Raw genomic sequence first — 72,089 nt, forward strand, 5'->3', positions numbered from 1 at the left:
TCTTCTTTACCTCCACACCATTCTTGCGATATTTACGTCAATATCAAGGCGAAATAACATGCAAATTTTTTCGCTGTCATTCGTTATCTCCGAATCGTCCTCTTTCTTCTACTACACACACGGCGGAGCTCTTCATTCCTGTTTGATCTTTAATGTCTCTGAGAGAGCATAATGTCATTAACGAAGGATTAACATAATCTTTTTTTAATTGGCACTGCTGGAAGCGTGGCGCAGGAGGACGCTACCGTAATATACGGCCAACAAGAATTTTGTTCCATTTCCTTCAGTATTACTTTGACAAACTACACTTGCAGACGGCCGACAAGAATTTGAATTTTATATACAATGCATTGATGTATGCGTGTGTGTATATTACACATTTTCCTAAACCTCTGTACCGATTTCAACCAAATTTGGGCTACGTAACAGTTATTGTCAGGAAATGAGGTCTGTGGGGTGGAAACCACCGAGCTTCCATGTGGATGACATAGGTGATGAGAGAGAGAGATAGAGGGAGGAAGAAGGACCGAGAGAGAGGGGGAGGAAGAAATGTACAGAGAGATGGGAAGAGGAGATATACAGAGAGGGGAGACTCAGACGGACAGAGAGAGGGATGAGATGGACAGGGAGTGAGGTGGAGGAGTTGGAAGAAGAGGAGAAGGACAGATGAACGGTTATAGGGCGGAGGACGAGATGAAAAGAGGTATGGGAGATGAGAGGAAAATGTAGGAGGCAGGTAGATGATAGAGAGAGATTGTGGGCATTTGATGTACGTAACTGTCGTAGTGGAGTCCCACCACATTCGCCAACACTTGCAAATTGAGCGGCAGCTTCAGTCAGTACTCCTCACCCAGGTTTTTGTTCATGCCCATTCAACCATTGCAGTGATGGAACACGATATGAAAGTCTACTGGAGACGGTACGAATGTAAGGACAAACCAACACCCAGTACCCGAGCGGAGGGAATCTCCTGCCCTGCCCAGAATCGAACGCGGGCCTCTGCGGTTAACAATCAGTCGCTTTGATCCCACAGCTACAGAAGTCGACGGCTTGAACAGTTATTGTTCAGTTCAACTGTGGACGAAGACTCCACCGCCGCTCCACGTGTCTTTCCGACTCCGGCAGTGCAGCGTGTGCTTTCTATATAGCCAAGCGGTGTCAGTTCAGACTACCGCCGGAAATTTCAACTCTCACACCGGTGTCATTGGAATGTTTCTGTGTCAATCATGCCTCAGTAAGATACTTGTAATGCGATTCAGCCATTGCTCCTGGTAACGAAACGCGGAATGGAAAACAAAGTCGTAGGATTTCCGAAGTAGGGAAAGCCTTCGACAGTGTAACATCGAATAAAATGTTCCCCGTCCTTCGACGATTGCAGTCAAAGTACAGAGACAATCTACAACATCTAGAAACTCAAGTTTAAGAGAAGCGGAACGCCGAGAAACATTCGTACGAGTTGAGAAGGCTCTAAGGTAGGAGAACTCACGTTAAAACTGTTGATCGTCTGGTATCTCGAATAAGTAATGAAGAAAATTTCTAAAAAGAGGTTAAAATGGAAGGGGAATGGATATAAATGCTTAGATTTAGAGGCAACATATCTTTTCGGGATAGGTGGAAAGAGTACACTGTAGGCCTCTATGAGGGAGAAGACTTGTCCGAAGTGATAGAAAAATAAACAGGAGTCGATTTAGAAGAGATAGGGGGACTAGTATTAGAATCAGAATTTAAAAGAGTGTCGGAGGACTTAAGATCAAATAAGGTAGAAGGGAACATTCCATCAGAAGTTCTAAAATCATTGGGGAAAGTGGTAACAAAACGATTATTCACATTGGTTTGTAGAATGTGTGCGTCTGTCGACATAGCACCTGTCTTTCGGAAATACACCATCCACACAATTCTGAAGACTGTAAGAGCTGGAAAGTGCGAGAATTATTGCACAAACATTTTAACAGCTCGTGCATCCACATCCCTGGCTAGAATAATATAGGGAAGAATGGAAAAGAAAACTGAGGCTGTACTACGTGACAAGTTTGGCCTTAGGATTGGTAAAGTCACGAGAGAGGCAGTTGTGACGTTGCGGTTCATAATGGACGCAAGATTAAGAAATACAAGACACGTTCGTAGGATTCGTTGACCTGGAAAAATCGATCGACAGTTTGAACTGGTGCACGGTGTTCCAAATTCTGAGAAAAATAGTGATAAGCTATAGGAAGCGATAGATAATATACAATATGTACAAGAGCCAAGAGGGGACACGATGAGTGGACGATGAAGAACAAAGTGCTCGGATTAAAATTGAGTGTAAGACAGCACTGTACTCTTTTGCCCCTACTGTTCGATCTGAAGAAGCAATTATGAAAATAAAAGAGAGGTTCAAGAGTAGGATTCAAGTTCAAGGTGAAAGGATATCAATGATACGATTCGTTGATGTCATCGCCTTACTGAGTGAAAGTGAAAAAGAATAACATGATCTGCTGAATGGAATGAACAATGAGTACAGATTCTGGATTCAGAGTAAATCGAAGAAAGAAAAAGTAATGAGAAGTAGCAGAAATGAGAACAGCAAGAAACTTTATATCAGGGTTGATGGTCACGAAGTAGATGAAGTTATGGAATTCAACCACCAAGGCAGCAAAACAATCAGTGACGGATGGATTAAAGAGTCCATCTAAAGGAGACTAGCACTCGCAAAAGGGGCATTCCTGGCCAAGAGAAGCCTACTAGTATCAAAGATAGTCTCTGAGGAAGAAATTTCTGAGAATATATGTTTAGAGCACAGCGTTGTATGGCAGTCAAACATGGATGATGGGGAAACCGGAACAGAGGAGAATAAGCATCTGAGAAGTCGTGCTGCAGACAAATATTGAAAATAAGGTGGACTGACAAGGTAAGAAATAAGGTGGTTCTGCGCAGAATTGGAGAGGAAAGGAGAATGTAGAAAACACTGAGAAGGAGAAGGGACAGGATGATAGGACATCTGCTAAGATATCAGGGAACAACTTCCATGGTACTAGAGGGAGCTGTAGAGGGCAAAAGCAGTAGAGGAAGACAGAGATTGGAATATATGCAACAATTGATTGAAGACGAAGGTTGCAACTGCTACTCTGAGACGAAGAGGACTGCACTGGAGAGTAATTCGTGGCGGTCCGCATCAAACCACTCAGAAGACTGTCGACTCAGAAAAAAAGCCTTACAGGCCACAGATTCCACTAAAAATGAGTGAAACTCAAAGGCGGTGAAATGTAGCAGAACGAAGAAAACGAATTCCTTAACAACGGTGCTGGGATGGATACAGTAGTTGAAAAAGTGAAATAGTAGCACGTCATCCGTTAAAATTTACAGGACGTGCCATTCCTGGTAAGTGCAGTTCTTTTGTACACTTGCCTGTGCTCCCCGAGTGATTATTCTCGATGTCTGATGATGCTCTTGTGAGAATGAAACGCATCACAAATTAAATAAGTAAAAAGTCATTTTTCAACCAAGACTGCCTATTCTTTCTTGAAAAACTCATCATGTAACTTAATTTTTAGGTACAGTTAAAGCAGGAGTCAGGCAGTAGATGGTCTGCTACCCTTGCTTTTCAACTGCACTCAGCAGAAGCTGATTAGGGAGTGGAGAAAATCAGACGTGGAAGGCATCAAATTGGAAAGCTAGTTCTTTTTGCTGATGATACAAGTATAGTAATCACACCCAAGAAGAAAGAATCAATTTAGGAAATTGCAAATAATGTCCTTCAGAAAGTTATTAAGTGGTTCTCTGACAAATGGACTCCCACTAAATTTCGCGAAAACGCAGTTAATACAATTCTGTACAGTAAATGGCATAATATCGTTGATAAATATAGGCTATGAACAGAAGTCTGTTGCTAACGCAGAATACTCAAAATTTCTTGGTGTGTGCATTGATGAGAAATTGAACTGGAAGAAACACACCGCTGATCTGCTGAAACGATTAAGCTAGGCTACTTATGCTATTAGGGTTATTTTAATTTATGGTGATAAACATATCAGTAAATTAGCCTACTATGCCTGTTTTGATTCACTGCTTTCATATGGCATCATATTTTGGTGTAATTCGTCATTAAGAGAGAAAATATTCATTGCACAAAAAGGTGTAATCAGAATAATAGGTGGAGCCCACCCAAGATCACCTTGCAGACATTTATTTAAGGAACTCTGGATATTCACAGTACCTTAGCAGTACAAATATTCACTTATGAAATTTGTCATTTATAACCAATCCCGATTCAAAAATAACATCGAAATGCATAGCTACAACACTAGATGAAAGATGACCTTCACTATTCTGGATTAAATCTCACTTTGGCACAGAAAGGGGTGAATTATGCTGCCACAAAAGTCTTTGGTCATTTGCCAAATAGTATTAAACGTCTGACAGATAACCACCCCAGACACTGAGATTCCAGGTCTGGAGACGGCCCTTAGTGAACGTGATACACACAGTACGCGCAAGAAGAACATTGTTATTTGGACTTTTTGCCAGAATGACGACAAAAAAAATGGTTCAAATGGCTCTGAGCACTATGGGACTTAACATCTTAGGTCATCAGTCCCCTTGAACTTATAATTACTTAAACCTAACTAACCTAAGGACATCACACACATCCATTCCCGAGGCAGGATTCGAACCTGCGACCGTAGCAGTCCCGCGGTTCCGGACTGCAGCGCCTAGAACCGCACGGCCACCACGGCCGGCAATGACGACAAAGCAAAACTTTAGTAAAATTATTAAGCTTAAAGAACAGAAGCCAGCGTGGGTTATATAGACATTTACTACCCCAAAGAATCAAACATCAGCGCAATGGGCATATACAGCATGAATTCATTTAGGAACAAAATTCATAAAATGGTCTTCAGGATCGAACAAGAAAGAAGAGCAAAACAGACTCACAACGTTGAAGAGCTCCGGAAGCAGAGATCTGAACATACGTAACGAATGTGGGTGAAGAAGAGAAAGAATGCATCCAGCAATAATTCTTACACAGTACTCTAATGAACATTTTGACGGACATAGGCTACATGTGCTTAACATACATGTAATTTATAAATATAATAGTGGGACCTTGTTAGTAAACAGGAGAGCTGTATTTATGGCTTATTGGCAATCTGAGTATTCTATAACAATAAACAAGACACATGATCACAGAGAGGGGAAAGTGAACTGAGAGGTGGAGGTAGAAAGCAGAATGGCGGACATGGTCAGAGTGGGGAGGAGGAGGTGAACCTAGAAAGGGAAAAGGAGGTGATGGAGAAGGGGAGGGAGGAGGATGAAATGGACGAAGATAAACGGAGAACATGGAGAGAGGTAGGAGGCAGTATAGGACGTAGAGCTGTATTCAGTTCCCGTACATATTAGAAACGTTTACTTTCTGTTCTCTTTCTGTTTCATTTAACCAGAATGAGCCTCATCAGCGAGTGGCCTAGAGCAGCTAGAAAATAAATAAAACTGTATGACTACCTCGCGGTAATTTTATTTTATACAACCGGCAGTTTACTTCTCCACGTCATGCATTCACTCGCAGATGACTTCAGGCCTTCACACAGCGGCATATCAGTTCCCGAAATCGCCTACCGCACACCCACACTGCGGCTGGAACAAACGGTGGGAAGACAATTTCGCCCCTGCGGAGCGACTGAGCAAATGTTTGTAACGGGCCTAATGGTTTGCGTCCGCCGCCATCCACACATCCACTCTCTCTCTCTCTCTCTCTCTAGCACCAGACTAGTACAAATATTTTCGAGGCTGTACGCCCGATAGCGCTGCGTTATCGTATTAGCGTCTGCGCCATATTCTCCCGCAACTATTGCCTCCTTTGTCGTTCAGGGCCGGCGGCTTCGAATGGAGCGAGGACTTCCCCCCCCCCCCCCCCCCCCCAGTCGTAGGCGTAATTGCAAACAGTGTCGGAAAGCGCGAATGAGATCAGCGCAGAGGAAGCGCGCATACACGCTGCGCAAGCGGCCGATGTAATTGCATCTTACGTTATACGCGCCACGTCTGCAACCCATCGCGCGCTACCGTTCCACCATCAAGTGTGCGTTATTTACTTTGAAGCGCATTCCGCGCAGCGAACGGCCTCTCCGGCGCGTTACGCTCTCGGGGATGGACTAGTACATTATCTGCCGGAGCTCGGACGGCTCGTAATTAATATCAAAACAGTTCCATTCGTCATTACTGGGCGTGCGTACGCACTCCGATGTCCATTACTCTGGCGGCACAGCAGAGTACACCCGCTTCGTCGGCCGAGACACAATTTAATTTCCATTTAACTCTGCTGCGGTCTGAAATGATCAGAATGCGAAACGCCCGCGGCCGGGGGAACGCGGGCGTCTGCAAATGAAACGCCGAACTGGCGTAGCGTGAAAAGCGCAAGTCTGGCCGTCAGCTCGCGGCTCGTATCGCAACGCGACGGTGCGACGGTTCCGGCGGAACTGCAGCGCGGTGGAAACGCTGCCGTTGGCTCACGCAGCTTTGTGATATTTGAACCGTGGAATGACCCTGATAATTTATACGGCCGCGGTGGCGCTGTTAAGCATCAGGTGAAAGTGAACTCAGCAGTAATACAGCCACTAATCTGTGTGCGAAACGAGATTCGTTCAGTATTTCTTTTATTTTTTCAAAGATCCGTGCCATATACAGAGGCAGAAAATCTTCTTAACCGTCATTACTGAAATGTAAATGAAAACGGTTGAGCAGCTAGGTTGTTACAAACTTAAATATTGACATGTAGATTACACTTGCCTAAACTGTACCTGTTTTGGTTCGTATTTAGTATAGCCTAAACACTCTCTTTCAAATTCTAAAGGTGGCAGGGGTAAAATACAGGGAGGGAAAGGCTATTTACAATTTGTACAGAAAGCAGATGGCAGTTATAAGAGTCGAGGGACATGAAAAGGAATCAGTGGTTGGGAAGGAAGTGAGACAGGGTTGAAGCCGCTCCCCGTTGCTATTCAATCAGTATATTGAGCAAGCAGTAAAGGAAACGAAAGAAAAGTTCGGAGTAGGTATTATAATCCATGGAGAAGAAGTAAAAACTTTGAGGTTCGCCGATGACATTGTAATTCTGTCAGAGACAGCAAAGGACTTGGAAGAGCAGTTGAACGGAATGGACAGTGACTTGAAAGGAGGGTATAAGATGCTACGGGAATTAGATTAGGAAATGAGACACTTAAAGTAGTAAAGGAGTTTTGCTATTTGGGGAGCAAAATAACTGATGATGCTCGAAGTAGAGAGGGTATAAGATGTAGACTGGCAATGGCAAGGAAAGCGTTCCAGAAGAAGAGAAATTTTTTAACATCCAGTATTGATTTAAGTGTCAGGAAGTCGTTTCTGGAAGTATTTGTATGAAGTGTAGCCACGTATGGAAGTGGAACATGGACGATAAATAGTTTAGACAAGAAGAGAATAGAAGCTTTCGAAATGTGGTGCTACAGAAGAACGCTGAAGATTAGATGGGTAGATCACATTACTAATGAGGAGGTATTGAGTAGAATTGGGGAGAAGAGGAGTTTGTGGCACAACTTGACTAGAAGGGATCGGTTGGTAGGACATGTTCTCAGGCATCAAGGGATCACCAGTTTAGTACTGGAGGGCAGCGTGGAGGGTAAAAATCGTAGAGGGAGACCAAGAGATGAATACACTAAGCAGATTCAGAAGGATGTAGGCTGTAGTAGGTACTGGGAGCTGAAGAGGCTTGCACAGGATAGAGTAGCATGGAGAGCTGCATGAAACCAGTCTCAGGCCTGAAGACCACAACAACAACAACATAGCGTAGACAGTAAGTTAAAAAATTAGACAACGCCCTTTTCATCCACAAGCTTTTGTTCTTCGCACCTGTTTTAAGAATGGAAATTCTGGGAAAAATAAACACGCTAAACTTTTTTGTTTTAGTGTTCAACCCTGAGGTTGGTTTGCAGCAGAGCGCCATTCCTCTCTTCTGTCTGCCTTCCTCTTCACTTCCACGTATGGTGTTGCATCCAACGTCACTCATGATCTGTTGCATGTATGATATTCTTTGTATCCCCCGCCGATTCCTTCCCTCAATAGCTCCTTCTGCTATTGTTCCAATGATGTTGTTGTGTCGTAATATGTGCCCTACAAGTTTGTCTCTTCTTCTTTGGATGCGCTTCCACAGAGATCTGGTATCCTGCACTCTTCTAAGCACCTCTTCATTTGTTACTTTGTCTTTCCAGTTGATCTTCATCATCCTTCTATAGCACCACATCCCCATGGCCTCTAGCCGTCTTCTCTCTTCTCTTCCAACTGTCCAAGTTTCACATCCGTATAGGGCCAAACTCCAAACGAAACCTTTCATGATACGTTTCCTTATTTTCAGACTGATGTTGTTGCTGGTGAGTAAGTTCCTTCTCCGATTAAATGCAATTTTGGCCTTTTGTATTCTGGTCGCAATTTCTTTCCGGCTTCTACCATCTCTTGTGATTTTGCTTCAAAATGGTTCAAATGGCTCTGAGCACTATGGGACTCAACTGCTGATGTCATAAGTCCCCTAGAACTTAGAACTACTTAAACCTAACTAACCTAAGGACAACACACACATCCATGCCCGAGGCAGGATTCGAACCTGCGACCGTAGCGGTCGCGCGGTTCCAGACTGTAGCGCCAGAACCGCTCGGCCACCAGCGGCCGGCTGATTTTGCTTCCCAGGTAAGTAAATTCCTCTATCACTTCCAGCTCCTCTCTTCCAATTCTCATTCTCATAGGTTCATATTCTGCTTCTGTACTGCATACCATTACTTTAGTCTTTTTTTTGTTTATTCTCATTCCATACAGACTGCATAGAATTTTTTCCATTGTTCTGAGGACTTCTTCTATATCTTGTTTCCGTGACTATAGCAATATCATCTGCGTAACGTAACTTGTCTATATTCTGCCCATTTATTTTGATCCCCACCTCAGTAGTTTCTCGAACTTGGTCTAGCTTCCTGGCTGTAAGCATTGAATATAAGAGGAGATAGAGCACATCCTTGCCTTAACCCTTCTCTAATATTTGCTTCTTGTTCATGGTGGCAGTTCCTAATCACTGCCACCTCATTCTTATAGAAACTGAGTATCACACGGATGTCTTTATACTTTATTTCAATTTTCCTCAGCACTATGAACATCTCTTGCCAGATAACGTTATCAAATGACTTTTCCATGTCTACAATGGCAATATAAGTTGGTTTATTTCTCTGTAATTGCTTTTCGATAACGAGTCTCAGTGCCAGAATCGCCTCTCTTGTTCCCAATCCCCGTCTGAAACCAAACTGATCTTCACTCAGCATATCCTTCTAAGCCGGCCGAAGTGGCCGTGCGGTTAAAGGCGCTGCAGTCTGGAACCGCAAGACCGCTACGGTCGCAGGTTCGAATCCTGCCTCGGGCATGGATGTTTGTGATGTCCTTAGGTTAGTTAGGTTTAACTAGTTCTAAGTTCTAGGGGACTAATGACCTCAGCAGTTGAGTCCCATAGTGCTCAGAGCCATATCCTTCTAAACTTTCTGAACTTTCTAAATTTCTGCAAGTGGCAGAAATTAGGAATTTCGTTTCGCATTTTGTGCCACTAGGTGCATAAATTGCACCACCTTTAAACACTATGTAACTTGGCTTAAAGATCTGTACTAGTCTAAGTTCCATTTTGGAGCTTTTATAATTTATCTCGGATTGTGGGATATTTCTTGGATGAACCTCTTCAGGACTCGTTCTGCCTAGCATGACTTCTTCTGCATTGAAATTATGGAGCAATCTGTTCGCTTCTGAGATGTTGAACGCAGGTTTTCTTACGTCCGACGTATTTTCCAAATGTAAAAATATGTTCTTCCAATTCAATTTCAACTCCGTTGGAACATATATTACTTCGACCAAAATGTTTGTATTCTAGTTTGCACTTTCATTTCTGTTTTAGCCTGTTTTTTAATAGTCTTCTTACGGACGTTTTATATGCATGAACATTCACTTACTCGTTCGTCTGCATTTACATACAGTGTTACACATAAACGTATAACGCCTTTCTGTTGCCATAGTGCAATACAAAATAACTACGTAATTAACAACTTGGGATAACCAACATTTTAGAAAACTCACTACAACACTTACAAACGACTGTTGCACTAACAACTCTAAGCGAGTATTTTGCAGCTGATTGTAAGAGCAAGTTTTTCAAGATTTACTGATAAAATATCGGAAACCGATTGCGGTACATTATAGGTACCGTCGCCATTTTCTCTTTGTCAGTTTCCTACAAACGAACCACAACGAACACAGTTTCATCTGTGATTGAAAACTAAGATTACTTCGCGTATTTTGCCCACAAATGAAACATTATCTTGTCAATATAAGTGCGAAGGCTTTCTCACCTTACTCAGCTGAAATAGAAACTTTCTGAATATACTACTGCATCTTAACGCAAAAACTGTACTGGAGAAACCAACGTTTCGGCCATGGTTATAGATGCTTTCTTCTGGTTCTACTGTAGATTCAGAAGAAAGCCTCTGTAACCAAGGGCCAATACTTGGTTTCCTCAGTACAGTATTTTATATTATTATACTCAGAAAAATTTTATGTCAGTTATTTTTCACTTTCCAGGTTACAGCAATATCTTCGCTACGTACACAAAATGTTAGATGAAAACTACATTAAATCAGTTTTGTCTGCAGATGATCTATCCCTCACCACATAGAGCTCATAGCTGACAATATGGCTACAAGAAGCATGTAGTTCATGGTGACCTCACTAAATGTCGTTTAGTACGAGAGGTACGAATTTTATCGCACGGTACAGATTACGAGAATATGCAATATAGGCGACACTCCCCTATTGAGCTGACACGTTACTGCGAGGTAAAGTTTCCCCACTGCCTTGAGTCTGCCGTGGCTCAGCAACAGCAAATCTAGGTGTACGAGTACATTCAAACTTCGGTAACGACTATACGATGTATTTCCAGTTGCTGAGCGACTTCTTGCAGTGGTTAGCGCAAATTCGGAGGAGCAGTGGTTCTATCTTCCTGTCATCGAAATGTAGGTTTCTCGTGTTTTCCTTCAATCGCTCAAGGAAACTAGTACAATGGTTCCTGTGTAATTAACATGGCCACTACCCTTGCTTGTCCTTTCTACAATCCGAGCTAGTGCTCAGCTGAAATCGTGTTTGATGGGACATTAAAACTCTTTCATTCTCATCAGGAGGAGAAGGAGGAGGATGAGTGTGTGTTTAAAGTCCCTTCAACATCGGGGTCATTAGAGACGGAGGACAAGCCTGGATTATGGAAGAATGAAGAAGGATGGCGGCTATGCCCTTCCGAAGGAACCAACCCGGTATTTTCCTCAAGCGATTTAGGAAAATCACGGGAAATCTGAATCAGGATGGCCGGACGCTAGTTTGAACTGTCGTCCTCCCGACTGTGTTCTCGTATTTCATTCCATTTGCGAATAGTGCGCCGGAAGAACGGTTTTAAGGTAGAATCCGTGTTAGCTCGTAGTTTCTTTGAATTTACCTAAATTAAAGAAGAAAATCTCTCGCTCAGCACAAAGTCCCAAGCGATTTGCAATTGATCAACATTTTAGTGCAGCCACACAGAGTAGGTATCAGTAGCATCATGTGCATTCTGCGTAAAAGGACGGATGACGCAACTCTTTTCTCTAGAAATCGCATTTGAATGTTAGTTTTTTGTGAGACGTAAGGAAGATGAAAACCTGCCAATACACTTCAGAAATCGACCAGTGTAACGGCTTCCATTGATGCAGCAACAGGGAGAGGTACATTGACAGCGGTGCAGCCAATGGCAACAGTGGACACAGTATCCATCTTTTGAGGTTCCGAGAAGAACGAACGATGCCAGGTTGCGTTCTTTATCACAACACGGGTACAAAAATGTAAAATAGTGACAATTTCAGCCACCGAAGATGGAGCTGGATATCGATCACTCACGTTTCTCTACAAAGTAGGCCCCAAACGCTCATCTGTCAATGAGTACACAACACGATCGCCTTTGGTTCGCGTAGCCAGTAACCCGAACAGCAGCAGTTACATTTTAAATATATTAAGGTCAGTGCAAGTCAACTAATATTGAAATCTCTGTGACGTTATCTTTATCAATGTAACGCAAGACCGGTTGTTGCCTATGTTCTCCTGACCTACCTCATTTTTGAACAAATCACTGCAGAGAGTATTCTACTGTTCCCCTGTCCAGCACTTCATCCAAGTTTCTCATCTGATCATGGGTTGCCACCACATGGGAGCCACTAGAGGGGAAGACAAATACATGTCGACAGCAAAAACACACCACATTACCTTGCGTAATACGATGCAACAAACGCATTGGCGTTCGACTCAGCTTCCACTCGTTTCGGAATGAATAAGTACGAGTTATATATGATTTTTGAGGGAGTCGTATACCATTCTTCCTAAAAGAACAGTGGCATCGACGGGTGGAGTGGATAGTTATCACGCGCTTCCTCTCAAAGTAGGCCACAAATGCTCAATAATATTGAGATCTTGTGACCGGTGGCCATGGAAGATACGAAAATTTGTCGTCAAGCTCACAAAACGTGAGCTGTGTGCACGGATTCCTCTCGTTTCAGAACACAGCGTCACCGTTGGCGAACAAGTAATGTACAATGGGATGAACCATGTCCGCCACAACGATCACATAATCCTTGGCAGTATTGCGAACTTCTATATTAACCATGGCACTCGTAGAATACAGCAATATGGCTGCCCAAATCATCAACGAACGCACGCCGTGAGATGTGTGCACGGATTCCTCTCGTTTCAGGACACAGCGTCACCGTTGGCGAACAAGTATTGTACAATGGGATGAACCATGTCCGCCACAACGATCACATAATCCTTGGCAGTATTGCGAACTTCTATATTAACCATGGCACTCGTAGAATACAGCAATATGGCTGCCCAAATCATCAACGAACGCACGCCGTGAGCTGTGTGCACGGATTCCTCTCGTTTCAGAACACAGCGTCACCGTTGGCGAACAAGTATTGTACAATGGGATGAACCATGTCCGCCACAACGATCACATAATCCATGGCAGTATTGCGAACTTCTATATTAACCATGGCACTCGTAGAATACAGCAATATGGCTGCCCAAATCATCAACGAACGCACGCCATGTTTCACTCTTGGCAGCAAGCGGTCTGCATCGTAGACTTGCGACGGCGTACACGAGACGTAAATTCGCCCAGAGATTCGAACGGAGTGAAACAAGACTCGTGATACCACATGACTTTTCTCTGTCGTTCCATAGTCCAGATTTTATGGCTTCTTGTTATGGACATTAACATCACTGATTGTTTTTTTTGCAATTTCAACTCGCCCCGTAATTCCCATCTTACAGATCGCTCTTCGTGTTGTTTTCGCTCTGAAAGGGTTCGCGGGTGCGACATTTAGGTCTGCACTGACTTTTGCATCTGTTGTCCTTTCATTTTTCGCCATAGTCCCCTTCAGTCACCGTCTGTCACGATCGCACGACACACACTTCCGTCCGTCTTACGACTTGACGGAGGATGTTTTCCCCGCTTTCCTTCTAAGCGGTATAAATCTTCGGCGCGGTGCCCCTTGAAACACTAAACACTTCGGCTACCTGGGTTACGAAAGCACCCACAAAGCAAACACCAACAATTTACTTGTGGTCGAATTCGCTTCGCACCGGTATAATGAACTCGTAACTACAAAGAAATCTGTTCTAATAACGACTGACGCTTGCGACATATCGAGGGCATTGCACGGTTCCATTTATGGTCGAATACAACAGCGCCACCCGTAAGCTTGGCTGTGATCTGCTTATTATGTTAAAACATACATTTCTCGCGAGTTTACACAGTTCTGTCCTACCCCTGTACGGTTAGCGAATTATGGCGCTGAAATGAAACCCTCATGCAAGCTCAGTTTTATTAGATGCAATGGCGACTATATCACATTGCTGCTGAAAAAGGTTGCGGTACACCCCATATCACCTTGTATGTTGCCAAGTCTTTGGGGGAATTTTATGGACTGTGAATTTGCTTGACATGTTGTTTGCATTTGTACTGAAGCTTTATTACTGGACAAACTTACTCGGGAGGACTCGTATCACTGCAGTAACTTCCACAGCCCTGTGACTAAGCGGTATGTGTCCTCTCAACCAACTACATCCACTCTTCATTAGAAGTAATTCAACAAGCATACTATGTTGAAGTAGGGTTCAAAACGGTTCAAATGGTTCTGAGCACTACGGGACTCAACATCTGAGGTCATCAGTCCCCTAGAACTTAGAACTACTTAAACCTAACTAACTTAAGGACATCTCACACATCCATGCCCGAGGCAGGATTCTAACCTGCGACCGTATCGGTCGTGCGGTTCCAGACTGAAGCGCCTAGAACCACTCGGCCACAGGGGCCGGCGTTGCAATAGGGATACTATAATCTAACAGTCTGAGAACAACACTGGCTTCATTACATCGCTATCGCTTGCGCCTTGGTCCCGCATTTTGCGCGGGGATGGAGTGGTGAAATCGGATTTGGCTTGTTAATGTGAAGGGGTGGCCGGATGCTCTTCCTGCTGCCACCCTGTACCCCATGGGACGGAATCAGAGTACCCCATCTGACCGCGTCCAGTGGAAATCATGGAAAAGTGCGGATGTGTTTCCACATGTCTGTGAGTCGTGTAACTGAGGCGGGACGTGGGGACCAACCCGGTATGCACCTAGAGAGATGTGGAAAACCGCCTAAAAACCACATCCAGGCTGGCCGGCACACCGGCCCTCGTCGTTAATCCGGCGGGTAGATTCGATCCGGGGTCGGGGCACCTACCCCAGTTCAGGGAGCAGCGCATTAGCGCTCTCGGCTAACCTGGCGGGTACTGGCTTCATTACATCTTTTCATAAAAAAAAGTCCTTACGTAGATCTAAAGGCGACACAGCTTAGATGTTCCCACAGTTCGCATTTTCACTGGGTTTAGCTACTGCCTGTGAATATTCTGTTCGGTGGCCGCAAATATAAATATGTTCATTTATATTTTGCAGTATCAAGCATGAAATAAATACTGCATGTCGCTACTCGCGCGCTACAGAGGCCGTGCTTCGACTCGTATGCCTTCGTCACCTGAGTCCCGGCGACTGCCTACTTAGGCATCTTTTCTGCTAGTGCGAAAGGCTCACACCATTCCGTAGTTGGCGGGACGTCCACGTGCCTCATGTGGTCTACAGTCTAGCAGAGATGGTTAATAGTAGTACTCGAAACTTCGTAGCTGTACCGATATTTCTACCCTTGGAACATACGAAATTAATGATGCATTCTTTCTCTTACCGTACTGTACGGAAGGTAGTTATCGCTGAAAGAACTGGTTTTCTGTGACACCGGTTATTTTCATCTCCATTTTAACCTGTTTCAGGAAATAACAGAATTTTCGGTTTCAAGGCTAAAAATTTCTATAAATCTGTCAGACTTCACCGTTATACGATTTAAGATGCTTGCAATCAAAATATCAAATAAAATAGGAAAATAAGAAAATCTAAGTTCTTGGAACATTCGCTGATTTTCTTGAAACATAACGAGGGATGGAATACCACAAGAAATTCAGCAGTATTCACCAAATGATACTAATTTTTTAAAATTCTATTAAGCAATCGTGTTGTAAGCAACGATTACAGTACTATTTCAGCATTACGAATAATCACCGGCCAGGGTGGCCGAGTGGTTCTAGGCGCTACAGTTTGGTACCGCGCCACCGCTACGGTCGCAGGTTCGAATCCTGCCTCGGGCATGGACGTGTGTGATGTCCTTAGGTTAGTTATGTTTATATAGTTCTAAGTTCTAGGGGACTGATGACCTCAGAAGATAAGTCCCATAGTGCTCAGAGCCTTTGAACCATTTGAATAATCATTACTACAGTGTGAAAACTATGGTTAGAGACCTCTATTTTTCGTTTTAACCTGTCTGTTTCTAAAGGCTGGAATCTGGTGAAGGCATATTACGTACACACGCGCAACAGATCACCTGATGTAGAAATAATTAAAAGGCCAAAATCGCTTAAATACTGTGTATTGGATAACCTGTTTCAGCACGCTGAAGGTACCATTACCGAATCTGTGAAGATATAATACGACAGGCTTGAAGGAGGGCTTACTTGAGTTACTCTGTATACATTACTATTAGAACAGTACCACGTACTGGAGCGAAGATTAACATTCATTAACCATTTGGTTACAACGATAATGCGGCAGACCAGCTGATATAAAATCATTGTCACAAAAAATAAAAAATTAAAACTGCTTTCATCGTCATTCTTTTCCATGAAATATGTAAAACCGAAGTCTCAAGATAAAACCAATTGGTACATGACCGCTGCTCGACGGTCGCCATCACATTGCCCTATTCGGTGCAGGTACACCTGCTGCGATACTAGCGGTTCACAACCGGCCACTAGATAGCGCTGCCCAAGCAGTGCACAGACAGTCCCACGTTATAACCACCCATTACTACTACAATGCAACTTTACTATTACTGCTAATCAAATGCTCCTGCAAAGAACACTTTCGCATACACTTCACCGATGACATTGTAATTCTGTCAGAGACAGCAAAGGACTTGGAAGAGCAGTTGAACGGAATGGACAGTGTCTTGAAAGGAGGATATAAGATGAACATCAAAAAAAGCAAAACGAGGATGATGGAATGTAGTCAAACTAAATCGGGTGATGCTGAGGGGATTAGATTAGGAAATGAGACACTTAAAGTAGTAAAGGAGTTTTGCTATTTAGGGAGTAAAATAACTGATGATGGTCGAAGTAGAGAGGATATAAAATGTAGACTGGCAATGGCAAGGAAATCGTTTCTGAAGAAGAGAAATTTGTTAACATCGAGTATAGATTTAAGTGTCAGGAAGTCGTTTCTGAAAGTATTTGTATGGAGTGTAGCCATGTATGGAAGTGAAACATGGACGATAACCAGTTTGGACAAGAAGAGAATAGAAGCTTTCGAAATGTGGTGCTACAGAAGAATGCTGAAGATAAGGTGGGTAGATCACGTAACTAATGAGGAGGTATTGAATAGGATTGGGGAGAAGAGAAGTTTGTGGCACAACTTGACTAGAAGAAGGGATCGGTTGGTAAGACATGTTTTGAGGCATCAAGGGATCACAAATTTGGCATTGGAGGGCAGCGTGGAGGGTAAAAATCGTAGAGGGAGACCAAGAGATGAATACACTAAGCAGATTCAGAAGGATGTAGGTTGCAGTAGGTACTGGGAGATGAAGAGGCTTGCACAGGATAGAGTAGCATGGAGAGCTGCATCAAACCAGTCTCAGGACTGAAGACCACAACAACAACAACAACTTATGCAATAACATCCTTTATCTCTTATGTGATGTGTGGTGTCAACGCCAGACACCACACTTGCTTGGTGGTAGCCTTTAAGTCGGCCGCGGTCCGTTAGTATACGTCTGACCCGCGTGTCGCCACTATCAGTGATTGCAGACCGAGCGCCGCCACACGGCAGGTCTAGTCTAGAGAGACTCCCTAGCACTCGCCCCAGTTGTACAACCTACTTTGCTAGCCATGGTTCACTGTCTACATACGCTCTCAGTTGCAGAGACGACAGTTTAGCATAGCCTTCAGCTACGTCATTTGCTACGATCTAGCAAGGCGCCATATTCAGTTACTATAAGTAATATCTTCAAGAACGTATTCTGACCAGATACTATTGTGACTCATGTACCGTCAAGAGCAACGTTTATCGTTAATGGATTAAAGTTATCAAACTAATTACGTCCGCTTTCTGAATTCTCATTCCTTGTCATGTTCCAGACCTCACGTCAGTATAGTTCTTCCCCCCTCACGCCAGCCTGCGTGAGCTAAAACGCGTGCATTTCGGCTTCCACTCGTAACACGGTGTAGGCTCTTCTGCTAACACAAAGTGATGCATCGTAGACAAATTGTAACTTACTTATAAAATATTAAGGTTTTCTTTCTTTAAATATTTCGAATGAAAAAGCAGTTTTTTTAATAAAATATTTAAATATTTTTACTTTTTGATCGGAATTTGAATACAATTGATTGTTTGCTTACAAAAGCAAAAATATACAGTTTAGGTAGTGAGCAAAATATAACATCTACCACGAACAATTACAATAGTCAAAACTTCAGTAATGAATTCATTCAATGGCGAATATTTACTGTCCAAAAATTCATAATTACGCATCTATAATATGTTGACATGTAAGCTGACTTTTCCCTTCACGAACAGTATCTTTCAAATACAATATCTATATTTTAGAAGCCATACAAGGCCACTAAAAAAATTTGAAAAATTTACCGAAAAAAATGTAGCACCACTGCTATGGAAAATTGGAACCATTTGTTTTATACCTGCTATAAACGAGAGCAAACAAATACCGAAAAATATAGGTTAACAAGAACTCAAATATCGGAACGTGTTTTAACTGGTCAGTTTTTTCTATCCCTGTTCTAATGTGCACAAGTGTGTCTGGAGGATGACTTGGAAGTAACCATCTCCACGCCAGAGAAAATTTCAGGCCACAAAGGTAGGGCTCGAACAGTTGTGTCTGCACTTTGATTTAGCAGTAGAGTTAGCATTTCCAGTGATACTCTTATTAGCCATCCGAGTTGAAACCCGCCATAAGCAACCGGCGCAGTAGCGGCCACGCCGGAGCGCCGGGTCGGTATGATTGGCCTCGCCGTCCACTGTGCGTTCCGCAACAATTGGGGAGTCGGCGACAGCACAGCGGACGTCTGCGCGCCACACGGAAAAGGCCCGGCCGCCCGGCAGAGCAATCAAAGCGGCGGGAGGTGGGCGGCTGGGCAGCGCAGCGGTGACTGGCGCAGGCCGCAGAACACAATCCCGGCGGGGAAAAGCGCCCACCGCCGACCGCCGACCACCGACCGCAGGGCCCGAATTAACTGGCCTGCCTGCGCCCCGGCGTCGCTGTCACATGCACACGCCGCGCAAGATGGGCCCATTTATTTCCCCCTTATGGATATCGACGGCGGCTCCGCTAAGTGAGTCCCCATACTGCAGCCTTCTCGTGTGTGCACCGGACTGGTTGAAGTTTGAGGAGATTTTAGTAAATCGAAAGTATTCTGTACGTTCAGTTATAGAGATGAGTAGATAAATGGACACAAAAACATATTAAACGTCTGGAGAAACTATGCCTACAACAAACAGAGGTGACAAGAAATTGTTTTCCTGGTTTTCTGCAATAAGTCTATTTTCATGCACCTCTATATTCTAGTATCTGTGCTGTGCGACAATAGTATTCAGACTGACAACACTACGGCCGATCTGATAATGGCCAGCTGGGGTGGCCGAGCGGTTCTAGGCACTACAGTCTGGAACCGCGCGACCGCTACGGTCGCAGGTCCGAATCCTGCCTCTGATATAAGGCGTTGCTGTTGTTCCAGAGCCCCATTGTTCACCTGATCTGAGTCCTTGTGACTTTTTTCTCTCCTCCAAATTGAAAAAATTCAAAAGAATGTGAGCGGCATGTTAAAAGCCTTACCAGCTGAAGTCTTTCAGCGGTACTAAGAAGTGTAGTGTCGCGGAATAGTAAAGAGTTGGAAACGTGGAATATTGTCAAAGTTTCGTTGCCTATGCCGAGAGTCAGAGCAATAGGTTGGCCAAGAAGTAAGAGGATTGCACATGTGTCGGAATGTGTCGTCACGCAGGGGCAGTAGCCTGGTTACACACAACAGGCGAGAGAGAATTGCTTAGCACGCGCGTTTGTGTTAGACGGAGACTTTTGTAGATCACAAGACAGAGGTATAGCGTCAGCTGTACTGCATTTCACAACTTCGCGTAAGTCTGCCGTAACAACACGTAACTCTGTCGCAAGAACACCTAAGAGCCGAGTACTACGGATGAATCAGCAGTATAAGTGGAACGAATGCGTTCATTACAAACGAGCATGACGTCAGGACGTCGCTCGTGCTTCCTTTAAATACGCCAGCTTTGATAGCAACAAGGCACTCGCAGTTAGAGTTGCAGTTAGATGTGTACTGGGTCGCTACGTAGCGTTCAGATCGGTGATCGACATGTTAACCTTTATTAAGGAGATGTTGCAGTAAGGGCGGCCCATCCAGCAGCAGACCTGAGGGGACAGTACCAGCTCTGGTCCTCTCTGCTGCCGCTGTCAATCATCAACCCAGGATTAGCAGACATCGCAGCAGACTCGCTCGCCGCCAATGCTGACCACATTGTAAGTAGGCTGTTTCTCTTTTCTTATTGGTAACGCCACGTAGCGCTCTGTATGAAAATCACTGGCTGTGCTGTGTGCAGTCTGTGGCTAGTTTGCATTATTGTCTGCCATTGTAGTGTTGGGCAGCTGGATGTTAACAGCACGTAGCGTTGGGCAGTTGGAGGTGAGCCGCCAGCAGTGGTGGATGTGGGGAGACAAATGGCGGAGTTTTGAAATTTGTAAGACTGGATGCCATGAACCGCTATGTATATTATGATTTTTCAACACTATTAAGGTAAATACATTGTTTGTTCTCTATTAAAATCTTTCATTTGCTAACTATGCCTATCAGTAGTTAGTGCCTTCCGTAGTTTGAATCTTTTATTTAGCTGGCAGTAGTGGAGTTCGCTGTATTGCAGTAGTTCGAGTAATGAAGATTTTTGTGAGGTAAGTGATTTGTGAAAGGTATAGGTTAATGTTGGTCAGGGCCATTCTTTTGTAGGGATTTTTGAAAGTCAGATTGCGTTGCGCTAAAAATATTGTGTGTCAGATTAAGCACAGTCATGTATAATTTTTCTAAGGGGACGTTTCAACATCAGTGAGCCGTCGTCGAGATCGTGCGGGCCTAGACCCCGTGCATCCGCCGTCACAACCGGGTGAGCCGATGACACTGGGAGACTGCAGCCTGTTCCGCCCATCCACTGCGGACGAGCCACCAGGAGGAGCAGGGAAGAAGACGGGGTGGGATAGAGTACACTCCACCTCTCATGCCGACAGTGCTGGGACTCCAACCCGGAGCCTCTTGCTGTCTGCAGCCGAGCCGGTCGGCCAGCTGGGCGCCACCAGCCACGCACAGCCGAAGTACGAAGTAAGGACATTCCTTCGCTACGTCACAGCACGCGGCGCTGCGCTAGCAAGACTGTGAGGCCCGAAGCTTGTGTCATCGCTACGAGTCAGCGAGGACTCGAGAAGGTCGTTGATATCACCAAGCCAAATTGTACTCGGCAGGAATAAAGATGTTATGAATTAATAATGTTTCTTTGGCGTTTCTGACGCGTCCACAGTCATTTCCTAGCATCCTGACAACTGGAGAGGTCACCACGCGGCCTCTAGTCCACCGTAGGCGACCGGGACCTTCGGGGCGCCTGGGAACGACGACTTTGCCGGTGTGTTGCTACTCCGAAGGGGACAGTATTGTTAGTTTAAAAAAATGACAGTTTGGTAAACTCAGTTTCATAGCTTTTTTCACGCACCAAGTATCCTGCGTAGCTATTGCAGTCTACATCCATTTAATATGCTTACTGTGTTCTTCCTCTACAATTTTTACTTCCACATTTTTCTTCCATCTGACGAATCCTTGACACTTCAGGATGTGTCATATCCACTGATCCCTTGTTCTAGTCAATCTGTACCACAAATTCATTTTTCTCCAGTTCGATTCAGTACTTCCTCGTTATGTATTCCCTCTACTTATCTACATTTCAAATTTTACATTAGCACCTCATTTCATAGGCTCTATTCTCCACTCCTCTGAAATGCCGATTTTTCACATTTCACTTCCAGTCAAGGCTTCACCCCATAAAAATAGCTTAGAAAATAGTTCACTGAATTCAAATTTATAACTTCGTTCTAACAGGCCTCAGAAAGCCCAATGATACCTGTTGAACGCCGTGTCATCCTCATCGCATTGGCATCACTGGAGGGGCATGTGGCTCCTCAATTGACCTCACAAGGGTTGAATGTAGGGTTGAGTGTACTCTGTTAGCCAACAGCTCTCGGCATGCACTGACAGTCACCCATCCAAATGTTAGCCAGGCCCGACAACACTTAATTTCGAGGATCCGAAGGGAAACGGTGTTACCACTGCTGCAAGGCCGATAGCCATTAAATTTATACCTATATATACACTCCTGGAAATGGAAAAAAGAACACATTGACACCGGTGTGTCAGACCCACCATACTTGCTCCGGACACTGCGAGAGGGCTGTACAAGCAATGATCACACGCACGGCACAGCGGACACACCAGGAACCGCGGTGTTGGCCGTAGAATGGCGCTAGCTGCGCAGCATTTGTGCACCGCCGCCGTCACTGTCAGCCAGTTTGCCGTGGCATACGGAGCTCCATCGCAGTCTTTAACACTGGTAGCATGCCGCGACAGCGTGGACGTGAACCGTATGTGCAGTTGACGGACTTTGAGCGAGGGCGTATAGTGGGCATGCGGGAGGCCGGGTGGACGTACCGCCGAATTGCTCAACACGTGGGGCGTGAGGTCTCCACAGTACATCGATGTTGTCGCCAGTGGTCGGCGGAAGGTGCACGTGCCCGTCGACCTGGGACCGGACCACAGCGACGCACGGATGCACGCCAAGACCGTAGGATCCTACGCAGTGCCGTAGGGGACCGCACCGCCACTTCCCAGCAAATTAGGGACACTGTTGCTCCTGGGGTATCGGCGAGGACCATTCGCAACCGTCTCCATGAAGCTGGGCTACGGTCCCGCACACCGTTAGGCCGTCTTCCGCTCACGCCCCAACATCGTGCAGCCCGCCTCCAGTGGTGTCGCGGCAGGCGTGAATGGAGGGACGAATGGAGACGTGTCGTCTTCAGCGATGAGAGTCGCTTCTGCCTTGGTGCCAATGATGGTCGTATGCGTGTTTGGCGCCGTGCAGGTGAGCGCCACAATCAGGACTGCATACGACCGAGGCACACAGGGCCAACACCCGGCATCATGGTGTGGGGAGCGATCTCCTACACTGGCCGTACACCACTGGTGATCGTCGAGGGGACACTGAATAGTGCACGGTACATCCAAACCGTCATCGAACCCATTGTTCTACCATTCCTAGACCGGCAAGGGAACTTGCTGTTCCAACAGGACAATGCACGTCCGCATATATCCCGTGCCACCCAACGTGCTCTAGAAGGTGTAAGTCAACTACCCTGGCCAGCAAGATCCCCGGATCTGTCCCCCATTGAGCATGTTTGGGACTGGATGAAGCGTCGTCTCACGCGGTCTGCACGTCCAGCACGAACGCTGGTCCAACTGAGGCGCCAGGTGGAAATGGCATGGCAAGCCGTTCCACAGGACTACATCCAGCATCTCTACGATCGTCTCCATGGGAGAATAGCAGCCTGCATTGCTGCGAAAGGTGGATATACACTGTACTAGTGCCGACATTGTGCATGCTCTGTTGCCTGTGTCTATGTGCCTGTGGTTCTGTCAGTGTGATCATGTGATGTATCTGACCCCAGGATTGTGTCAATAAAGTTTCCCCTTCCTGGGACAATGAATTCACGGTGTTCTTATTTCAATTTCCAGGAGTGTATTTGAAAGCCGAATTTTATGTGCTTATTCGATAGAACAGCAGTGCTTAGACACTACTGGAGCACTCATTAATCTTCATATTTTACTATCCCTACTAATTGTACATATCTACATCTACATTTATACTCCGCTAGCCACTAAGCGGTGTGTGGCGGAGGGTACAATTCGCATCAAAGTCATGTTTCCCCCTTCTGTTCCATTCGCGGATCGCGCATATGTTGAACTAGACTAATGTGGGACGGCTCTGCAGAATGGGCACGTAAAATTCCGCTGTAAGAATCGTTTTGTTTGTAACGAACCGATGCTTCGTCGACAATGGGAGTCCCATGAAAAAAGTGAGTTGACTGGGTCCAGCTACACTCTGTAAATCCTGCACTGGAAATATCTGCCAAGGCACCAGAGAGAATGTGTCTACGTACTATTAGCAGGGACATCGTGTATATCCTCTCTACTCCAGCCATCCTCGGTAATTACGCTGCCTAAACAGCAAAAGAAAGCGACTACTTTTATTGTCTTATTTTCTAACCCGATTCTGTCAGAATCACCTGATTTAATATGTCTGCGTCCCATCCTGTAACCTCCTTTCAAGATATTATCCATTGTATTCAATTACTCTTTGAAGTCCTTTACCGGCTCTGATAGAATGACGTCATCGAATAACCTCAAAATTTTTATTTATTCCTGAATTTTAATGCACTTTACAGATTTCTTTTCGGTTCGCTTTATTGATATCTCAGCGCTGAGGTTGACTGACACTCGGGAGACCTTGTCTCACTTTCCTCACAAGTACTGTTTCCCTTCTAGGTCATTCGGCCCTTGTAACGGCAGGCTGGTTTTTGTATAAGCTGTAGATAACTATCTGCTTCCTACATTTAACCCCTGCTACAATAAGAATTATAAAGACTGTTTTCCAGTCCACAGTGTCAAACATTTTCTGGAAGTCTAATTTTTTAGTCAGCAGCACGTGCTCTGGTGGATACTATTGTTAGATTATGATTAAAGGGCCTGGTATTCTCTTCCCGGCCCAGTTGATGGTGTTTTTCGCTCGGGACTGAGTGTGTGTGTTTTCCTCATCATCACTTCATCCTCATCTATGCACCAGTCTCCCAAGTGGGGCAAAGGAAAAACTTGCAGCTTGCGGATGAAATTCCTAGATCCGGTCTCCCAGACAAAAATACCACAACCACATGTCATTTCTAAATTTACAAATTAAATAAATTTAGGTTTGTCTGGCTTCAGTATATTTGCTTAAAAAAGTAATAGGGGAAGTATGGTCTCACCCAATCCTACACTCTCCAAGAACCAATGATGATCTTCCACGAGGTCGGTCTAACAATATTTGGACTCTTCTGTAAATAATTCGTGTCAGTATTAACCATTTCTTGAGAAATTAAATATTTGTTGACAAATAAAAGGCATTCGGCTATGTTATGAGTCAGTTTCTTCAGAAAAGTAGGTGCGTTCTATAGGGAACAGACTGGAATAATAAATAAGGTTCAGCCGATACAACGAAGAGTGTCGCAGTTCGGAACGGAATTGTTTAGCCCGGCGCGAGAGTATTCCGGAGACTCTCAACAAACTCCAATGGCAGGCGCTACGATAGTGGCGTTGAGCTTCATGGGGAAGTTTACAATTGAAATTCGAAGACAGTTCTGGGAAGAATTGGGGGACATATTATTTCCTATAAAATACTTCTAACGAAATGGCTACACCGAAAAAAAGAGATGAATTAGAGCTAATAAGGAGGTTTACTGAGAATCGTTCACCCCACGCGCCATTCGCGAATGGAACAGGGAAGGTGGAGGTATAAAAAGTACCCACCGTCATTCACCGTAAGGTGACATGCGGAGTGTAGTTGTAGATGTACAGGAACTTTGAGTACGGAAGGTCACAAAAAAGGTCTGTATGAGCAGAAATAGCCTATCTCCTCTACCGTTCAGACCAATTGAGGTAAAATAAACTGAAAATATAAATAAAACTTCCGAATGGTTCAAATGGTTCTGAGCACTATGGGACTTAACACCTGTGGTCATCAGTCACCTAGAACTTAGAACTACTTAAACCTAACTAACCTAAGGACATCACACACATCCATGTCCGAGGCAGAATTCGAACCTGCGACCGTAGCAGTCGGGCGGTTCCAGACTGAAGCGCCTAGAACCGCTCGGCCACAGCGGCCGGCCTGAAATTTTTGAGAAGGTACATCGACAAATAACTGAAGAAGTCGGCTATTATGGCATGCGGATATGAAATGATTGTTACTGAATCAGTAATAAGACTTAAAGGAAGAAATAAACAGAGCGTTAGCAGCTGGTCTCTGTCACAAGCAAATCAGGTAAGTACGGGAAAGAACACGAAACTGTTAGTGTTAGGTACAGCGTCAGTTACCGAGTGGAAGGCACCAGCAGAGTTTTCAGTTGCCACAAACACAACTCTGATTAGGATATGAAGTGAATAGGATATGAAGGGAACAATAAACTGGTGAGGCAACAACTAAAATAATCGATCAATGAGATCCTCATAGGTACGTAAGATACTGGGTTGTTGCAACACACAAATGACTTATATATCAAACTGAATAGAGCCAAAGTAAACTAAATGAATTGCAAAATGATTCACATGAGATATCTGTGTGGTACGAAAAGTGGCAATTGATCCTGAATAAAGAAAAATTTGAAGTTATTCACATGAGCACTAAAAGAAATCCACTAAATTTCTATTACGCGATAAGTCACAGAAATCTGAAGGCTGTAAATTCAACGAAATACTTAGGGATTACAATTACAAATAACCTAAGTTGGAACGATCACATAGAAAATGTTGTGGGTAGAACAAACCAAAGACTGCCATTCACTGGCAGAACACTTGGAAAGTGCAACAGATCTACGAAAGAGACTGCTTACGCTACACTTGTCCGCCCTTTTCTGGAGTATTGCTGTGCGGTGTGGGATCCGTATCACGTGGGACTGACGGATGGTACTGAAAAAGTTCAAAGCAGGCCGGATCGTTTTGTATTATCACGAAATAGGGAAGATAGTGCCACAGATATGATTTGTGAATTGGAATGGCAATCGTTAAAATCAAAGTCGTTTTTCTTTGCGACGGGATCATCTCTTGAAATTTCAATCTCCAGTTTTCTTTTCCGATTGCAAAAACATTCTGTTGGCACCCATCTAAATAGGGAGAAAAATAAGAGAAATCAGGTCTGAAACAGAAAAATTTAAGTGCTCGTTTTTCCTGCGCGGCGTTCGAGAGTGGAACGGTAGAGACAGCTTGAAGGTATTTCATTGAACCGTCTGCCAGGCACTTAACTGGGAATAGCAGGGTAATCATGCAGACGTGGACTAGAATTGTAATACTACTTTTGGCACATACACATGACCCAAAGGCACAACTCATTTTATCAAATTACGGAGGTAAAAATTGTGTGTGAAGGGACGAATCACATCGTACCAATGAAACAGAGTAATAAATTTGCTATAGTTCATAGATGCAGAAATGTATCCTGTCCACTCCCAGATGTTCCTCTTCAGTATGTGAATTATGCGCGTAATTATATATGTAATTTTGAATGAGTCCATTTTATTGACCACAGGTCTTCTCGAGCAACGGTCTGTATATACTATGCTAAATGACAAACCACAGTGCTCTGACCGCACTTTTGTGGGCTAAGAATATTGTCTATGAATGCACTGCATTACACCATAACAATATACCGAAGTCCACTAGATAGGCAAGAAAGAAAAGGAAAGAGTACAAAGACAGGTGGCAGTTTCCAGAATGTGCAACATCTTTAATTCTGTCAGAAAGGAATTACCGACGATGGCTGCAAGTAGGCATTGATTTAAATCGATGTTCACTTGTAGCCAACATTAGTAATTCCTTTGAGTCTTAAAGAACAGACACCACATTTTTGTTAACTTTGTAGTTACATAAACGATCTGAACCTCTTCTAAGAATATACTTCACATTTTGTTCGTCGCTTTTAACGGACTGATTATGGACCAATATAGAGATATCAGGGCTCCGTATTTCGGCACGCGACTTCCAACAACTTGATGAGACCATACCACGTCGAACTGCTGCACAAAGCAGTACAATGAGGTCCGACGCAATATTAGGAGGTATCCCATGACTCTTGTCACCTCAGTGTATGTCGAATTATAGATGGAGCTGTAGCTGTAGATGTAGATCTAGATGTAGCAAGAGTCGTCACTAAACAAAAGATGATTTATTAATTCTCATAGTTAGCACACAGAAAAGAAACTGAAGCGGCCTGTTAGTAGTTAAAAGTTCCCTTTTAGGGAATACCTTAGCAAACAGGCAACGTGGGTACCAGTTGGAGCAAAATGAGAATCAGTAGTGCTGCGTTATACAAGCTCGGAGCGGAAATAGAAGACTGACAGGTGCTGGTAAGTACAGACTCCTGCTGGCGATCGCTGCAAATGCCAGCTCCGCAGCTGGCGAAGGGAGCAACGACCTCTACTGGCCAGCCGGCTTAATTAAACGCCTACCCGCACCCCAGGTGGTTGGCTGAAGGCGAACCGCTGCTGCGTCAGCCAGAGGGGTGTGCAGAACGCACCCCGTCCCCTGGCTGCCTGCTTACTTCGACTTATTAACGCAGCCTGCAAAACTTCTCTTCCCCCAACCGAGAGATATTTTTTCCTCCATCTCGCTCTAGCGGGCTTCTCAACCCGCCCAGCGACTGTCCCGTGGCGCTGCCGCCGCTGGAAGAGAAAGAGTGGAATAATCCACCCCCGCACCACTTGCAACGGCGACTTTTCGTTAGATGTAAGTAAGCGCTCGCAGGAAATTTCCAAGGGGGTTTCCAGGCGTCGTCAGTTCCTTGTTTGCGAAAAGTTACTTCTTTCGCGAACTGCGTTAGCGTTTACTCTCGCCCTCTCTGCGATCTGCATTTTAACACGGAATCGTGTCGGCGGTTGGGGCACAGTATTCAGCACCCTCACAATTCCTTCTGCTTGAGTGTAAAACCAGGGTTCAAATCTGCATTTTGGCTTTGCGAGCCACTTTGCGAAATTGTGGGGTATTTCGGGAGAAAAGTTATCTCCTTTCCGAGTAAACGTAGGTTGTTAACATAGGTTGTTACTCGTTGATTTCCATGTGACGTACAGGACCTTTAAACGTGCTGCGTTACACTATAAGCGTAAGACGAAAATAAATTTATGTCCTTTCTCAGCAACTGAATGTGAGATTTAATTCGTAAAGAGTAGATGGTAAAAGAACCAATGACAAATTCTTAAAATAAGTTTAAGTACAGTAAAAAGAAATCAAAACTTTTAGTGTTTGCAAATTAACTTGAATTCCTGTCAGACAAGGTAGAGCGTTGGTGGAAAAATGAAACGGAGTGGAGTGTGTTATGAGAAGTGTCTGTACAGGGCGGGGAGAAGCAGTCTGAAAAGCTTGTAGCAATGTTGCTGAGAAATAATTTATAAGAAAGAAATCGATAAGTTGTGCTACTTTCAAATTATTTAAGATTGATGTTATTCGGTCAGGTAGTAGCAAATTCAACCACTTGCACTCGCTAAAATGCGGTAATTCACAGACACCTTTGGGTAGGTGAGTTACCACTTGTTGAAATGCATATTGGCAGCTAATATTCGCCTTGCTGAAATGGATATTGGCAGCTAATACTTTATCGGAAGAGATGAATTTAAGCTAGGTGGTCAAAAGCTACGTTTGTTAGTTTTGAGGAAACATAACAAAGAACAAATTTGGTGACACGGTCTCTGGCAGTCTCTTTGAACTTTTACCTAATTGGCTAACTTCAGTGCTAAACACCTCGTAAACAGCTCACTGTATCCCATTTTTTCTGAATAATTATTTATCAGCAAACCACCCAGGCGACAATCTGTTCCTAACAACTCTGTATAATATCCTTCAATAACAATGAATCAAAGGTAATTGAATGTAACAGAATTACGCCTAGACGTTTCAAATATTAAAACTTGAGATGCTAAAAGCAGCATTTGTGTATCAGGGCAGAAAAATAACAGTCGAGGATAGACATTAAAACAGTATCACTTGCAGACTGTTTGGAGGAAACAAAAATACAATGAATAGAAGAATATTATAACGACACTGAATAGGGACTTAAATGTTAGATAAACTTTTCTGAAAGCATATGTTCGGTGTGTAGCTTAATATGGAAGTAAAATATGGAAAATAGGCAGAAGGCACCGATATTTGGTCTTATAGAAGAATTGTGAAGATTTGTTGAGTAGATAATGTCATGAGATAGTAAGTTTTGAAATCATTTTAGCGATCTCAATGGAATATTTTAAAATTAAAATTAAAAAAGTCATGATCGCAATAGAACACAACACTAAATGAAGAAAAATATAGCGGAAGAGTTAATATAATAATGAGGGAATACTGGGGCAGTGGTGTAAAAGTTATGTGGTAAGACTAAAATCCCAATAAAGTTAGAAAGTTCAGTTGAAATACAGACTACATCGTTATGAAAAGATGAAAAGAATAGCACGAATAAACTGCAATGGTGAGCTGCATTAAACCAGTTTTCAGACTGAATGCAGGATTAATAAAAGTGATAATGTGTAGTACAATACCTGATTGGAGGACTGAGCTAATGAAGACAGTTCTTTACGAACACTCCCTGCAGTACTCGCAGTAACGATTCTGCAGTGCTGAAGATGATTTTTTTTTTTTGTGAAACCGATAGTGAGCCAGGTTCTTAAGTGGGGCAACATGTGAATTCTTTCATAGGCAAGTAAAGACCACATTTTGACGCTGCGAGATTTGTCTATATTTTCACAGAAATGGGTGGGGACTACAACATGGAAGTTGTTTCGTCCCAGTCGAATGCATCAGGGGTAACGTGATATAAAACGTCTTCTGTAATACCTGCCATTACATTTCAGAAATTCGATAAGTCTTTCTGGACAAACGACGAAGTAATCAATTTTATTTCTGTAGGGGCCCAGAGAGTTCCAGTGCACTCGAACACTTGAGTAATGAATGAGTCAGGTTGTTTTCGGTTGTTTGTAGTTCCTATTATGATTTTTGAAATTTCAAATTGCTTACAAAAGTTTGGATACGTATTTTTTAACTAAAGATTCGTTCTGCTAACATGAATGTCAAGATATTTGTGGTGATCCTTCAACTAATTAGAATATAGGATTCTCGTGGAAACTAAGAGTCTGCATCACACAGCGGCTGAGGTAACTCAGTCGTCACAAAATCCGGTTTACAGACAGCAGTAAATGTCAAATTGTGTAGGATTTCTCATATCTAATGTATGGTTGTGTTGTGCATTTTAAAAAGAAGAAACATCTGTCTTTCGATGATTATAGAATTGTAGATATGTGGTCAAGAAAGAAAAATTAAGTTTGAAAACTATATTCATTTAGAAACTACAGGCAAATAGGTTTTTAATAAAAGAAAGAGTAAGTTAGAAACAATAGCATGTTCGGGGTAAATAGTGTATGTTATGCTACATGAAAGCATTTCTTCTTTTAAGTGTTTGTTTCGATCAAAAAATCAAAATGCCTTTAACCGGAAATAATCCTTCAGCTGTTCAGGGTGTGTGTTTGATATCTGCGTATGTGAATCTGTAGATTGCCGAGGATTATGTCATTGTTGAGATCTGGATACTAACTTCACTCGTTAGTAATGAACAGATGTATGTGTGTTCAGATGTTTTTCTATACATTCAAACGGCTTTCGACTTGAAGAGTACTGATCCGAACATAGTCACTGCGACGAACTCAAGTATTTTCCCAAAGAATTCAATCAGCAAAAGAAACGTACGCGACGACATCAGTTAAAATCAAATATTTGACCATGATGATTTCATACTCTTTGATGCTGCTTTATCCATTGTATTGGTAAATTAATCTTGGTGGCTCTTGCAACCACTGCTCGTAGTAACTAGTCTGTACTGATACTGAATTACTCGTTCTTCCATTCTTAACTCAATCATAACTTCAAAAATGAAAACTCTGCACTATGATCTATTTGGGCCAATACAGGCCGATAGACCACTGTATTATACGCTGCCAATGGCTCATGTGAATGCAATGTGGAGGGCATGGAGTCTAATCCTAACCACAGAAGACCCAAAATTACCATGTACAAATCATTGCACTGATACTACAAGGCTATAAAACTACAACTCGAAAAGACTGAAATGGCATTTGGCCGAAAGCATTTAATCAGCGTGTGGATCACTAGTACAGTCAGTATCGTAGTGCCTTACTTTACACTGTGTTTCATACCAACACATTAGTCAGAAATTTTGTTTTCGGTTCGTCTTCACATTAACACAGAGTGGTAGTTATCAGCCACACAGTCATAATGTGTTCAGCATTGGATCCTAATATAGTCCCTGTCAAATTATCCAGTGTGCTTAGGTGCGTGCTGGAACACTGTGACTGGTAAAATGTGGTTCCTGAATACGTCCCAAACTTCAAGAACTGGTCCATAAATTGTTACAATCCTTGCGAGTCAATCGTCGTGTTTCATTCTCTACCCTTCCTCAGCTGTGTCCTTCACAACATTAAGTTTCACGCATTCAAATTACGGTTCTGGACATCGCTGTTTCTAAGCAACTGTATATTAGTTTCAACCTAGGACTCATCCAGCCAACCAGTTGCAATGAACTGTTTGGAGCACTAACCTCTAAGAATGTCTTCATCAGAACGAAATTTTGAGAAAATGTAAAATTACATTGCGAGAAAGCCATGACCAGAATTAAGGGCTAATATGCCAAAGACAAAAGAAATAAAATGAAACACGTTCCAACCTTTGGCATGTGTGCCTAACTAGGAAGTTCATCAGACTCAATTCAAATTAAATTGGTATACGCTATGCTTGATTCTAGCATGTCATTGCTATGTAATAATCACAGCAATTAAGATTATTGGAGACCTGCAAACGTTATCTTGATCTCCATGTATTTGTTACGTTGGATAAATTGTATCAGTTCTAATGTCACACTCCGGGTACTATTCATTGTTCAAAATTCTGCAAAATAGCCTTCTACTTCTTGCACACATAAAGCCTCATTTGATATTCCAGATACTGATCACTCCATTATTTCGACAGGTGTAAGCGAATTCCCCTCCTGGTAGACTCATAAAATAGCGTTTGCACGAGCTATCTAAAATAAACCAATCTGTCAATACAGTGCTTGTAGTTATTCTTCTTCTTCACTTCCCACCGAATATTTTTGAATCTGATATGATCCAGTCTTGATTTCCCTAAAGTACTTCACAGCTATCCCATCTCGGATTACTAGTTGCGCTGACTGATTTTATGCAGAGCGAATCCAATTGTCGATTTAGTATCTCAGAGCAGGGTTCACCATTAACTTCCAAAATTTTTAAATTTTGCTTCTTTTTTTGCATCAGAAATATTTTAAATGATCCGATAGTCTATGCTAAATATATGCTGGATCATATTACGTTTTACCTTAATCCTTCTTCACAACGAAATCCAAGCTGCAATTCGAAATATTAAATGGTGACAGTGACAAGTGTTACATTATGAACACATGGACTGAACAGAACCACATTGATGCTCTATTAATTTCATGTCTTTGGAAAATGTTTACTAAAGTATTGTCCATACTCCATATCATTTTCCGTACAGACACACTTGACATCTATCAGGTATGTCTAGTCCAACAGTTCATACGCAACCGACATGCATGTGCAGCTTTTTGCTACATCCCAGACTTTGTCAAGCGTCAAGCATTTGACAAGAAGGTATGGGACCCTTCCGGCGAAAGGTCACAAGAAGCAACTATTCTTTAGATCAACACCTCTCCAACTCATCAAACAATGATATGGGAATTTTATAACAGTATAAATGATTTTTGCTAATCGTTTACAGGCGGCTGAATGCTCGTCAGTATATGGCAAGAATGGAAAACCTTGTTGATATACCTTGCATTAGGAAGGTATTAAACGACTTATTCCAGCAGCTTAACGCAACGCCTCACATAGCAGCGTATACCACATATGTCTTGAGGTATGTATGGATCCTTGATTGGTCTACCTGTTCCCCAACTGACTGGTATAACTTGGCAGTCACACATCGAATTAGTACTGATGAGTCATTTCACACCTGTCTTTTGATAAACATCACTGCAAGATCTGATAAATATCAGCACGTTATCCCATGGTGGAACACTTACCATTTAGGGTACAGTACATATATTGTTTAAAGCTGGATGGACACATCATCCCATCATCCCTCTCATATGATTTTCTGCTCAGCAACCTAAGTCTAGTTCCTGACACCCAATAATGGCCTCAAGTAAGGATATTTGCCACAGAGAGCAGATGTTTCCAGACCACTCGCCAGTGCCGTGCGGCCCAAACAACTGCCGACATCAGGAATGCGGCGCGTGTGGAGGGAGGCTTGAGATCCCCACAGCTCGCAAGCCGCACATACGCGGGCCAGCAGGCACGTGTGTGTCCGCATATGACGCGCGCCGCGGCAACCGCACTGCTTTGCATACAAAGCGAGGATGGCAGCTAGGCGCGCCGCAGGCAACCCCGCGCTACGCGCCCCTGGTGAGCCGCCCCTCCCGCGGTACAGCGGACACACTCCGCAGCAGTGGCCGTAGGCAGGGCCTGGCAACGCCGGACTCCTCACGCTCTGGGTCAAGAGAGGCTAATAAAGGTTGCTCTGTTAGTAACATATCAATCGTTTTGGCCATACGTAAATAACACAGAAGCCCTGTTGAAAACAACGGACAGCATACGTAGCAGAGAATATCACTTTGCGATTCGTTAGTGTGCCTACTTTTCTCAGAAAGAATATAAATGTTGTATAAACCTGCAGGATTTTGTGGCCACTGTCATAGATTGTAGAATGTTCTCAGACATTAGACGGCATCACAGTACCTTTCAATCTACGTCAGTATTCGTCGTTCGATCGCCCTGCGAAGAACTTCCAGATTCCACTGGATTCTTAATGTCCAACATTGATGCAAATTATTTAATTTACAGAGGCGCTTCGCGATTTTCAACGTTTTTTAGTGGATTCCTTCCTGGAATAACACAGCATGCTTTTATATTTGATAGTAATTTGGATTCGAAACTTGTTCAATATTATTTTTAGACAGATAAGCGCCATTTAAAGAAGGTGTTTTTTTTTTTTTTTTTTTTTTTGTCCTACCCAATCGGCGTTTCCTCTCTCCTGATGGTAGATCAGGAGACGTATTTCCAATTTACTAGCGAAAATTCGGTACACATTCAAGTCGAAACATCTTTTTCTCTTGATTTTCAACATTACTTTCCCATCAACTAAACGTTAAAAACATTGCATTCCCAATGTAACAAAACAGTTCGTACAGCAAGATCATTAAGGCGCTCGTCAAATAAAGTTCAGGTTATTTCAACATCAGGAGTGAGATGCTCACATCATTTCGTTAGAAAAATGGTCAAAGTACGAAAAACCAAAAAAGAACCGAAAGATTGTGACACGAATACGCCCCGCATTTTCGTTAATGAATCGGAAGTGCGTTCCCTGTCCCTTAACAAGAGGAGAGGAAACCCAGATTTGGAAGGACGGATAAATAACCGAAACATTTTATTTGTATTAGACTAGGGTGTAAACTGTTTCGAATCTAAATGCCATACTATGAGAAAGAAATACGTTTCTTATTCCAGAAAAGAACTCTAGAAGATGACAACGTTGGTTTACGCGGTGACATTTTTTAATAACTTCGGTGATTTCTTGCCGCATCAATTTCTTTCCAGTGTCAAGCTATCAACCAACCGCAAGCCCTGTGGTACTTTATTTCGTTGGCCGAATTATATCATGGGGACATCCCGATGTCTGAAAGCACATGTAAGTTCACGTCAAAGAGTATTTCGGACGTGAATCGGATAACTAAATAACGCAACGAACTGCATACAGAAAATTTTTGACGGTGACGCTGTAGGAAGACGTCGAAAGCTTGACAGCATACAAATCTGATGCACCAAGAAGTGCGTGATGCACTTATTTACACACAGAATTTGTGTTAATAACAAAAATCTATCTAGAAATTGAAGATATTTTAGCAACAAAAAGCTGCTTGAAACTGTAAAACGAGTGGTAATTAGGCGACCAACGACTTGTCTGACATCAGAGCTGCAGCTGCACAGTAGTTAAGATGTGAAATAATTCTATCCATGAAGAAATTTAACACATTAAATTTATTCTAATCCATTTTGAAACGGAGATAGAGCAACATCCTATTGCGATTAACAGTAAAAAACAATCCTAGGTTGCAGACAGGTCTTTATTGGCTCAAAAGTGACGCTTTTCACCTGGGTACGGCACCATCAGATTGTCTCATGTGGTGACCCACACCGCACGAGATAACGTCATAAACCCCTACCCGGGTGAAACACGTCGTTTTTGAGCCAATAGAGAGATTTCTGCAACCTATGAATGTCTTTTGATAAACAGTTAGCACAAGTGGCTAAAGCAAGTATGAGAGTATCAACCTAAGGGAAAAAAAAGGTTTTCCAATACATTAACTCTACTGGCGACAAATATTGATATCTTAATTAGGAGGGCTGCCTGGAGCACAGTACTGTATGGAGGAAAACCTGGACCACATGAAACGTGAAAAAAAAAACACTATAAGCAACTAATGCATGTTGCTAAAACCATATTGGACAAGTAAGGCATGGAACGAAGAGGCACTAAAAATAACACGTATCGTAGAACATGTGTGAGAGAAAATTGTCAGAAGAACAGACATCAGTAAAATAAAGGAAAGTTATCTTGGTGTTGAACTGAGCAGGAAAGCAGTAAAAAACAGGATAACGGCAGAGATGTTGAGGTACGACGTGAAAAGCTTCAGAAAGAGAGATTACCCTTTTATATAGAGTCATCAGTCGTGTGATTGACTTGATGTGGCCTAACACCAATACCTCTCCTGCAAAATCTTTTCATCTCAGATGAGCACTTGCAACCTACATCTTCAGTTATATGCTGCATATCAGTTGAAACCTACGTCCTCAAGTATATACTGGATGTATTCCAATCTCTGTCTTCCTTCAAGATTTTTACCCTCTATAGCTCTACAGCTCCATCTAGTATCATGGAAGATACTTCCTAATGGCTTAATGTGGAAATAATATCCTCATCGCTTGCTAGATCTCCTATCATCCTGTCACTTCTTCCTGTAAGTGCTCCCCACATATTCCTTTGCTCACCCATTCTGCAGAGAATCCCCTCATTTGTTACCTGATCAGTTTCTTTCAACGTTCTTTTGTTGTACTACATCTCAAATGCTTCGATTCTCTTTTGTTGCAGTTTCCCCACAGTCCATGTTTCACTATGATCTACAACTGTTCTCCAAGCGCACATTTCCAGAAACTTCTTCTTCAAATTAGGGCTTGTATTCTCTTGGTCACGAATGTCCTTTTTCAAGTGCTAGTCTGTTTTTTATTCTCTCCTCGCTCCGTCCGTCACGAGTTACTTTTATACCTTAACATCTTCTACTCCATGGTTCACAGTTTTAATGATTGGTTTCCAGCTGTTCTCATTCTGCCATTTCACATTACTTTCGTCTTTCTTAGATTTACTCTCAGTCCATACACTGTGCTCATCACACTCTTCATTCCATTCAACACATCTTGCAATTCTTCGTTACTTCCGCTGAGGACATCAGTGTCATCAGCGAATCTTATCATTATGTCCTTTCACCCTGGATTTTAATCCCACCCATGAATCTTGTTGTTCCCTCGTATTTCTGATCACCCATCTTTCCCTATAGCTTACCCCTATTTTTCTCATAATTTCAAACACCTTGCACCATTTGACATTGTTGAACGCTTTTTCTGTGTCGACAAATCCTCTGAACGTGTCTTGAATTTCTTTCTGTCTTGCTTCCGTTATCCACTACAATATCAGAACCACTTCTCTGGTGCCCTGACCTTTCCTAAAGCCAAACTTATCGTAATGTAACAGATACTGAATTTCTTTGCAGTTCATCTGTGTGTTATTCTTGTTTCTCCGAGATTCTGATAATATGTTACTATACAAAGGTTTGAATTTGCTAAACAGTGTGGGTATTAAGAGTGGTAAACACGTACAGATGAGAAGCTATGAACAGAAGACAGTAAAAGATGGTGGAAAGTATCAAACTAGTCCAATAAGAGAAGATTAAAAAATGCATCACAAAACTGCCTTTAGAACAACGTTACACTGAGAAATGGAGACAAAAAGCCTCCATTTTAAACGTCTGTCAGTACAAAATACCGGTATATGTTGCAACATTTTTTGCCTTCAAGCGGTTTGTTACGGTACTATAGCGTGGGCATGTCAATCCGTACTAGGTTTAGATATATGAACCTTTGAGCAAAAAGTAAACGAATCACATAGCATAAATTTTTCAGAGTCTTAGTTAAAAATGTATGGCTCCGTCTTCCTAATACAGGGTTTCGTAAATTCCTTTTACGAATATCTAGGTCTTGCAGAGCGGAGTGAGTGCATAACTGTCCGGCAACGTACCGTTTCCGTTCTACGACGGTTGCACTTAAGATGTGTAATGTCTCCAGGTTACTGAGGGAAACAGAAAAATCTCAGATATGCTTGTCCTGGTATGCAGTATAGTAGACTGTACTACGTCAGAGCGGTTACATGATGTCACTTAACATCTGCCTTGCTGCGAGACAGAATACTGGATTATTTTTGTTTTGGAATAACATAAACACGTAATGTTTAGCAGTTAATACAAACAAATTTGCTCAAGTGAGCAGTGGATGTTTCGTTATGTTTCCTTTCGGATTGTTACTTAATAATTGTATTGTATCGCTCCTAATTCAATTCCTCAAGCACAAATGGAGGATTTAAATCTCTGAATTGACAGTGTACGTTCCCAGGCATCGGTTATATTCAAAATATTGTGTACTAATTCCCCTCTACAATTCTAGAAGTCTGTAAAGGGAATTCACAGAACACAAAATCTGTATTCATAGTTAGGCCCAGGCTGGTGTGGCCGAGCGGTTCTAGGCATTTAAGTGTGGAACCGCGCGACCGCCACGGTCGCAGGTTCGAATCCTGCCTCGGGAATGGATGTGTGTGGTGTCCTTAGGTTAGTTAGGTTTAAGTAGTTCTAAGTCCTAGGGGACTGATGACCTCAGATGTGAAGTTCCATAGTGCTCAGAGCCTTTTGAACCATTTGAACCATAGTTAGGCTATATGTCGTCTGCAGGACTACTTAGCTAACGTAAATCATTCGCTTTCCACTACTTTTAACACTCAGAGAGATACAGGGTGTCCAGAAAAGGGCTCCCTGATTTCAAAATTAAATATCTCGAAAATAAAGATCGATAGAGGAATGCAGTAAACGGTATGTTTATTGTGAAAGCTGTAAGAAGTTTATACAGCAGATTGAAACAATAGTTACAAAAGCTGCTAACAGATGGCACTGTACGCTCATATCAGCAAACGTAAGTGAAATAATCGTATGAAAACAATATTTTGCAAACAATCACATCACAATGTTTTCAAAATGATCACCATTGGCACTATAGAGGTGGCGCAAACGAAGAATGAAATTCGCCATAACATTTCGTAGTGTCTCAACCGAAATGGATTCACATGCCACAGAGCTAGCCGATTCAAGCTCGTCCAGCGTGGCGGGATGCTTCGGGTAGACTGTGTCTTTCACTGTGCCCCACAAAGGAAAGTCACAGGGAGTCAAATCCGGCGAATATAGAGGCCAATCCATCCCTGCGCCAGTAAATTTGGGATATTCCAAAGCAATGACTCGATTCCCGAAGTATTCCTCAAGAAAGCGAAACACTTGTTCGGTCCGATGTGGTCGGGCTCCATCTTGCATAAACCATTCAGTACCTGGTCGATCCTCTAACGCTTGCTGTGTGGCGACAAATTGTTCCAAAATTGGAACGTAACGTGCACCAGTGGCCGTTTCTCGAATGAAAAAAAGGGCCAATAATGCCTCTGCTGCGTACTGCAGCCCACACAGTAACTTTAGGAGAATACAGGGGTATCGCTTCACACAAATATGGATTTCGGAACCCCAAAATCGCCAGTTCTGCTTATTCACGTATGCATTCAGGTGGAAGTGTGCTTCATCTGTAAACCAGATGCAGCCAACATCAAATCCTTCACTATCAATCATTGTGAGCATCTGACTAGCAAAGGCAACCCTTTGTTGAACAGCTCGTACGGGTATGGCCTGGTGCGTTTGAATTTTGAATGGAAACATGTGTAGGCTCTTTCTCAGTATTTTCTGCATGCTGGAACGCTTCAAACTAGTCTCAGATGCAATTCTACGGACGGATAACATTGGATTTCGCTGAATAATTCCAGAAACTGTGGCGATATTTTCAGGCGTAAGTGCGGTTTGCTTGCGGCCAACATGCCCCACTAGATCATCAGTTACGCTGCCTGTTCGTTGAAATTTTGCGAAGAGCGTACGAATGGTTTTCGCATCGGGTCCATTTGGAACATTAAATAGTAATTGAAAACTTCGCCTTGTTGCCGTAGGACTAACCTGTGGTAGTATAGCTCTAGAAAAATGCGTTGTTCAATGGAGTACATGGTTTTGATCTCTGCCTTCGGTACGCTAACCTCCTTTAACGTCTCAATAGTGGAACTGATCGCTCTGGGCTTCGGATCACTATTTATACTAGGCATTACGTATGGCGATTACAGCGCCATCTGTTAGCAGCTTTTGTAACTATTATTTCAAACTGCTGTATAAACTTCTTACAGCTTTCACAATAAACATACCGGTTACTGCATTCCTCTATCGATCTTTGTTTTCGAGATATTTAATTTTGAAATCAGGGAGTCCTTTTCTGGACACCCTGTATTATACACATGGGCTTGTTCTGCCAGTACTGTCAAGGTTTTAAAATGGATAACTGTTGCGTTTGACTGTAAAAAAGGTTTATTCCAACAACCCACTGTGTCAGTTTCACCCATGTGACAATATCGTCGAGTACTGTGAGAGTTGTGCTTCAGGAAATTCTTAACTTTAAGTTTTTCCCGAAAGAGTCACAGTGTAGTTTTTGAATAAAATGTTTTCACATCCTAAGGTGCTTGATGCATTTTAAAAAGATTTACAGCACTGTGAACCTCAGCCACGGAATGTTAACTTCTCGGAATGACAATCGTCCTAGGAGGTCGCGCTAAAGAACGTGGTAAGCTGGAAGCGATCACAGACAGTTGCTGAGCGCACTAGAGCCAACGCAGCACGTATAGCGCAGGGCGCCCTCCAGGTATTTCACCGTGCGACCGTTTTTTTCCGGCCGCGCTCCCGAGGGACGGGCGATTCGCGCCGAATGGGGTCAATACGCGGGTGATGCGGGAGCACCGCCACCTGCCAAGTGGCCGGCTGCGCGCGCGCCCCGCCTGAATGCGATTTCCAGCGCGGAGCGGTCGCATTATATGTCTGGCCCCGCTTGTCCGACACCCCTGCCCTACCTGTGGAAACACGCAGAGCTCTGGCCGGGCGGCGCATGAATTTTACATGAGAGCAAAATCGTACCGCCGCGCGCGTAGGGGTGGGTCAGCGGGTGAGAACGAGAGGGGGCGGGCCACCGGATCCGGCCCCGATATTTGCTTACTCTTTTGCTCTCGGAAACTCTAAAAATTTAACGTAATAAAATAGCAGCCCGCCCGCCATCGGCTGCAGCTGGTAGTGTAGCAGGCTTCCAGCACCGGCGCGCTGCCGGCAGCGCCGGTCGCTCCGCTCATGAAATATGTGTTTCAATTAGGCGTCGTGCGCTGCCGTGCGAATGTGTGGCGTTGTGCGGAGAGCACAGCCTGGGTGGTGACCGGCTGTGGCGGATGCATGTTGCATGCGGGCCTCTTAGAGGTAGCCACCTGGAGTGGCCGCCGCCTAATGGACGCAGGGTCCACCGTCTTCGGGGACCAGCCACGCTGGCCGATCGCCCTCCAGCGGGGAAAGACGGCCCTAAGGGGGCGTTACCCGTGGCACACGCAGCCGCAGCGACAGAAGTGGCGCCGTGTTGCAACCGTATCGGGTATGGGAAGAGACAGAGCACGTCAAACAATGCCTCTGCTGTGAGAAAAATGTTCTGCATTTGTGTCCATTTGAGAGCAGAATGTACGTGGAAAATTTGTGAATACGAAACTTTTGGTGTATTTGAGCTCTGAGGTGTCTGTAAACGCAGTTACTGTACACTAACTATAACAGGGCAGTCGTGAGAGCGCTTGTAGGGGGGGTTGGGTTGTTTCGGGGAAGAGACCAAACAGCGAGGTCATCGCTCTCATCGGATTAGGGAAAGATGGGGAAGGAAGTCGGCTGCGCCCCTTCAAAAGAACCATCCCAGCATTTGCCTGGAGCGATTTAGGGAAACCACGGAAAACCTAAATCAGGATGGCCGGGCCACGCGACCGCTACGGTCGCAGATTCGAATCCTGCCTCGGGCATGGATGTGTGTGATGTCCTTAGGTTAGTTAGGTTTAAGTAGTTCTAAGTTCTAGGGGACTGATGACCTCAGAAGTTAAGTCCCATAGTGCTCAGAGCGATTTGAGAGCCAGGATGGCCGGACGCGGTATTGAGCGCTTGTAGGGGATTGAAAAATGGCTCTAAGCAACATGGGACTTAACATTTGAGGTCATCAGTCCCCTAGACTTAGAACTACTTAAACCTAACTAACCTAAGGACATTGCACTCATACATGCCCGAGGCAGGATTCGAGCCTGCGACCGTGCAGCAGCGCAGTTCCGGACCAAGTGGTAGTGGATTTAGTCTACTTCTTACTCGGTACGCCACGTTGGGCATGCTGGGAGGAAATATGATTGATGTGAACTATTCCTACCTGACATGTTTCTTCTATTGGTGTATCTTGGAGATAAATGTAAATTCCTACACCTTTCGTGAGGTATTTTTCGAGTAAATGTAAGTGGTTCTACCCAATCCTACGTGACTTGGTTCATTTCATACGATATGCTGGGGTCAGTCTTAAGTATTCCACCTATTTCCGCCTGACTTGACTTTTCCTGTGGTGCAAGCTGGGAGCAACCACATGAGTCTGTATGTATTCTTATGTGAATGCTGGGAGCAAATGTGAGTGTTCCTAGTGCTACATTACGTGGAACTCTTGGTAGAGCCAGCTGGAAGGAAATTTAATTGATTTTATGTAGCCGGCCGGATTGGCCGAGTGGTTTCTAGGAGCTACAGCCTGGAACCGCGCGACCGCTACGGTCGCAGGTTCGAATCCTGCCTCGGGCATGGATGTGTGTGATGTCCTTAGGTTAGTTAGGTTTATGTAGTTCTACGTTCTAGGGGACTGATGACCTCAGAAGTTAAATCCCATAGTTCTCAGAGTCATTTGAACCATTTTTCGATTTTATCTATTTCTACAGGATTCGGATCTTCTCGTGGTCCATTTGGGATGCTAACATATGGAATGCTACCTATTCCTATGCGACTTGGTTTTTCTCGTCGTGCAAGTTAGAATCAAACGTATCAGGTATAGTTTCTTTCGATAAATCTAACAACCGTGTCGTTCTGTCACTGTTAGATGGAATATTAGAGCAGACGAAATGGCCAGTGTATCCGTACAATACTAAAAATGGAGTAGTAGCTCCGAAACGCCTCGGACATCAATTTGAAAATAAAATTTGTGAATGATGACTGAATATTATTAATTAATAACCCACAATCTAAACATATACGACTATATATGCGACCACCTGATGTGCACTTCTCGCATGACGTGCATGAATTCGGCTCAGTCGTCCGTTGCGAGAACGTGCGATCAGAAGGGACTAGATATAGTGACGTCTTGAAATTTTTGGATGATGTAGTGCTAATATATTCCAGAAAAACGAAAACAAGATATGAAGAAGAACATTTATTGTATCAGATATCGTTCGCTGTGTTCATTTGCTCATTCTTTCCATGGAATAATGTACTCTCGAATACATATGATGTAAGTTAAAAGTAGCTGTGTGCTGTGAAGCAACTACCATATTTTACAAGGAAAAGTTTGATTTCAAGTTGTTCTTAGAGATCGTAAGCAATTGCTATAGTAACAAAATTTACTACTCCAAGAGCCAGATTCCTATTACGAATTCGATAACTGAAATATCCCTACAGACATGTTTAACTTTGGATCATTACGTAAGCTTATTATTTCAGTTACATTTTTGATATAAAATAGGATTAGTTTTGACAATACCTTAATTTTGCTCGTATTTCTGATTTGATTCAAAGCACTCACCTGTATTTTATAGAGCTAATTCAATTTACGCTTCCAGATACGTGTTTTGAGTGCTGGTCAAGCAATGCTGGACGTTCCGTCATACGTTGAGAGGTGGGAACACGTCACGCACTCCGAAGATTGTTTACGCCTTGTGGTGTAACGACGCATAATGTTGTACGGGTATACTGATTTCTAAGTCTTTCAGCACCGAACACTTACCACTCAACGTTGTTGTGACGATGTGCGCTTCCGCAGATGAGTGTTTTCAGGGGTACATTTGGCCCTAACATCATTTTTATGGATGCTAAGACACGACACATGTAACTGCGCAGATGGAGAAGCTCTCGAAACGGGGGGATATTCGGCGAATGTATTTTCCTGCCTCTTCCGCGGTTGTTAATGGCGCTGCTGAAAGAATGGAACGTCCTACCACAGGAACTACTTACCAACCTTATGGCAAACATGGTAACACATTGTAGAGCATGCAATTCCGTTCGTAACGATAATCTCAGTTACGAATACCAGTCCCGGCTTTTTTCTGTCCAGGGGTCTATCGCAAATCGCGGTGACTTCAGTATAATTATTTTATTTGATTAAAAATATTATTTCCAATTATTCTGCAAGACTATCTGTTTAAATTGCAATACTACATCTCATATTCAATGATTCACATAAATTGTTAACACAATTTTGGTTACAACATACACCAGCGCGGACTTTGTCAGACTTGCTGGAACATAGAATCGAATGCAAGTAGTAGGCTGTGTAAAACTAAACTGAACTACGTCCGAACAGGCGTTGGAAAGCCCAACGGTACCGCATAATTCATGCGAACGTCGTATATCAGTAAATTACTTTGACCATTATAAGTGTTTCAGGGAGAGCAGTTGTTTTTATGCTGTACATATACAGTTTTTCTTCTTGCAAACGATGTTAATTCAAATAACAATAAATAGTTGTTCCATGCCTATATTGTAATATATCATCAACAATTACGTTATTTACTTAAAATGTCTTTTGATCCATAAGTGCTGACTTAATTATTTTGTCTTGTCTGTGATTCACACATAAAAGTTTATAAAAGACATCATCGTCCCCTTTCACTACTACAGTTACTTATTTACTAAATCTAATGCACCACGTTTGGCCGTTTAGTTAATTTTAAGGAAAATTTCATAATTTATGAAATTCTGAAAGCACTTCACATATATTTATGTCACCAAAACATCTGTAAGTTATTTAATTTTTGTTTCATCTTCAGCATATGTGAAAACGAAAACTACGATTTTAAGTTCTCAGGCTATGTAGGTGCTATTGGTAAAAATATGTGTCATATTTCTTAAATGGAATGAAAGAGATTAGTCAGTTATCGGTTTACAGCGGAGAGTTGCTTTGCAAAGCTAGGTTGGGAAGAAGTGAGCTGGCTGAAGTCAGTGGAAAAGACTCAGGTCACAAAAAAGCTGTCGTATCCTGTGCCGGCTTGTTAGCAAGTCATCATTAGCTGAACAGACTTATTCACTCTTAACATGTCACAGTATTACTGAACAGGCAAGTACAAGCGCTAATAGTGTAGACGTATTAGTTGTTAATCTTCATTTGCAACCATAAATGACAATACTGATCCATTCAGAAGACATTTCAACATTCAACCAGTGACACTATAGGAAAAAGAAAAGAGAGAAATTGCACCTGGATTTCACTTCTATAAACTCTGCTCAGAGATAAATGCATTGTTCAGTCAGTTTCATTTTTAATCAACTTCCAGCAGAACTGGTAAAACTGAATGATAAACAAAAAATTTTGAAACCAATGATGAAAGGATTCCTTGTGGCATACAGTAGTTGAGTACACTTCTCTATAAATTTTATTTATTTGTAAACACTCTCATAATATTCTACTTGTTTTATCAATTCTTTGAAAATTTTCTACCCAGTGTTCTGTAAAATATGCAGTCCAAAATTCATATGAGTAGATGATATACCAATTTCAACTGTGTAATGATTACTTAGCTTTCGAAATGTGGTGCTACAGAAGAATGCTGAAGATTAGATGGGTAGATCACATAACTAAGGGGGAGGGATTGAATAAAATTGGATAGAAGAGAAATTTGTGGCGCACCTTGACTAGAAGAAAGAATCGGTTGGTAGGGCATATTCTGAGGCATCAAGGGATTACCAATGTAGTATTGGAGGGCAGCGTGGAGGGTAAAAATCGTAGAGGGAGACCAAGAGATGAATACACTAAACAGATTCAGAAGGATGTAGGTTGCAGTAAGTACTGGGAGATGAAGAAGCTTGCACAGGATAGAGTAGCATGGAGAGCTGCATGAAACCAGTCACTGGAATGAAGACCACAGCAACAATGATTACTTTTAGTTCATAGATATTGCTTGGTCGATGACTACTTATGTCTATTTGATAAAAAGTGTACAGTTGAATACAGTTTGCCGCTAAACAATTTTGTAAACATTGACTGAAATAAATTTTATAGTAAAAAGCTATGTGGTCACTGTAAGCCTCAGCCAATAACTTGACAAATATGAACAAACCTACAATCTATGTACTGAATCATTCCCTAACATACAAGCATTGGCGAGCATGGTCCCACGGAACACAACAAATAAATGAAATTATTTCTCGAAACCGGTTCTAAAGCTAACTGTGAGCTCTGACTGTGATAAAAACTTATGTAAAAAATCTGAAAAGCATTCGGTTTATTTAGGATTGCTTCGTTGCAAATTAATAACCCTCCCAAAAGAAATTTTGGACACCGCTCTGTTGTACAACAATTTCTAGGGTGCGTGTAAGAAGGTCAACATGTAGGGTTATCTATTAGTACCTCTGGGAAATCAGAAGACTTCTGTGGGAATAATACAAGACTTGCAACAAACAGACTCTTATCAGTGTTTAGAGCACCCTCTATCTCACGTTAAACATTCTCATTATGGGCACCATTTGTGATGTAGCGAACGTCAAATCGTGCATCACTGAAGCCACCGACACAACTTGCCCGGGATGGCGTGGCAGCGACCAGCTCTGATATATGTTCACAGGGTTGCCTATATGCAGGTGCGAACTAATTCAGTGTTGCAGTACGGAGCGAATGCTCTGTCTACATGGTCTGACACGCCTGCGCCCTACTCAAGCACATCACGGTGCTTATAACTAACTGAAGTTTCTATAGATGCTCTACGTGTCATTTTCCTGTATGTTTTGCAGTGTTCGGTAGTCGTCTCCTGAAACCCCACAGTAATCAATAACACTGTATTTTCATATACAGGGCTATTACAAATGATTGAAGCGATTTCATAAATTCACTGTAGCTCCATTCATTGACATATGGTCACGACACACTACAGATACGTAGAAAAACTCATAAAGTTTTGTTCGGCTGAAGCCGCACTTCTGGTTTCTGCCGCCAGAGCGCTCGAGAGCGCAGTGAGACAAAATGGCGACAGGAGCCGAGAAAGCGTGTGTCGTGCTTGAAATGCACTCACATTAGTCAGTCATAACAGTGCAACGACACTTCAGGACCAAGTTCAACAAAGATCCACCAACTGCTAACTCCATTCGGCGATGGTATGCGCAGTTTAAAGCTTCTGGATGCCTCTGTAAGGGGAAATCAACGGGTCGGCCTGCACTGAGCGAAGAAACGGTTGAACGCGTGCGGACATGTTTCACGCGTAGCCCGCGTAAGTCGACGAATAAAGCAAGCAGGGAGCTAAATGTACCAGAGCCGACGGTTTGGAAAATCTTACGGAAAAGGCTAAAGCAGAAGCCTTACCGTTTACAATTCCTACAAGCCCTGACACCCGATGACAAAGTCAAACGCTTGGAATTTTCGGCGCGGTTGCAACAGCTCATGGAAGAGGATGCGTTCAGTGCGAAACTTGTTTTCAGTGATGAAGCAACATTTTTTCTTAATGGTGAAGTGAACAGACACAATGTGCGAATCTGGGCGGTAGAGAATCCTCACGCATTCGTGCAGCAAATTCGCAATTCACCAAAAGTTAACATGTTTTGTGCAATTTCACGGTTTAAAGTTTACGGCCCCTTTTCCTTCTGCGAAAAAAACGTTACAGGACACTTGTATCTGGACATGCTGGACAATTGGCTCGTGCCACAACTGGAGACCGACAGCGCCGACTTCATCTTTCAACAGGATGGTGCTCCACCGCACTTTCATCATGATGTTCGGCATTTCTTAAACAGGAGATTGGAAAACCAATGGATCGGTCGTGGTGGAGATCATGATCAGCAATTCATGTCATGGCCTCCACGATCTCCCGACTTAACCCCATGCGATTTCTTTCTGTGGGGTTATGTGAAAGATTCAGTGTTTAAACCTCCTCTTCCATGAAACGTGCCAGAACTGCGAGCTCGCATCAACGATGTTTTCGAACTCATTGATGGGGACATGCTGCGCCGAGTGTGGGAGGAACTTGATTATCGGCTTGATGTCTGCCGAATCACTAAAGGGGCACATATCGAACATTTGTGAATGCCTAAAAAAACTTTTTGAGTTTTTGTATGTGAGTGCAAAGCATTGTGAAAATATCTCAAATGATAAAGTTATTGTAGAGCTGTGAAATCGCTTCAATCATTTGTAATAACCCTGTACATACAACTTATTAAAGTAAGACGTTTGTAGCTATGGTTACGTTTAAGGTGAGCAAATTTGGTCATGCAGGTGACCAATATCTGACCATGATTTTAAGGGAAATGTGAGGGATATGCCCAGCTGCATAATGGATCCACTTTCTTCAGTGCTAGTGCACAGATTCGTCCGACCTCCTGCAGGAATCTTAGAGTAGTGAACAGTGAGTAAAATCGAAGGCAGTTGCGGTTACGTGGCACTGGGTGGGAACGTGGATCGGCCGTGACGCATTCCGATATTGTCCGCGCAATAGCGATAACGCCATGTGCCGGAAAGCACAGTGTTTAACGCATCTCCACTGGAAGAAGGAGCTCCACAGTTCGAACACGGGTTCGGTACACATTTGCGCTCGATGCCGCTGATCCCGCGTTATGTCCTGCTGCAGCTGACAGCACCCTTCAGTTTACATATAATATTTCACAGCTGTGTGCTCTGCGCAGTGTCTGTTCTTTCGGACATGTCCGTTCATATATAAAAGTGAGGGAGATTTAATCGCAAAATTTCGATTGTAAAACTGCATCGAATTTTCTTGAAATGGGTGATGCAGAGAAATGTCCATATATTTTCATGACAAGCTTTGTAATAATCACATCTAATGTATCGCATGCATGTTTTGTTGATCGGCGCATTTGGTTTCACCAAATGCTTGTCATTTTCTCGAAACAGTTTAAACGGAGTTACGCTTCCCGTAATTTACATTTGCATAGTCTACACAGTCTGCGGTTATTTTATTTACATCTAAATTACGAAACTTGAGTAAATACTTGATCAGAATTGAACGCAATTAGCTGCCTCATCAGCCTGTTTAATCGAGAGCACAACCCTATGTCTTATTCACAATGCGACGGACAATCAAAGAATTTAAAATCAAAGATGGTAAAATAGTCTATATTGAACTGAATGAAAGTCCAAATCCGCACGAGGTGTTTATTATTTTTTTCCCTGTATAACGACCGGTTTCTTAATCTGGAGGTATATTTTGAGGTCATATAAAACTAATATTTTTTGTGCCACGTCCTCCAAGGTTCAAGTGTGTATAAAAAAGTGTAACTTGTTGATAAAACCACGGATGAATCGGCAGATGGCTATCTGACCGAACCGTGCATGATTAGTAAAACAACTCGAAAATTCTGTCAAAAGACGACAGGAGCTTATAATCCACGTCTGTTAGAAAAAGAAAGTCAAAATCCACGGCGGAGACAAAGAATTAAACGACAGGCAATCCTTGGTAGCCGTCAACATACTAAAATATATTGGCAGGCGTCAAACACAACTGCACGTTACAGTGCCGGTCAGATATTTATTATCTATTCAGGGTTAAAATACCGCACAAAGAGAGGGAGCGTCTTTCTGCTTTGGAGTCATCGGCTGCAGTAGAGAAAAGGTCGCGTGATTTAGCTGGAATTCTCAAATCGCCTGTGATATTCTGAACACGTTATGGAGTCAAAACCTTTCTCATAATTACTTCTGCATTAGTTTGACCACGTGTCATCGTCTTAGCCAAATTAGAGTCATGTAAAGCTTCTTTCGATAACTTATTACCATAATCCCTACTTCTTTGAATGATACACATATTGAAAAAGTTTTGCATCATCTCGGTTCCCAGAGTTCCGGAATCTGTACACAAAATTGGAATAGAGATCAACATAAATATCATTTTCGCCCTTTCTATTGCTCATGAAAACCACACATTCCATATTGTACCGTTACACAGCGAGACCTTCAGAGGTGGTAGTCCAGATTGCTGTACACACCGGTGCCTCTAATACCCAGTAGCACGTCCTCTTGCATTGATGCATGTATGTATTCGTCGTGGCATACTGTCCACAAGTTCATCAAGGCGTTGTTGCCCCAGATTGTGTCACAACCTTCAACCTCAGAGAGGTTGGTGGCTCAGTCGTCAATAAACAGCCCTTTTCTATCTTTCCCAGGTATACGGTTCATGTCTGGAGAACATGCTGGCCACTATAGCGAAGCGATGTCGTTATCCTGAAGGAACTCATTCACAAGATGTGCACAATTGGTGCGCGAATTGTCGTCCATGAAGACGAATTCCTCGCCAATATGCTGCCGATATGATCGCACTATTGGTCGGTGGATAGCATTCACGTATCGTACAGCCAGTACGGCTCCTTCCATGACCACCAGCGGCGTACGTCGGCCCCACATAATGCCACCCCAGAACAACAGGGAACCTCCACCTTGCTGCACTCACTGGACAGTGTGTCTAAGGCGTTCAGCCTGACCGGGTTGCCTCCAAACACATCACCGACGATTGTCTGGTTGAAGGCATATGCGACACTCATCGGTGAAGAGAATGCGATGCCAATCCTAAGTGGTCCATTCGGCATTTTGTTGGGTCTATCTGTACCACGCTGCAGCCGGCCGGTGTGGCCATGGGTTCGAGACGCTGCAGTCTGGAACCGCGCGACCACTACGGTCGCAGTTTCGAATCCTGCCTCGGGCATGGATGTGTGTGATGTCCTTAGGTTAGTTAGATTTAAGTAGTTCTAAGCTCTAGGGGACTGATGACCTCAGATGTTAAGCCCCATAGTGCTCAGAGCCATTTGAATTTGAACAACGCTGCATGGTGCCGTGGTTGCAAATATGGATCTCGCCGCGGACGTCGGGTGTGAAGTTGCGCATCATGTAGCCTACTGCGCACAGTTTGAGTCGTAACTTGACGTCCCGTGGCTGCACGAAATGCATTATTCAACATGGTGGCGTTGCTGTCAGTGTTCCTCCGAGCCATAATCCGTAGGCAGCGGTTATCTACTGCAGTAGAAGCTCTTGGGCGGTCTGAGCGAGGCATGACATCGACAGTTCCTGTCTCTCTGTATCTCTTCCATGTCCGAACAACATTGCTTTGATTCACTCCTAGACGCTTGGATCCTTCCCTTATTGAGAGCTCTTCCTGGCTCAAAGTAACACTGCGGACGCGATCGAATCGCGGTATTGGCCGTCTAGGCATGGTTGAACAACAGACAACAAGAGCCCTGCACCTCCTTCCTGGTGGAACGACTGGAGCTGATCGTCTGTCGGACCCCCTCCGTCTAATAGGCCCTCCTCATGCATGGTTATTACATCTTTGGGCGCGCATAGTGACATCTCTGAACAGGCACTGTGTCCGTGACATAATATCTACAGAAAACGTCTGTCTTCAGGAGTTTTGGGAACCGGGGTGATGCAAAACATTTTTGATGTGTGTATTGACAGCATAAAAAACTATTGCCAGCTCACCTGCAACGTTTTTAATGTTATTGCTATCAGTACCAAAATATTTGAGTAAATCTGAGGACGCCTTCACTCGTCTTTCGTTCCGATGCCGAATTTCTGCATAAGAATACTGGCTACTGTCGGAATTACCACTATGAGCGATGCTGAAGTCACACTTACATATCACGTAGTAAGCTTTAGTGAGTCAGCTGGTAAGTAAATAACGTAGAGAGTGTGTTTAAATATGAATGTCCCTATAATCCGCTTTTGAGAGTCGTTGTTACATTCGTGCCTTATTTGTGCCATAGCTACTGATCCGTACGAGGCAAACGCATCTGTGAGTTTTTAATACTAACGGAGAAACAGGTAAACATTATCCCTCTCACTACTCCTCTAGATGCGTAGGGTATGTCACTCTCCCTCCACTCTTCGCGATCCTTTGAGTCAAATCACCTTCTTTTCATAGAAGAAGACTGTATGCCAACAACAGTATCGATTATTATACGAATATATTTAGAGATTTGTCAAATGGCTCTGAGCATTATGGGACTCAACTGCTGTGGTCATAAGTCCCCTAGAACTTAGAACTACTTAAACCTAACTAACCCAAGGACATCACACACATCCATGCCCGAGGCAGGATTCGAATCTGCGACCGTAGCGGTCGTGCGGTTCCAGACAGTAGCGCCTTTAACCGCTCGGCCACTCCGGCCGGCAGAGATTTGTCGCTCAGGGATTTGGAACTATCGACAATACTCCTCGGATCTGTTAATACGTATATATGATCACTAATGAAATGTATGGAAGTAAGAGGAGGCCAGTTAGAGAGCCAGGAGGATAGAAGAAGAATTGCTGCAATACTGGAGATACCGGGAAATACTAGAGAGCTGGTCGCCCTAGTTATGTTGCAGTGTGTGTCATCTAAGGGTGAAAATATCGTACAGAAATTTCGTTAACTCAGTTGTGGTTATTTCGTAATCTCTTGTGGCAATCGATAAGTCTCCTGAAAAAAGCACTGCAGTCTGCTACATAAAATTTTGTAGCGCGATCGCACAAGCATCTCGATAAATGTTCACATGTTGTTATCTCACTGAAGTAACTTCTTTCGAGTACCATTTCAACGAGCAGCTGAAGAATTTCGCAAAATTCGGTTGGCGAACGCAGCGCTACGGGAATCAGGTTCACCTGCGAGTTCAGCCGCGCGGCGGCGGGCGTCGAGAGGTCCCTGGCCGGGGAGCGTGGAGCGCGGAAACGCTGCCGCGCCTTTATACACGTCCCGGGCGCGTTCTATTACTCCGGCAACTCGACGCTGTGTGCTTTGCCCGACCGCCCAACTTAGGCGCGCGCTGCGGTCTGCGTCAGCTCCTACATGCATAATTTATGGAAGTTTAAGCGTTTCAGCACTTGCTTTAATGAGTTGCAATACCACACCCCACCGAATGCTGAAATGGCTGCCTGGCTGAGGCACGGGTGCGGAAAAACCGGCCAACCGTATGGTGCACAGTTACCGTTTAGGATCATCCGGAGACCTAGCTGCAAATTGGGTAATATAAATAGGCGTCACAAACACGAATTTTTTAAGTCTGATGAAAATGATCTGCAAAATGGAAAGAAACCTTCAGTCGTAATATTAGCTAGAAGAATAACAATAGAAATATCCAATACAGAAATACTTACGACACTAGGCACACTTCCTTATCAGAAGACAGTTACAATGTTGTAATTTTTTTTATCTCACAACTCAGCCCCAGGTGACACAACTGATTTCTGATCGATGTAGATTTATTACCATGTCATCATCACATTTTCTGTTGAAAACAACAAAAGTGGGATACGAAGAAAACGTATCAAACATTACAACAGAAGTTTATCCGACTTGTAGTTATGTTCTACAGCATGTTATGATCTCATATATATTTTCTTTTTAAGGGGGTAGGGCGTCAAACGGGCCGACTTCGAGAAGGAGAGGCACCACAGGACATTTTAATTTGCGCTGTCTATACTTTTACAAATAAATTCATAAAACTTTGTCAGCATCACCAGGAAGGATTCAGGATTCACACTCATAGCAGTGGAAGTTCAAAAACACGAAAAATAATATTTTTAAATTGTGAAATTTCATGATCTTTTTCACTTATTGTTGGCTGCATTTGTTGCTATAGGTACACTTTTCTTCATAAGTAAGAGAGATTCTTCGATGAATTTTGCACAGCTTAAAAACCATACTTACAGGTGTATGATGTTCTAGAATTTATTTAATCTATGGAAAAGTGAAAGGGCTGTTACGTTTCAAACTTCATGTTTAGAGAAAACTCGAATTTTATAGTTAACTATCTCAACTCTTACCACAGTTTTTAACGGATTTGGGAAATTCTAGAGTTTCATACACCTGTAGGTATGGTTTGTATGCTGTGCCAAATTCATCGAAGAATCTCTATTACTTATGAAGAAAAGTGTACCTACAGCAACAAATGCAGTCAATACCAAGTGAAAAAATGATGAAATTGCACATGTAAAAAAATTGTTTTGTTATGTTTTTGAACGTCCTCTGCTGTGAGTATGAATGCTGAATCCTTCCTGGTCATGCTGACAAAGTTTTATGAATTTATTTGTAAAAGTACAGACAGTGCAAATTAAAATGTCCTGTGGTGCTTCTCCTGCTCCACGTCGGCCCGTTTCGCGTCCTACCCCGCTTAAACAAATCACTTGCTACTAAGTAGGAAGTGGTATCGACACAACTTATCTAACTTAAGGCTGAAATATGTAATGAAAGATCTTAAAACAGGACTTTTAATTACATAGTAGATTCGATGCAGTGACACACAATATTTCTTTCTCCATTCACAAAAGTATATACTTTGTAACGTCTCAGTAGGTGCGACTATGTGCTTTAAAAGTAACAACCACTGCCATCATTTAGTGCCGTGTGGAAATATTTCAATTTTTATACTCTGTGTGCGTAATTGAAATCTTATTTTTCTATTATTTTTCTTATATACATTTTATTAGTCTATCAAAGATTTAAATAATTTGGAAAGAGGGGAACATATAGTATGAATGACACTACTCATCCGCAACATTCTCTTAATATTTGAGAGAGAGCTCCAATACATGGATCAAGGACACAGCTGCCGCGAACTGTGTATGATCAGTAGCCCTATGTGCTAGTGGTGCTTCGATATTATTAAGCGTGGCGGTGTATTAAAGGGGAAAGAATAGCAGAAATCATGTAAAGCCATGGATTATTATCCACAAAATTACAGGACACATTTCAAGGAGGAGGACGAGGAGTAGAAGAAGAAGAAGAAGAAGGAGTGAGATAGAGAGAGAGTGATAAGGAGAGGAGGAGGAGGGAGGAAATGTCATTCCTACACTATACTACACTGAAGTTACGTTGACTACTTCGAGAACGCACTCTTCTAGCAACATAGGTAAATGCAACTCTCAACATTTTTAGAATTCTCGTTAGTGATTTCAGAGTTTTGTGTTTATTTGGCCTATCATCTTATTATTATGTTTATGGCGAATGACTAAATGTGACTGTATGCACTGACTGTTGCACTTACTTGATGTTATGACACTGAGAAATGGCATTTAAATTTATCGGTGCTACTTGGTAATACATTTTAAGTGAATGCATTCAAACATCATTAAATAGTTTGAGAACTTTATGTATTGAAAGGTTATCACACAATTTCACCATACTGTATTAACTGATTAGTAATTTAGGTAGTGTGCTGTTTTTCTGCTTGTTTAATAACAAGGTAGTGTGCGGGAACGTGCTATTTGCGTCCAATAATACATGAAGCAGCAGGGCCATAACTACCAAACATAGACAGCTTGTGTTAAACAATTTAAATACAGTAAAACATAAATTTAAGAACCTCACGGGAGCACAATAAAATTTTTCTTAAACCCTTGTTGAAATATGCATAACAAATGCATAATACATAAAGAAAACTACTGTTGGTGTAAATCCTTAATACAATCAAAACTTGCCGAACTCTGAACCCGCAAAACTATCCTCTGCAGTGACTTCTCTTTTGTAATATAAATTCATACCCAGGTATAACATTAAAGCATAACATAAGGCACACAAGTAACAATAAGGCAACTTCTAAACCTTCAACACTTCGTTATGAAGACACCGGGAATACGAACTTCTGACTACGGAATAATCCATTTCATGCCAGTACAGGTAGGCACTAATTATACAGCAAACAATTAATAAAAAAACAGCGACTCAGTACCTAAATATTCTCTGGGAACATTCGCACATGAAACCCTCCTTTATAAAAATTAAGCTTCACAAGCGTCATACAAAATACAAATATGATACAAATGGCTGATAAAGGAATACAGAATTAATAAGGCAGAGGGCACTAATTATAGAGTAACCTAGCTTTACAGGTTTAAATTCATATTTCGAGCGAAAGTTGCATCTGCTGCCAAAGCGACTGAGGACGACCTACAAAGCTTAACGACCTGACAGAGCCAGGAACAAAGAGAACAGTATACTCAAGACCGAAATAGAGACAGAAGGCCAGGTTCATGGATCCCGGTCTAACGAAACACAGTTTCACTGGCAAGTCGTCAAGTCCCGGTGCCACGTCCCACCGTACCAGACGAAATACACTGTGCTCCGCACAGCTGAAACATAAATCAACTACAACAGCACACTTGTATTTGCACATTCAGATTACCCCTCTCTCTCTTTTCAGCAATCACAGGCCCTGTAGACCATGCACTGCATCAACGGTCTGCTTCCGCCGCCTTCTATCTCTCGCAGCCTCTCTCCACGCTGTGGAAATTCCTAAAGCTGCGATGTCCTTCTCTATGTCATCTCTCCACCTTGTACGAGTTCGACCCAATGGTCTTGTTGCCCGGAGAGATCCTTCAAATGCTTTCTTGGCGATTCTGGCCAAATGTCCCGCCCATTGCAGTCTCCTACTTTTTAATTTCTGGATGATAGTGGGTTGCTTCATTAACTGATAAATTTCATTATCCATTCGAACTCTCCATAGGCTATTCTCCAACACATGCCCCCAGATTTTTCTCATTACTTTTCTTTCGAAAACATTCAATTTTTGTCTTTCGTTCTTTGTAAGCGTCCAGTATTCTGAACTGTACAGTACTATGGGGAAGATAATGGTGTTGTATATCTTCATCTTTGTGGCGATTGACAAAGCTTTACTTTCGAGTGGGTTGTATATTGTATGGGAATAAAACATAACGTAATCTCAGTACTTATGAAGTCATTTAAACACTGCAATACACGCGTAAATAAAATCGTACTTTGAGACACAATAGCAACAGATGAGTATTTCTTTGAATAGGAAAGAGCCCACCAGAACCACACTTTCATGGAATCTAATGTAGCTTTACGAGACAACATAATGAGGAGCTCACCGTGTTTCCCTTAGTTTAGCTGCAGATACTTCATCAAGTGATAGGCAACTAAGATGCAATGCCCAAGGCCCGATTCATGCCAAGTGTGACATAACATTGACGTACAGTCTCGTCACTGAAGACGACATTATTTAACAATTAACAACAATACATAAACATACAATTGCACCTGTTTAAATCAAACACAGATCGTACGCCAAGGTGAACGGTTAACGCCAGGCGACGCTGCGTGCCGAGAAAAGCCAAACACCAGGCCTCGTGCCGGAACCCAAAACCTTTCCGCTGTCTCTGGCCGCGGCACTCCAGTAATATCGAGCGCAATAAGCATGCTCACCAAGTAAGGGCCAACCTCACGACCGTGTTGTAACCACATCCGACAGACCACACAGTGAGACTGCTGCCTCGACGCTGCAGACTGAAATGGCCGAACCCGCCCCGCGATTAACAAGTGACTGGTATCCGGCTAAAGAGCAATCGATGGCAAAGATGACACTACAAGAAAGGGGTAATGGCAGCAGCCACGCGACGTATCAGTGTGCATGAGTGTGTGTGCGTGAATGCAAAAAAAAAGAAAAGAATAAAATGGCTCTAAGCACTATGGGACTTAACATCTGACGTCATCAGTCCCCTAGACTTAGAACTACTTAAACCTAACTAACCTAAGGACTTCACACACATCCATGACCGAGGCAGGATTCGAACCTGCGACCGTAGCAGCCGCGTGGTTCCGGACTGAAGCGCCTAGAACCGCTCGACTGCGTGAATGCACTGCTGTGGCTAAGCCAAGATGTTTTGTTATTTTACGTCAGTGGTGAAAGTACTTATTAAAATCATTTATCACACACTCACCAACCTTGATTAAATCATGATTTCGTTGAATCATTTCATTTCCATAGCACGCACGTGAAGGTACAGTACTCGTTATACGTGGGGTAAACCAGTCTGTTGTAAAACCACGTTTGGTGATCGACTAGCCGACGTTGATTGTTCCTTAAAAGAAAAGATGTTGGCATAGTAAAACAAGATGGCCGCGTTACAGACTCCACTGAAATGTTGACTACAACTGCTTTGTGGAAATATAATTTTCAGTCAAGAAACGTATTTCCCTCAAACAACTAGGATCTTTATCTTGCGGTGTCTATGTATTCAAACATAATTTGTTTGGTGAAATGAAACTATGTGGTTCAAAAGACCTTCTCAAGTCTCAAACGTTTATGACGTATATATACTGACGAAGGCATTGAATGAAAATGTTTACCAATGTCAGTATTCGATCACAGGTCTCCAGCTCACTAGGTAGACGCACTAAATGCTAAGTCACCTGTTATACCGGAACCAAGGTTGCCCCTACGGGCCGGCAACCCATGTAACACCACAGAGGACAAGGTTGTCTATGCCCACAGGCGTACCCAAAAGCATCATTGTTAACACCGACTATTTACAAACAATATAATGGAAACAGACGTTCCGAGCACTGCTTTCTGCAGGGAGAGCTCGAGGCACGGCCTGCACGAAGTATCACTACACCGAAATCTGACTGGCTGGAGACAGCTATTTAGGGGTTAGAACCAGACCCGAAGTTCACTTCACGCTTCATGCTGACCTCGTGTCCTGCAACCGCCGAAGATTAGGTCTTCGTCTCGGAATTGGACTGTTACTACTGTGTGAGTGTGTTACCACGAAACTTTGTTAAAAATAAGAAGTGAACTTTTGTTTGCCTCAATTAGGAGACTTTTTTTCTTTATTGTTACCTTTCGTTTGTATGTTCATGTCATCAACTTTGTGAACTTACATCAATAAAAGTTGTGTTTTGTGAATTGTCAGTCACAACATCACCCTAGCACGGTGGCTTTGCACGACTGCACGTACTACAGTAGGTCGCCCCCATCCTCAATCCACATTGCGACTCACACCTCACCCCATTTGGTATTCCACCTAAATTCTAAGAGCGTTATAGAGGCTCTCCAGCTGTACTGGAATAGTACTTCAGTAACAAACGAAATGGGGGATCCTGCCTGAAACGCAGTTTCATTTGATTAAAACACCTATGCCTAGGTGTCAGGTAGGAACCTAAGGTGCTATTCCAATACAGGTGGAGAGCCTCTACAATTCTGTTTGAGGTTAGGGGGAATACTAAGTGGGTTGAGGCGTCAAAGGGATTTTGGATTGAGGAGGGAGGCAATTTAGTGCAGTCCGTGCAGAGCCTTAGTACTTCCTGTAATCCATTTCTGCCTTGTGGTCAGTGTTTTCCATACATTCCACCCCTTGCAATCTGTACAGAGAAATTCCTCTTCTATGATCATATCAATCCACCAATTCTCAATATCTGTCTGTAACCCCACATCCCAAGTACTTAGATTATCTTCTTCTCCGGTTTTCTCAGTCTGTGATTGACTTCCATTCAACGCACTACTCCAAACGTAGAGCATGTTACTGTAAATTTCTTACTCAAATTATAGCCCATGTATCATACCAGTAGACTTCTTTTAGTGAGCAATAATAGTTGTGCGTCGTTCGTGACACAAACCACGTCAAGCAGCTTACTGAAATCTTAACTGCCAGATTAAACAAATTACTGATGTATGCATGCAATAAGTAGCGACGAATGAAAATCTGTACCCAGGCTGGGACTCCTGCTCCCTACGCAGATGTGCTAACCACTACACCATCCTGAAGGGAGCTTTTGTGAGTGCAGTTCTGCAGAAAGGCAGACACTGGACTACGTCCTACAAATTGAAGACGTTGTACGCAAGTGCTGCTCTGCCATGATGTCACTGCTAGAGGAAATCTGGAGGGATCCATCACAAGGCAGGCAGAAGCCTCATAACCCAAAATAAACTCAATGCTACAAATACCAATATAGCAATGCGTCTCTCTCATTGTCATGCGCATATGTCTTGGTGGAATGTCTCATCGCCACTTCGAGCGACATCAGTTGTGAATGTAGTCAGACGATTATCAAATTTACCAATGTAAACCAAGAGATTGTGCAACAGTCCAGGATGATTTGATATACTTCTGTTATAGCATAACAGAAAATAAGAGAACAGGTAGTCCGCCAGCAAACTAATGTGAAAAGTACTGCGTGAAATATACAAATGGATTCAGTCCTCTATGTGATGCACAACCCTCGTTTTGTAGTCGGTCACTTAACTTTATTGAGCAAATCCATTATGATTTCGCGCTAAATATATAAATGGTGAGGCAAAGTGTCTCTCTTCATTGGATCTTGTCTATCTCTTTTGCTACTCCATGTATGCCATAGGGGTCTCATACTGTCGAGAAGTGCCGACGGCTAGTTCATAATAGTGTTTTGTAAGCAATTTCTTTTTAAATGAATATTATTTACTTAAGATTCTTCCGTTGTATAACAGCCTAGCACTGATTTCCCTACAATAGTCTCCTTTTACTTCTTTTTTTCTTTATCATTGCATTATGTCGTTTGTACTACTTCCAGTGAATTATCGGTGATGGTGCAATAGAATATTAATTGTCACCTCTATAAGTAAGCTGTTAGTTGAACGAAAGATAGATACTGAGAGTTAGTGGACCTCATTACAATGTCTGCCAAAAACAACTGTAAAGCGAGACGTGATACAGACAAAACAGCTCATTAAAAGCAAGAGATAAGAACAAATGTCATAGGTAGTCATTGCACACGTCCATTACCTTTGAAAATTTCGTAAAACTTAACATTCGAATAATTGAAACTTAGCGATAATATTATTGATCACTTTTCCATTTTACTGATCCCACATCGTTTCATCAAAAAGATGGTTCTCTGTATTTATTGTACTTCCAACCCACCGGTATACAAAGGTACCCCATAAAATTATGATAAAATTATGAATAGTAAGAGAAAACTGCAAATTTTTCTTCACTTTATAAGCATGCAAAAATTGTTAAAGCTTAATGGGAAACAGAAATTAATTCGGTCTTGACAAAATTCATTTTCTAGTTCATTAATGTACTAACTCCCTGCAGTTAAAATATTTTGCTTTTAGAAGAATAGTAAGTCCGAAACACTGTTTACTCATTTTTGTTCCAATTATCTGTTCACTTTCTCAAGTGTTCATCTGTAAGTTATTTACACGACGTCGCCTTGTCAAATCTGTTTGATACGCTGTTTTCCCTGCAGAAAAATGCACTGCTGTAAGTGATAAAAGAGTCTTCCGCTGCTTTTAAATAGCCAAACCAAGGAAGAAATATTTTTAATTCACTTTGACCCCCTCCAACACACAGTAAGGCGTAAGCGAAATTAAACTAAGAACGACTGTAGCTCGTGCCAGTGGCGCATAAACACGAACGGAAGTAAAGACTCGTTGTGATTCCAAAGGGGAATTTTCCGATAAAATAACTGCAGACAAATATACTACAGAGGAAATTCCCCAGCTGCTGTTCGAGTTGGACCGCATGCCCCCAGGCCGTTGCTGAAGTGGTAAGATATACAGTCCCAGCCGTACTTATAAAGTTGAACTCAGCAGAGAACCTTTAATATTGTTATGAAACTCGGCCTCTTCACACAGGCGGCCCTAATACGTTTGGGGAACGCAGTGTGACTGCGCTGCCTTCGGCAGCTCTCGGGTGGATTCGGAACACTGTGCTCGACGCGCGCCGCCGGGAGCGACGGAGCGAGCCGTCCGGCAAGTTGGTGGAAGTGGTGGCAGCCCTGGCAGAGTCCTGCGGTGGCGAAATAAAACAGGCGCGCGAGCCAGGCGGGCGGTACTTCCCCGCCCAGGCCTGCAAACTTCCGGCGCCACCGGCCAGTAATTACTGTAATGCCCAACACCGCTCCTCTGCCTACGCACAGCGGTCTGGCTTGTCTTCTGGCGGGCTGCTTTCGCAGCTGCCTACACCGATAATATCTTCCACGTCGTTCATTAGCACTCTCTGTCATTAAAGTTATGCCTTTCCCTAATAGAATATTGCGTTTTTCTGCAGGTTCAAATAACTGTCTAATTAAAAACTAGATGTAATTTATTTTTACAGTCGTTGCGATGTAGAGACGAAGAGGCAATAAAAACTTCATTGCACCCTAGCAGATCATACCAGTTCGCAACATTAACGTAATTGTCTGCTCTGTCTCACAGTGTAATTGAAATAAGTTGACATCTGATGTTTAAGGTCCAAACTTAATACATTGTATGACAAGTACTGTCCACAGGCGGGCTCCACACCACTCCATTTTAGGCGGCGATAGAAAGCTCTCTCACAGGTCCCTCGTACATAAATAACGAATGTTGTTGATCTCTGTAGCATCTCTAAGCGTATCATACCATTGAACTTAATTGTAAGGAGGTCCACAGTTATATTAGCGGTTTCCAAACGGATGAAAGAAATGTTTCTCTGCAAGAAACAGCTTCCTAAATATCATGTGACTTCGCGAAACTGCTGAATTAGTTTTAAATACTGTTCTTCGTTGATTGATCTTAGTTTTAATGAGGGCCACAGTTATATTAGCGTTTTCAAAACGGATGAAATTTTTCTGTGGAAGGAACAGTATCCAACATATCACGCGACTTCGTGAAACTGCCGAATTAGTTTTAAGTCCTGTTTCTTGTTGATTACCAAAATACACTGTGGAAAAAATCGCAACATCATGAATGAGTTTTGCGACATGTACGGCAGTTGGCAGGCGTGTTCCTGCATCTGAAAGATGATTTGTGTTTACATTTCGCGCCTGTCGCGTAAGAGTGGCGCTAGTAGTGGCATTATGAGGATGCAAATCAGGTTTGTTTTAAATACACGCTGCAGCAACCGGGAGCGTTAGCTATCTTCGCGACTGGACTTGGGGGGCTGATGCTAATCAAGAATTCCTTTAAGGTGACAAAGAGCCATTATCAGCACCTCACTGGCCTAGGACCAGGTCGTGTAATAGGGCTACCAGAAGATGGATGTTCCTTCCGCGATATCGCAGAAAGAATTGGCAGGAATGTAGTCACTGCAAATGATTGCTGGCAGCGGTGACCACGAGAAAGTACTGTCACAAGATGACAAGGATCCGGAAAGCCACATGGCACGACTGACAGAACAGACCATACTGTTCGACGTATTGCTCCGGCGCATCGCACAGCAAAAAAAAGTGTGTGAAATCTTATGGGACTTAACTGCTTATGTCATCAGTCCCTAAACTTACACACTACTTAACCTAAATTATCCTAAGGTCAAACACACACACCCATGCCGGAGGGAGGACTCGAACCTCCGCCGGGACCAGCCGCACCATCGCACTGCTTCTGCACCAGCAATTTGAGCAGCAGTTGGCACCGCAGTGACACAACGAACTGTTAAAAATGGTTGCTTCAAGGACAGCTCCGACCCAGACACCTAGTAGAGTGGATTCCACCAGCCCCAAACCACCGCCATTTGCGACTTCAGTAAAGTCGAGTGCGAGCGCGTTGCAGGGAAGTGTTGTGTCTTCTGATAAAAGACGGTTCTGCCTCGGTGCTAGTAACAGTGCCACGATCTGCAGCCTACCAGTCTGCAGGCTGAAGACACTGGACCTACACACCTGCAGATGTGGTGAGGGTGCGGTTTCGTATGACAACAGGAGCACTACAGATTTGTCATTCTGGTGATCCGACCTGTTGTGCTGCCATTCAAGGGTAGCATTACAGAGATTTTTTTTCCAACAGGATAATACTCGCTCACTTACCGTTGTTGTAAACCAACATGCTCTGCAGAGTGTCGACATGTTGCCTTAGCCTGCTCACTCACCATATATGTATCTAATCTGTGCTACAGATATGTTGCAGATATCTGTATTATCTCCTATCACGCCATAGTCTGTTCTTAATTTTAGTTGGGGCTGGATGGTTCAAATGGCTCTGAGCACTATGGGACTTAACTTCTGAGGTCATCAGTCCCCTAGAACTTAGAACTACTGAAACCTAACTAACCTAAGGACAGCACACACATCCATGCCCGAGGCAGGATTCGAACCTGCGACCGTAGCCGTCGCGCGGTTCCAGGCTGTAGCGCCTAGAAACGCTGGGCCACTCCGGCCGGCAATTGGGGCCGGAGTTAGGGTTTTCTTCAAGTAGTCGAAAAACTTCGTTTTCGTACACATTTTGTACTTGAGGCAGGCACATTGTTTTTCCTAATCTGGTAACACGTGGGACATTTAAGTCCAATGGAGACTGCAGTGGTGTACTGCTGGCGGGAGTGGCCCAACAGCTGCCTATCAAATACCAACAGTTTTAAATGGTATCATAGGAATACTAAAAATAATGTGAAGTGTACCTTCCTATGGGCAGGTAGTATTTTCTTCGTTTAGAGAGGCTTGGGTCAGGAATTACGTTTTTGCTGTGTATCATGATCAAGTAGATTACCTTGCACTGAAATCGGACGAAAGGAAAGTACTGGCATGGTACATCAGTTTATAACACTCCCCGTCTGCTAACTACTGTACCATAACCTCAATGCCCGAAGCAGGTTGTAACATAAAACAATTTTGTAAAAGTAACTATGGCACAAAGCAACAGAGCAGTGTTACCCTCTGAGAGGAATTTTGTTAAGCTGACCGTATTGTTCCTAATGGAAGTGGCTTATCGGAAATGAAAGTCAGAATTACGTTAATATTGGAATAGTGACAAACAAAATTTTGCCTAGCTATACTGTTTATAGAATAAGGGAAACGGTCGCCAGCCTAATTAGGCAAGAGAAAGATTAACATTCTCGTTTATGAAAGTAGGTATAAGTAACTATAATGGACAACACAACAGACACAACCTAGACTTAGCAACACGCGAGTGCAATGAACTCTAACACACATATGTTTTAAGATTGAAGCTAACAGTTAGAGCAGCAGGAACTATTTTCAAAATTATAACAGGTACAGAAAAACACTATCACTTTCAGGGTTTACACAAACTGAGTGGTCTTTATACTGTTAAGATGCACACAAGAGAGACAAACACTTGGCATACATGAGAATGTAACGTTTCACAACTGCAGCTTTCTCACTTTAACTACAACGAAACACAATGTTGACAAAATTGCAAGGAACTGACTCTCCTTTTTAGAATTTACTACAGACAACAACGTGATCATTTACTTTATAAGACTCAGCCTAAAGTTTGAAGTTGGTAACAGCACTTTAAATAACAGTTTCAATAGGAAAATTATTATTGGACAAATAACATTTGCTTTAACTCACTCTGTTACCACATTAGCTTTAACTATCTTTCTAATAAGTTCAAGAGGCATTATTTAACAAAGCTCTAGGCTTCAACGTACTTTCAGTAAGGACACTCGGTAATCACTTTACTTCAAACGGAGAGGACCCTGAGAGGTGTTATGATGAGGAGTAAAATCAAGGTAGGTAAATAAATTCCGATATGAATTACCTTATATTTCAGCACACTAACACATCCATTAGGCTGATCCTTCACTGTACATCAATATAGTATTACGTTACAGTGATTGCGCAATGTGGTGGCAACTGCATGTTGGTAGGTGGAATTACAGGTAGAATTGCCGGACTTTATCGTATCTTCATGGCGATGATTCATACAAATTCCAGAATAGATCCAGCTATTTATCCACCCATCCGAGGCATTGGAAAGAAGCAGTAAAAGCCTCTCTCTGAATCAGCATGATATGCACCTTTACATTAACAGTGCACAGACTGGTAGCTCCTTTCCGACTCGTAGCTCGTCTCCGACTACTGCTCGTCTCCGACTACTGCTCGTCTCCGACTGACTATCAGTTCCACCTTTTCCACCTTGGCCAACCACAATTTGCGCGCGCTACACAGTTCCGTTCCCAAGGGGAACCACACTACCTCTTACATACAGAATAACTAAGAGCCCTAAGTGAGGATCAGCAGTTTACATAATAGCAACCAAATGTATTAAATAAAACAGAACATTTTCACATATTGACACTTCTACACAAATTATTCACACAAAATTACAATCATATACAGTAAGTATTGTTCCCTCCAAATGGGTCAAAGCATTTAAACGAGAGATATGTTACACAGCATACAATCAAATCATAACATCAAAGTTTGACAAAGAAAAGAGTACACAATTTTATGTTATCGATTCAAACACATTTACAAAAGATCAACAATGTAACATTAAATAAAGAAATGAATCCATACAGCATAAGAGCTGTGGTGTTACAAGTTCCATTACTTAACAGACACACTGATGTAAAAACAAAATTTCAAATTACTATCCTGTTGTACCTAGAGAAATTCGTAAGGGATGATGAGTGGAAAAGAGACGCGAGCAATGAGAAGCTTTGTGGAATATCACGCTGAAGGCAGGCAGTTTACTTTCAAATCTCGTGTTATATGAAGGTAATATACACCTCAAAAAAAAAAAATGGCTCAAATGGCTCTGAGCACTATGGGACTTAACATCTGTGGTCATCAGTCCCCTAGAACTTAGAACTACTTAAACCTAACCAACCTAAGGACATCACACACATCCATGCCCCAGGCAGGATTCGAACCTGCGACCGTAGCAGTCGCGCGGTTCCGGACTGAGCGCCCAGAACCGCTAGACCACCGCGGCCGGCATTTACACCTCACAAACAGTAAACATCACACCGTCTATCAACCACTTTCCACTGCACAAAGTGCAAGGATTGCAATACACTTGCGCTAACGTGGCGCGTAGTGCGAGGTCCATTGCGTGAGATACAGAATACATGATGTGGGAATTGGGTATTGAGTGCTTAATAAGACTGACGAAAGGTAGAGTAATCCTACAGGGTCCTACATAAAGACTGGCAAGAAATAAGGCTACTTTCTCGCTAACACTACTCAATACTACCACACTAAATGGACCGCCCCCCAAAAATCACAATCACTTTTACAATTGAATTCTGAGAGAATGTTGCTGATTTGTTAAGCTACAATTACTTAGATGATGCTAACCATCACGTACCTTCTTGTTCTTACGGCGTCCTCCTCCACACAAAGGACCGTACCTAATGATTTCCATCAAATAGGTCAAAATTCACAATTCTGAAGTGATGTTATTGCATCAAAATTAAAATCATACAAAAAAGTAATAACCTAAGTAACGAATAATGTTATCTAATTTCCGTCTCTCAAGTCTCGGAAACACACAAAAATCATTATGCAATTTTTTAAACATATTAATAAATAACATACTGAATAAACAACTGAATTTAACTGAGTGTCCCTGGAACTGGGTTATGTAATTCCATCAAAACATCCCTCCTTTTGAATGCCACGCTGCCGCACGGTTAGAAGGAAGTGAGGGAAAATTAACTACTGCCGGTAAAGCCAACTTCTCGACCCTGACGAAGTTTGATACAGCTACTAATACGAGATGTATGACGTCTTCACCACCTGCAGGTATGAAACTGCACGGTTTCCTTCGTCAGCAAGAAGACGCACCTGTGTGCATAACAAAATTCTGTTTGTGTTACGTAGTTTAGGGTGTACATTACGTACATTCGTACAGTGCGACAGAGGGTAGCAGTTCTCTTACTTCTAAAAAGCATTATTTACTGTTAATTCAGTAGTATAAATCTTTCTCTAGACTTCCCGATGCATTAATGTTATTATTCCTCAGGTTTTAACCGTTAATTTCTATTTAATTACAGCTGTTGGTAGTTTAGTGAAATACTGAAGTGTGACAGTGTCCACGTTGTCTATCGCTTTATCTCGTGAACACCAACGATAAAGCACGTGTAGAGAAACAATGAATTCCTTTGACAGTGGAATCGCTCAGTAAGGGAAGCTGTTCTGATCTTCTGTGAGGAAAATGGATCAAGGAAAATATAGGTAAGAAAAGCTTTACCGACAATAAGTACACTTTCGTTGATATCATACGGTCTACATGTTCAGATCTACCTTCATTAGCAAAATGGTTGTTAAATTTAACGCGAATGTTTTCCGCTGATGAAGTGGGTTGTCCATATTGCGTCTGATTTATAGTTGTTAGATTTCCTTCCAAAATGTCTTTCTGGTTTAAATATACCTCTCACTCCAATATAGTTGTAATTTCGTGTCATCGTTTTCAGATGTGTTCGGCACCAGTACACACTGACTTCTAATGGGAAATGTGAGATTTTCGTCTAAGATGTCTTTGTGTTTAAACCCGTCTCTCATTCCAACATAGTTCTTACAGTCGTGTAATGGTTTTACAGTGTTCGGCGCAGTACAGGGAGACGTCTAAAGGGCGATGTTGTGTTTTACAATTTCTACAAGCTTTACCAAAAGTATACTCGACACACCTACGTGCCAAAGTTACCTATTGTTAAATTTAACGTAAGTACTCTCAACATAACTATGTGCTAGAGTTAGGCGCTAGTTAAATATCCGAATATAACTCAATTGCTTTCCGCCGTAGGCCCACATTTAATTTTCCATCAGCCGAAAAGTTCCAACTCCTACAATCACATAAACAAATGCCATGTCCTGCTTTTCTGTTACATTTCTTTGTTGCGGTGTATCCACAGATATTTCAGAAGCTATTCATTTGGAACGGAACCTCTGAAAATGCCTTAGTAGCCGTTTTTTTCCGTAGGAATGAATGTTTACCCAGGTAAAGAGATAGGCAGTCATATGGCGCCAACAGCAGTAGAGATAAATACGTTTATCAGTCAAGTGTATTAACTCAAATTTTTGGACTGTGTATTCTGATGTGATTGCGATCGAGAGCTCCGATGCACTCAGGAAACATTGCGAAGCGTTCAAACCCTTCAGCTTTCCATTCTCTCTCTTCATTTGATGTTACCATTACACTCTTTTTGTTTCCTCTGGATAACATTGCATACTTGACTAACTGTCCAAGACATAGTTCATTTTCCGATTTTATATGGATAGTGTAGCTCCGCCGCTGAAAAAAAGCTAGCAAGAGATCTCAACCCGAAACAGACAGCGAGATGATATCTGCAGCGACTAGTGCGCGCTACCGTTCGTCAGTTGAATTCGTTTGAAATTCGATCGCGTGTTGCTTCTGAATTTGGGTGTCAAATTGAAGGCTCGGAACTGAAAACACAAAAAATAAAAAGGGATCGGCAAGTACGATTAGCGCTCTGAGGGTTTAATGCAAACTTAATTATTCTCGTATACAGAGATAGTAATTATAATTAAAGGTGGTTCAATGGCCTGGTGCAAGTGTTTCCATTGGACGCCACTTAGGCGATTTGCATATACCAAACCTACCCCGATTATCTACCCGGAGAAATGGGACCTACAGCTGAACGTGGGATCCGTTATAAGTGTTACTTTTGGTGACTACTCACGTCGCTGAGAGGCGAAGGCAATGTTAAAACAAAGAGTAAAAATTCCAGGGTTTGACCGAGGTTCAATTCCGCGACCTCTGGAATTTCAAAGCGTGTGGGTTACCGCAAGATTACCGGACCGTTCAAAGAGATACATTGTTCATCTATAGGTTTTGATGACTGAGCTTGGCCATATGTTTTGATTGCACTGACTTAGAAGTTTAAATTATTCACGCCGCCAAGACAGAGTACAACGTAGCATTTCACATAAATTTCGATTTGATACCTCTAACAGTCCCTGAGTACAGGATGTCTTTAGAGAAGTTCGTATTCGTTGATTGCATTGACTCAAAAGCTGAAACTTTTACGCGCGAATGGACAATAGAACATAGTATCAGACAAATTTTAACTAGCGGATGGAGACAGACGGACAACAAATAGCGAAGCAAGGAAAGTTATGTATTTATGGGAAATAATTATAGATGAACAACTTCTCAGATATTTTCGTTAACTTACAGTGTGAGCCTTTCTTTTTCTTTCTTTTTTGAGTTATTAAACTTTTTGCACTACTATATCCGCCCCAGTACTGTTGTTAGGGACGTCGTTTCCTCCTTTCTGCTATATTCGTATTTCGTGAAATATGTGGCCGGAAAGGCTTTTATTTTCTGATTCGTCAGTCTTCTGAGTGGTTTGATGCGGCCCGGTACTAATTGCTCTCCTGTACAATCCTCTTCATCTCAGAGTAGGACTTACAACCTATGTCCTCAACTATTTGCTAGATGTATTCCAATTTCTGTCATCCTCTACAGCTTTTGCCCCTACAGCTCCATCTAGTACCATGGAAGTCATTCTGTGATGCCTTAACAGATGTGCTATCATCCTGACTCTTCTCCTTGTCAATGTTTTCCACATATTCCTTTCCTCTCCTATCCTGCGCTGAATCTCCTCATTCCTTACCCTACCAGTCTAATTAATTTTCAACATTCGTCTGAAGCACCACTTCCCAAATGCTTCGATTCCCTTCTGCTCTGGTTTTCCCACAGTCCATGTTTCACTACCAAACAATGCTGTGCTCCAAATGTACATTCTCAGAAATTTCGTCTTCAGATTAAGCGCTATGTTTGATACTAGTAGACCTCTCTTGGCCATGGATGACCTTTTTCCCTATGCTAGTCTACTTTTGATGTTCTCCTTGCTCCATCCACCATTGGTCATTTTGGTGCCAAGGTAGCAGAATTCCTTAAACATCTACTACGTGACCGTCAATCCTGATATTATATTCTCGCTGTTCTCATTTCCGCTGCTTCTCATTACTTTCGTTTTTCTTAGATTTACTCTCAGTCCATATTCTGCACTGATTAGACTGTACATTTCATTCAGCAGATCAGGTAATTCTTCTTCACTCTCATTCAGGATGGCAGTGTCATCAGCGAATCGTATCATTGATCATTTCAACTTGAATTTTAATTCCACACTTCAACCTTTTTTTTTATTTCCATCATTGCTTCTTCGATGTACAGATTGAACTGTAGAGATGGGTGTAGAGGCGAACGTATATGCCGTGTTTCTTGACTTCCACAAGGCGTTTGATACAGTTCACCACAGTCGTTTAATGAACAAAGTAAGAGCATAAGAACTAGGTGTGCTGCAGGGGAGTGTCGTAGGACCGTTGCTATTCACAACATATATAAATGACCTTGTGGATAACATCGAATGTTTACTGAGGCTTTTTGCGGATGATGCTGTAGTATATCGAGAGGTTGTAACATTGGAAAATTGTACTGAAATGCAGGAGGATCTGCAACGAATTGACGAATGGTGCAGGGAATGGCAATTGAATCTCAATGTAGACAAGTGTAATGTGCTGCGAATACATGGAAAGAAAGATCCTTTATCATTTAGGTACAATATAGCAGGTCAGCAACTGGAAGCAATTAATTAAATAAATTAGCTGGGAATCAGGCATTAGGAGTGATTGAAAATGGAATGACGATATAGAATTAATCGTCGGTGAATCAGATGCCAGACTGAGATTCATTGGAAGAATCCTAAGGAAATGCAGTCCGAAAACAAAGGAAGTAATTTACAGTACACGTATTCGCCAACTGCTTGAATACTGCTCACCTGTGTGGGATCCGTACCAGATAGGGTTGATAGAAAAGATAATGAAGATCCAACGGAGAGCAGCGCCTTCGTTACAGGATCAATTAGTAATCGCGAAAGCGTTACGGAGATGATAGACAAACTCCAGTGGAAGACTTTGCAGGAGAGATGCTCAGTACCTCGGTACGGGCTTTTGTTGAAGTTTCGAGAACATACCTTCACCGAGGAGTCAAGCAGTATATTGCTCACTCCTACGTATATCTCGCAAAGAGACCATGAGGATAAAATCAGATAGATTAGAGCCCACACAGACACATACAGACAATTTTTCTTTCCACGAACAATACGAGAATGGAATAGAAGAGTGAACCGATAGAGGTACTCAAGGTACCCTCCGTCACTTGTCGTAGTGAGGTACGGAACACTAAAAATGACAGCTGGAAGTGGTAACTACTATGTTAATAATTGCTGAATCGGGGTGACCAGTCTCACACAGAACTCTCTTGGAGATTACTGATTGCTTCCGAATCACCACTGTAAGCGTGGGAAAATAATTTTTCAGTGTACTCTTAAGATACACGGATCCACTCCGCCCCTGCAGCTGACAGTAAGGAAAGCATGCGTCTCCCCTTTTACGTTCGCCCCTAGTGGTGTGTAAAAACGTCGTACAGCGGCGCTTCTGGCTCTGGAGATAAGCGCGATCCAGCAGGAGATAAGCTGCGGCTGTCTCACAGTGGATCAGCGTCACCCGGCTCACCTC

Source organism: Schistocerca serialis, chromosome 1, assembly GCF_023864345.2.
Source record: "Schistocerca serialis cubense isolate TAMUIC-IGC-003099 chromosome 1, iqSchSeri2.2, whole genome shotgun sequence".
Classification (NCBI taxonomy): domain Eukaryota; kingdom Metazoa; phylum Arthropoda; class Insecta; order Orthoptera; family Acrididae; genus Schistocerca; species Schistocerca serialis.